Source organism: Hyla sarda, chromosome 5, assembly GCF_029499605.1.
Source record: "Hyla sarda isolate aHylSar1 chromosome 5, aHylSar1.hap1, whole genome shotgun sequence".
Taxonomy (NCBI): domain Eukaryota; kingdom Metazoa; phylum Chordata; class Amphibia; order Anura; family Hylidae; genus Hyla; species Hyla sarda.
In genome coordinates this window covers 143,436,846-143,508,934 of record NC_079193.1, presented here as the reverse complement: position 1 = coordinate 143,508,934, position 72,089 = coordinate 143,436,846, and positions in this window count along the sequence as shown.

Below are 72,089 nucleotides of genomic sequence, written 5' to 3'. Positions count from 1 at the left end.
AAATATAAAAAAAAGGACTTATACTTCTGCTTCTTGCTGGATCCACTTATAACTTTGGCTCCAAAACTGCAGTGACAATATTCCAAAAAAGCCAGAAAATCATCTGTGTGGAAACCTAGCCTAAAGGGTGTGAATAGCATCACTTTTCATTTTGACATTATGGGGTATTGCGTGCAGAAGGATAGAAAAACTAAATTTTTCTTTCCCTGTTAGCAACAAGCCTGCAGCATAGCGGAAAACCTTTTATTTATGTATATTTGTTTTTGGGGTGGGGAAAGAGTAAAATTTTCCTTGGGGATTGTGCCCCAGATCTTTTTAGATCCTAGCAACTCCCCAGAATAATTGTCTTCTAGACTCTATACCATGGGAACCCAGTATGTATGCCTTTGATAGACAAGCAGGAAACCTGCTGTTAAAAATTCTACATCTATTTGCCCAGGCCCATAGGGGACATAATCACAGTGGGGCCTCTAATGCCTTAACTTCTTAACTTAAACTGGATGATATACACTAATATTGACATATTTTTTTTTAATAATTGTCAGGAACTGTGGTATTTTTAGGCACAGTATTGCCATATACATACATACATAAATGTTTCATTTATATTTGCTTTTATGATGGGTTAAATACAGTGGGGCAAAAAAGTATTTAGTCAGCCACCAATTGTGCAAGTTCTCCCACTTAAAAAGATGAGAGAGGCCTGTAATTTACATCATAGGTATACCTCTAGAGCATCATAGGTATACCTCTAGAGCATTTGGGGCTGTCGCTGGGCAACACTGACTTTCAACTCCAAAGATTTTCTATGGGGTTGAGATCTGAAGACTGGCTAGGCCACTCCAGGACCTTGAAATGCTTCTTACGAAGCCACTCCTTCGTTGTCCGGGCGGTGTGTTTGGGATCATTGTCATGCTGAAAGACTCATGTTTCATCTTCAATGCCCTTGCTGATGGAAAGAGGGTTTCACTCAAAATCTCACGATATATCCCATTCATTCTTTCCTTTACACGGATCAGTCGTCCTGGTCCCTTAGCAGAAAAACAGCCCCAAAGCATCATGTTTCCACCCCCATGCTCCACAGTAGGTATGATTTTCTTTGGATGCAACTCAGCATTCTTTCTCCTCCAAACACAACGAGTTGAGTTTTTACCAAAAATTCTACTTTGGTTTCTTCTGACCATATGACAATCTCCCAATCCTCTTCTGGATCACCCAAATAATCTCTCTAGCAAACTTCAGACGGGCCTCGACATGTACTGGCTTAAGCAGGGGACATTTCTGGCACTGCATGATTTGAGTCCCTGGCAGCGTAGTGTTTTACTGATGGTAGCCTTTGTTACTTTGTTCCCAGCTCTCTGCAGGTCATTCACTAGGTCCACCTGTGTGGTTCTGGGATTTTTGCACACCATTCTTGTGATCATTTTGACACCACGGGGTGAGATCTTGCGTAGAGCCCCAGATCGAGGGAGATTATCAGTGGTCTTGTATGTCTTCCATTTTCTAATAATTGCTTCCATGGTTGATTTCTTCACACTAAGCTGCTTTCCTATTGCAGATTCAGTCTTCCCAGCCTGGTGCAGGTCTAGAGTTTTGTTTCTGGTGTCCTTCGACAGCTCTTTGGTCTTGGCCATAGTGGAGTTTGGAGTGTGACTGTTTTGAGGTTGTGGACAGGTGTCTTTTATACTGATAACAAGTTCAAACAGGTGCCATTAATACAGGTAATGAGTGAAGGACAGAAGAGACTCTTAAAAAAGAAGTTACAGGTCTGTGAGAGGCAGAAATCTTGCTTGCTTGTAGGTGACCAAATACTTATTTTCCACCATAACTTTAAAATATATTCTTTAAAAATCAGACAATGGGATTTTATGGATTTTTTTTTCTCATTATGTCTCTCATAGTTGAGGTATACCTATGATGAAATAATTGGTGGCTGACTAAATAATTTTTTGCCCCACTGTATAGAAAAAAGCAATTGTGACATTTTAATTTACCACATTTTCCGATCAGTGTAACTGAGGTGTTCAACATATTGCACTAGTTATGACGGAAACAAGCAAACAAATGCTGTATGTAGATGTTATCAACTGCTTCCTGATGTTTATATAATAAAGTATACTGCAAAGATATGTTTAATATAATTGATTAAATGCTGTTATTTTATAGTAACATCCCTATTTTGTTAAATGGGAACTCCTGTGGAATTTTTTTTTATTTAAATGAACTGGTGCCAGAGAGTTAAACCGATTTGTAAATTACTTCTATTTAAAAATCTTAACCCTTCCAGTACTTATCAGCTGCTGTATGCTCCACAGGAAGTTATTTTCTTTTTTGAATTTCTTTTCTCTGTCCACAGTGCTCTTTGCTGACACCTCTGTCCATGTCAGGAACTGCCCAGAGCAGGAACAAATCCCCATAGCAAACCTATCCTGCTCTAGACAGTTCCTGACATGAACAGAGGTGTCAGCAGAGAGGACTGTGGTCAGGCAGAAAAGAAATTAGAAAATAATGTCATCTGTAGCATACAGCAGCAGATAAGTACTGGAAGGATTAAGATTTTTAAATAGAAGTAATTTCCAAATTTGTTTAACTTTGTGACATCATTTGATTTTAAAAAATAGTTTTCCACCGGAGTACCCCTTTAACCCTTTAACTACCAAGGACATAAATGCACGTCATGGTGCGGCGGTACTTCGCGCACAGAACGTACATTTACGTCCTGCACATGACCGCGAGCATCGGAGCGATGATCGGGTCATGCGTGGCAGGTCCTCGCTGCTGATAGCAGATGCTGATCAGATTAGCTACATGGCGCATTGAGGTCCCATCACCTGCCTCCGCCGCCTTCCCGGCTTCTTCTGCTCTGGTCTGAGATCGAGCAGACCAGAGCAGAAGATAGCTGACACTGATCAGTGCTATACCCTATGGGGGACGTCAGAAGTGTAAAAAAAAAGAAAAAAAAAGGACAACATTTTTTTTAAATCCCCTCCCCCAATAAAAATTTCAAATGTCCCATTTTCCCATTTTACCCCCCAAAAATGTAAAAAAAAATAATTAATAAACATGTTTGGTATCACCGCATGCGTAAATATCTGAACTATTAAAATATAATGTTAATGATCCCGGCGTGAACGTAAAAAGAAAGAAAATCCAAAATTGTTGCTTTTTTGCCACAACTTATAAATAAAAAAAATTAATAAAAAAATTTATACAATTTTATATACACAAATGTGGTTTTAATAAAAAGTAAATTGTACGGCGTGAAAACAAAACCTTCCAAAATTAGCAAAATTGTGGTCACGTAAAAAACAAGCCCTCATACTCCTCTGTGGATGGAAATATAAAAGAGTTACAATTTTTAGAAGGAGAGGAGAAAAAAAACAAAAATGCAAAAATAAAATTGGCCTGGAACTTAAGGTCAAAATGGGCTTTGTCCTGAAAGGGTAATGGGGTTCCCTGGTTCCTGCCGCCTGTTTGTGGCCAAGGGATCTTTTTTATGCATTTTGCTTAACTTCAGTTAACTTTAATGAGAATTGTAGAAGCGGAATAGCACCACAAACTGCCATGTTTATGTAAATACTAAATGTATTGAAGTTCTACAAACAGGTTTAAAGGGTACCTCTCATCAAATAAACTTTTGATATATATTTTAGATTAATGAATGTTGAATAACTTTCCAATAGCATGTTAATGAAAAATATGCTTCTTTCTATTGTATTTTTCCCGATCAGTCCTGTCAGCAAGCATTTCTGACTCATGCTGGAGTCCTAAACACTCAGAGTTGCCAGCCTGCTTTGTTCACAGCCAAACAGGCTGTGAACAAAGCAGGCTGGCAGCTCTGAGTGTTCTCCTTTGTGAACAAAGCAGACTGGCAGCTCGTAGTGTTTAGGACTCCAGCATGAGTCTGAAATGCTTGCTGCCAGGAGTGGTAGGGAGACCCCTAGTGGTCATTTCTTCAAAGTGGAAAATGAAATAGAAAGTAGCATATTTTTTAATAACATGCAATTGTGAAGTTATTCTGCATACATTAATCTATAATATGTCAAAAGTTTTTTTGATGAGAGGTACCCTTTAACCTGTTGATGACACAGGATGAGTATACTCTTCCTGGGGCTGCCAAAAGTATATAGGACTCGGCCCAGTTGCACCTGGCTACTTTCAACAGCTCAGGTTGAGCGCCAATAACCAGCATGGAGGCTATTTTAACTGTTTAGATGCTGCTGTCGAAACTTTACAAATACAAATAATTTCAATTTTACAGCACAGTGAATGGTATAAAAACAAAAGTGCAGTGTAAAGCATTGGGCTGGAACTAGCATCATCCCAAGCTTTTGATGAAACAAGAGTTGGATTTCAGAGGACTCCAGGCTACAAATTGCCAAATAGCTGGGCTGCAGTAACAGATCCGTTTTTTTTTTTTTTTTTTACACAAATTGGTCAGTACAGACATTGAAACAAACACATTTGCTTACTCCTCAGGTTTGCTTTTAACTGAAAAGGAAAACAAACTTTCCAGAGATAAACTTTGTGACAGACATATTTATCTTCATTGTATAGTTCCTGATATGTCAGGAACTCTAGGATATGCTCTAGCCACCTTGTACAATACCCATGATAACCATTGTGTCCCCTCTGTTCGGTCATCTTTTAAACTATTGTTCATTATCTCCAACTTCTTAGATATCACACTGTGTAAAAAATATGTCTTCCTCTCTCACGTACTTCACTTTTTCTCAGACATTCTACTGTGTGACCCAGCTTAAGACTGCTTAAAATAATTTTCATGTTTTTTAATGATTTTTCATGCTTCAATATTGTTCATCTAACACTTACAGTAGAAATGGGGGGGGGGGGGTAGGGGGTAGCCTAAAGCATATTGAAAATAGGTGCTGCCTCAGTATTCAACACCAGATGCAAGTAACAGGGAAAGAGAATACTGAAAATAGGCGCACACAATAATGAATATATCAATAAATATGATATTTAAGACATAGCATTAAAAACTAGTTACCGTATTGTTCGCCATATAAGACGCTCCGGCATATAAGACCCACCCAATTTTAAAGGATGAAAATCTAGAAAAAAAAAGATTCTGAACCTTCAACCTGCAGACCTCCAGATGTGACAAAACTACAACTCCCAGCAAGCCAGGACAGCCGTTGGCTGTCTGGGCATGCCAGGAGTTGTAGTTTTGCAACATCTGGAGGTCCACAGGTTGAAGACCACTGGTATAGGAGGTAATACTCATGTGTCCCCTCCGCTCTGAACTAGTGATGTCGCATAAAATTTTCAGTTCGCGAACCGGGCGAACCGCCATTGACCTCAATGGGCAGGCGAATTTTAAAACCCACAGGGACTCTTTCTGGCCACAATAGTTATTTAAAAGTTGTTTCAAGGGGACTAATACCTGGACTGTGGCGTGCTGGAGGGGGATCCATGGCAAAACTCCCATGGAAAATTACATAGTTGATGCAGAGTCTGGTTTTAATCCATAAAGGGCATAAATCACCTAACATTCCTAAATGGTTTGGAATAATGTGCTTTAGCCATCACATAGTTAGATCCCCCCTTTAGGCAGCACATAGATTCCACCATATTAGGCAGCACATAGTTAGATCCCCCCTTTAGGCAGCAAATAGTGGGATTTGCACCCAAGGCCCCAGAGCTGCAAGGCAGCAGTGCTAACCTCTGAGCCACCATGCTACCCTTAGCATACATCTAATATCCACGGTTGCTAAAATGGACAGAGATGTCAGCAGAGAGTACCAGAAAAATTAGGCATGTACACCTGGCTGGAAAATTTGGTATTGTTGCAGCTGTAGCTGCGGCCAGAAAAATTGAAGCACCATAACAAGTGCAGTAGCAGAGGCCAGAAAAATTAGGCATGTACACATGGATGAAAAATTGGGTATTGTCGCAGCCGCAGCTGTAGCAGCGGCCAGAAAAATTGCAACACCATAACAAGTGCAGCAGCAGAGGCCAGAAAAATTAGGCATGTACACCTGGCTGGAAAATTTGGTATTGTAGCAGCGGCCTGAAAAATTTCTGTTTGTTTCGCCATGGAGAATGTGCCCTAAAACATTGCGGATTGAACCCTACTTGGTGGCGGATAAGTCACGCAAGTCATCCGGCATTCAGAGTTCAAATACAGCAGCGTGTGGACCATTTTTAGCCCAAGGCAGCTCATCTGATCAGGCCTTGTTCAGTCAAATGTATCGCCCAGTGTCAGTCCCTTCAGGATCCATCCCCAAAGGTGAGGTAATCCAGACTTTTTTGACCAAGGCGACTCCTCTTCTCAGTGACAATACCTCCTGCTGCACTGAAGGTCCTTTCTGACAGGACACTTGAAGCGGGACAGGCCAGAAGTTCGAGAGCAAATTGGGAGAGCTCAGGCCACAGGTCAAGCCGGCACACCCAGTAGTCAAGGGGTTCATCGCTCCTCAGAGTGTCGATATCTGAGGTTAAGGCCAGGTAGTCTGCTACCTGTCGGTCAAGTCGTTCTCTGATGGTGGACCCCGAAGGGCTGTGGCCATGCGTAGGACTTAAAAAGCTCTGCATGTCCTCCATCAAAAATATGTCTGTAAAGCATCCTGTCCTTGCCGGCGTGTTCGTGGGAGGAGGAGGAGGAGGATTACTTTCACCTCTTCCCCTGTTAGATCCCTGTTGTGCTGTGACATGACTCTTATACGCTGTGTACAGCATACTTCTTAATTTATTTTGGACCTGCTGAACCCTTTCCGCCTTGCTGTAATGCGGTAACATGTCAGGCACTTTATGTTTATACCGGGGGTCTAGTAGCGTGGACACCCAGTACAGGTCGTTCTCCTTCATCCTTTTTATACGAGGGTCCCTCAACAGGCATGACAGCATGAAAACCCCATTTGCACAAGGACGGATGCCGAGCTACTCATGTCTTCCCTTCCTCGTCCTCACTGATGTCAGGGAAGGTATAATCTTCTTCCCCCCAGCCACGTACAACACCACGGGAACCAGATAGGTGACAAGGAGCACCCTGGGATGCCTGCTGTGGTTGGTCTTCCTCCTCTTCTTCAAAGCCACATTCCTCCTCTGACTCCTCTTCCTCACAATCCTCTTCCAGCGTTGCCGCAGGTCCAGTAAGCGATGCTGATAAGGCTGTTTCTGGTGGTGATGGTGTCCACAACTCTTCCTCTTCATGCTCATCTACTGCCTGATCCAGCACTCTTCGCAGGGCACACACCAGGAAGAAAACAAACATTATGATGTCGCTGATGGTGCTTTCGGTGCGACTGACCAGGTTTGTCACCTCCTCAAAAGGACGCATGAGCCTACAGGAATGTGGCAAAAAAATCCCCAGCTCCGCAGATGATGTCCTAGCACCCCGGTCATGCAAATATTCTTTGACGGCTTTTTCTTGTTGGAGCAGGTGGTCAAACATTAGGAGTGTTGAATTCCAACGTTTCGGGCTGTCGCAAATCAAGCGCCTCACTGGCATGTTGTTTCGCCGCTGGATATCTGACAAGTGCGCCATGGCCGTGTAGGAACGCCTGAAATGGCCACACACCTTCCTGGACTGCTTCAGGACATTCTGTAAGCCTGGGTACTTGAGCACAAAGCATTGTACAATCAGATTACATGCACGGCACATGTGTCAACTTGCCCAACCTCAATACGGCCAACAAATTTGTTCCGTTGTCACAAACCAACTTGCCGATCTCCAGTTGGTGCGGAGTCAGCCACTGGTCCACCTGTGCGTTCAGCGCCGACAGGAGCGCTGGTGCGGTGTGACTCTCCGCTTTGAGGCAAGTCAACCCCAAGATGGCGTGACACTGCCGTATCCGGGATGTGGAATAGCACCTGGGGAGCTGGGGGAGTGCCGGTGATGTGGAGCAAGACGCAGCAGTGGAAGAGGACTCGACCGAGGATGTTTTGGAAGAGGAGGGAGTAGGAGGAGTAGAGGAGGTGGCAGCAGGCCTGCCTGCAAGTCGTGGCGGTGTCACCAACTCCTCTGCAGAGCCACGCATTCCATGTTTGGCAGCCGTCACCAGGTTTACCCAATGCGCAGTGTAGGTGATATACCTGCCCTGACCATGCTTTGCAGACCAGGTATCAGTGGTCAGATGGACCCTTGCCCCTACACTGTGTCCCAGACATGCCATCATTTCCTTTTGCACAATAGAGTAAAGTTTGGGGATTGCCTTTTGTGCAAAAAAATTTCGTCCGGGTACCTTCCACTGCGGTGTCCCAATGGCTACAAATTTTTTAAAGGCCTCAGACTCCACCAGCTTCTATGGTAAAAGCTGGCGGGCTAGCAGTTCCGACAAGCCAGCTGTCAGACGCCGGGCTAGGGGGTGACTTTGAGATGTTGGCTTCTTGTGCTCAAACATCTCCTTGACAGACACCTGACTGTGGGCAGATGAGCAGGAACTGCTCAAGGCAAGAGACGGAGAGGCGGATGGTTGAGAGGGGGCAAGGAGGGCAGCAGTGGTTGACCTGGCTGAAGATGCTGGACCAGGAGGAGGATGGCGGCTGTGACTTTGTGTGCTGCTTGTACTGACGTGTTGATCCCATAGGCATTTGTAATGTGACATCATGTGCCTTCACCACTTCCCACAACTCAGTTTCTTCTGGCACAGGTTGCAAATGGCCTCGCTGTTGTCAGAGGCAGACACACATAAAAAATACCACACTGCTGAGCTCTGCGATGACGGCATTTTGGTGGTGGCAACAGGATGCGTTGATTGGCGTCCAGTCTGGCTGACCCCGGGTGCCGCTGCATGCTGTCTGACTGTGCCACTAGCTCCTTGCGAAGACCTGCCCCTGCTTCCAAATCGTCTCTTCCTCCTCTCTGTCTCCCCATCTGAACTTTCCCCCTCTTCTTCTCTTCTAGTGGGCACCCACGTGGCATCCACGGACACATCGTCATCATCAACACCTTCACCGCTATCTGACACCTCAAGAAAGGTAGCAGCAGCGGGTACAACATCATCATCACACCGTACGTCCATGTGTGTAATGCTGCCTGACTGAGACATATCCCTGTTAACTACATCCTCTGGCAATAATGGTTGCGCATCACTCATGTCTTCAAACTGATTTGTAAATAACTCCTCTGACGGATCAAGTAAAGCTGGTGTGGTGCTAGTGTTGGTGGTGGCTGCAAGCGGGCAATTGGTAGCATGAGAGGTGCCCGAAGCTAAGCTAGAGGAGGAGAAGGATGGTGCGTCAAGGTTCCGAGCGGAAGCTGTAGTAGATTGGGTGTCTTGTGATAGCCAGTCAACTAAGTCCTCAGAACTTTTGGGGTTCAGGGTACGTGGCCTCTAAACACTGGCCATTCTAGGGCCAAAGGGAATCCCAGCACCACGACAGCTCCTGCGGGGTAGGCTTCCTCTACCTGTCATTTTTTTTGGGTAAATTTGCGCAAGTGTCACACCAAATGGGATTTGCACTAGGGTGACACAATTTGCCATACAGGCAAAAAAACTGGCAACTGTGACGTGTACTGACAGTGACGACTGGTTTTATTTAACAGCCAAAAAAGGTATTTTTTTTAAATTTGCACAACTGTCACACCTAATGTGATTTGCACTAGGGTGACACAATTTACCCTGCAGGCAAAAAAACTGGCAACTGTGACGTGAACTGACAGTGACGACTGGTTTTATTTGACAGCCAAAAAAGTTTTTTTTTTTAATTTGCACAACTCTCACACCTAATGTGATTTGCACTAGGGTGACACAATTTGTCCTGCAGGCAAAAAAACTGGCAACTGTGACGTGAACTGACAGTGACGACTGGTTTTATTTAACAGCCAAAAAAGGTTTCTTTATTTTTATTTGTACAGCTGTCACACCTAATGTGATTTGCACTAGGGTGACACAATTTGCCCTGCAGGCAAAAAAAAATGGCAACTGTGACGTGAACTGACAGTGATGACTGGTTTTATTTAACAGCCAAAAATGTTTTTTTTTTTTTTTTTTTTTAATTTGCACAACTGTCACACCAAATGTGATTTGCACTAGTGTGACAATGAGCAGAAAAGCAGTGGTACCCAACCAGGGTGCCTCCAGCTGTTGCAAAACACATGGACTGATATATTTCAGCCCTTTGAATACTGTAGTAGTTAGTTGCTTTAAAGAAAAAAAGCTTGCCAGCGGAGTTCCACTTTTATGCAGTGGTCCCCAACCAGGGTGCCTCCACTTATTGCAAAACACACGGACTGATATATTTCAGCCCTTTGAATACTGTAGTAGTTAGTTGCTTTAAAGAAAAAAAGCTTGCCAGCGGAGTTCCCCTTTTAAGCAGTGGTCCCCAACCAGGGTGCCTCCAGCTGTTGAAAAACACATGGACTGATATCTTTCAGCCCTTTGAATACTGTAGTAGTTAGTTGCTTGAAGGAACTTAAGTTTTATACTGGAGTACCCCTTTTAACCAGCAGTTCCCTCCCAACCAGGGTGCCTCAAGCTGTTGCAAGACACACGGACTGATATCTTTCAGCCCTAAAAAGGGCTTTTTTGGGTGCTGTCCTTAAAGCAGATGTTACACTAGTGCTTTAGGAGTAAACTGGACCCTGAATACACCACCTAGCAGCAACTTAGCTATTGCTTTCCCTATACAGCAGGAGCAGCTTCTCTGACCCTCCACCTCCTAAGCCTGCAGCATGCTGAATGAGGGTAAAATGGCGTCCTTGCAAGAGGTAGGAGGGTCTGGAAGCAAGGGACTGCTGCTGATTGGCTGTAATGTGTCTGCTGACTCTGACTCACATGGTCAAAGTTTACTGCAATGTTAAAGTATAGGATCGAACTTTACATATATTGGCCCGGCGATGCGAATGCGAACATGCTAAATTCGCCGGGAACTGTTCGCCGGCGAACAATTCGAGACATCTCTACTCCGGACCCGTCACCACTTCCCTGGATGTCGCCCTCCATCTCTGTCACCGCGTCCCCGGGGTGTCCCCTTCGCTCCGGAACGTCTCTGCTGCCAGGTATCCTCGCTCTCCGTCACCATTACGTCACTACGCACACCGCTACGCACGCCGCTCCTATTGGATGATGGGACGGTATGCGTGACGACGTGATGATGACGAAGGAGAGTGCCGGCCATGCAGGGGATCCAGGCACGGAGCAGACACCGAGGAGGCAGGTAAGGTCCCTCCCGGTGTCCTGTAAGCTGTTCAGGACGCCATGATTTGCCCGCGGTGGTCCAGAACAGCCCGACTGAGCAGCCGGGTTAGTGTCACTTTCGCTTTAGACGCGACGGTCAGCTTTGATCGCCGTGTCTGAAGGGTTAATACAGGGCATCACCGCGATCGGTGATGTCCTGTATTAGCCGCGGGTCCTGGCCGTTGATGGCCGCAGGGACCGCCGCGATAGGACAGGTTTTAATGTGTATTTGCCGTATAAGACGCACCAACTTTCCCCATAGTCTCACTGCTCTCACTGTAAAGAACCCCCATCTGTGCTGGTGTAGAAACCTTCATTCCTCTAGACGTAGAAGATGTCCCCTTGTTATGGATACAGTCCAGGGTATAAATAGATCATGGGAGAGATCTCTGTACTGCCTCCTATACATAGTTATTAGGTAGCCCTATGAGCAGCCTTTTTTTTTCTAAACTAAATAACCCTAATTTTGATAATCTTCCTGGGTATTGTAGTTCCCCCATTCCCCGATATAGCTCCACTATATCTTGCTTGTACACTGGGGCCCAGTACTGTACACAGCATTCCATATGTGGTCTGACTAGTGATTTGTACAGTGGCATTATGTATCGTGTTAGGTGTGTATATATTTGTGCTGTATTTACTGTACAGCTATCTACATGCACTGTACAGTTATATGTGTACCGTGGTGCTTTGTTTGCACAACAGACACTTATTTGCTCTCTAAATGTGGTACATATATATTGTCCTGCCACCTGCCTCTCCCATAGTACTGCACTCGAGCAGGATATCCTTTCAATATGCATCCCTGCTTAACTCCTCACACTCGCTTTGCTGAGCAATCTGCAGCTGGCCCAGGAAGTGTAGGGCCAAATCTGAATTAAGCATTAAATCCCAATCAAATTGACAGGAAATCCTCCTGAAACATATCTCCCCATGGTGCAGGTTCTGAGAATACCACAAAACACAGACAAAAGGAAAGGCAATGATAGGTCCTAGTCCTCTGGCTTGGTCATGTGATGAGTCAGACCTTTGAGCAGGATGAATATGATTTTTTTTATCCACCATAAGGTGATTTTAGTACATACCTGGCAGACAGTAATGGACATGCTTAGAAAGAATCTTCTCTTGTCTTGGGGCTAAATGGCTATGTTATGAGATTATCATAATTCTGTGGATAGCTGTTTGTGAATTGGTATTTCCTGATTGACTTTTCTTTTTTTGACTACACATCCCACAATATTATTTTCCTCCCTCCCACACATTAGCCACCCCACCCATTGAAACATAAATGAGCTGCATCCATTCAATTCAGTGTGGTTTTCAATCAGGGTGCCTACAGCTGTTGCAGATTGATCTCTCTACCACCAAGTGATCGCTCCACCCATTGAAGCAGACAGGCTCCCTGTCATCAGCTGACTAGTGAGTCAGGTCTCGGTTGTATTGCAAGCTGGGAAAAATCTGAGACAACAGTCATTTTGTATGCTGATAAAATTAAATATTGGAGAGAAAATCACAGAAGAATTGTGAGAAAACCGTCACACACAGATGCAGACACTATATTATGAACTACACTAACTTTACAGCCCCTGTAGCATAGTCAAATAAAAAAAATTCCTGGAACACCCCTTTAAGCTGTATGAGTCTACTGTATGAATGTGTGTAGAATGTGTATACTGTAGAGCTGTTTGTATATTGCAGCTGAGCTGCTATGCACACAGCGTTATTTCTCTGCATATTCATATATATATATTTTTTTTTTTCCTACATATTATTTATTTATTAAAATGGGTGGTCTAAAATAGTGGGTATGGCCCCCTGTTACTTGAAAGTTAAGACTATGGACTCATTCTAAAATGTGTCAGTTGTTCACATTTGTGTTTATGCTTTTAACGGCATGGAAGTTTGTTGCAAGATATCACCAAAGTTCTCTGCCACTCCATCCAGGAGTTAAAGGAAATCTGTCATCAGAATCACCCGCACTAAACCTGTTACACCGGCTTGTAGTACGGGTGATCCTGATTAAAACGCTTCTTACCTGGTTAAAAATGGTTCAGCGGTTCTTCAGATATCTATATTTTTAGTTTTCTGTTATTCCCTGGCTTGGGACTCAGTGGGAGGTGTTATCATCTGGTACTCGGCCACACGTCATTCCAGCTGGGGGCGGAGCGGCCGCCCAGCTCATGAATATTCATGAACTTATCCTTGTAGTCTAACTCCTTTTTGTAGGTCTGGTAGAGAGGATAAGATCATGAATATTCATGAGCCGGGCGGCAGCTCCGCCCAGCTAGAATGACGTGTGGCCGAGTCCCAGATGATAACACCTCCCACTGAGTCCCAAGCCAGGGAATAACAGAAAACTAAAAATAAAGATATCTGAAGAAGCACTGAACCATTTTTAACCAGGTAAGAAGCGTTTTAATCAGGATCACCCGCACTACAAGCCTGTGTAACAGGTTTAGTGCGGGTGATTCTGATGACAGATTTCCTTTAAGAAAATAAGTTGCATGGGGCCGAACACGTCACACTGCCGCTCAGCCTATCGCCGGCTGAGTCGGGACTTCGCTGTGGCCAGTGATTGGCTGAGCGCAGTATGACTCGCCGGCAACCAGGAAGAGGATCGCGGCAGAGACCGGAGCGGGTTACCGGAGGCACCAGGGGAGCGAAGAAATGTATGTACCTCTTTCTGTTTTTTACTGCTGGCAGTGTGGAGTACAATTTTCCTATTCTGGTGTACTCCTTTAAACATTGTTATACAAGCTGTGCACTTTACATTGTCGCAGAGTGTCATTTCTTTAGTGTTACATGAAAAGATATTATAACATATTTACAAAAATGTAATAGGTGTACTCACATATGTAAGATACTAAATACTAATATATATATATATATATATATATATATATATATATACTAGCTGAGTACCCTGCGTTGACCGGTTTTTCCTTCCTAATCCTTGTTGGAGAGGAAAATAAACAAAGGAGGAAGCTTTTAACTTCATATCTTGTCCTCATATATTGTTGCCATATCCCGTCCTCCTATCCCAACCTCCTATCCTGTCCTCCTATCCCGTCCTCCTATCCAGTCCATCTATCCTGACCTCCTATCACGACCTCCTATCCCGACATCCTATCCCAACCCGTAATATGTGTACCAGGTATTGAAATATCTCCAGCCTTACGGAAGTTATGTAGGAACATACATTTCCCATTGATTTGCATGGGACTTTAAACAAAAACCCCGACCCTCGCAAATGGGGGTAGCTAAGGGTTAAATTAACTATCCTATATTTTAAGTGGACATATAAGTAACATGTGACCAAGTATTATCGAAATATCTCCAGCCGTTTGGAAGGTATGCAGTAACATATATTTCCCATAGACTTGTATGGGACTGTAAACAAAAACCCCGCCCCTGGCAAATGGGGGTGAGTTAGGGTTAAATCACCTATCCTATGTCTGTTGTTGATATATAAGTAACATGTGTGCCAAGTTTCATGTTAATATCTTTAGCCGTTTGGACGGTATGCTGGAACATACACACATACATACACACATACACACATTGAGTTTTATATGTATATACCGTATTTATCGGCGTATAACACGCACTTTTTAGGCTAAAATTTTTAGTGTTATACGCCGATACACCCCCAGGAAAGGCAGGGGGAGAGAGGCCGTCGCTGCCCGCTTCTCTCCCCCTGCCTTTCCTGGGGTCTAGAGCGCTGCTGTCGGCCCTTCTCACCCCCTGGTTATCGGCGCCGCTGCCTGTTCTGTCCCCCTGACTATCGGTGCCGGCGCTGATAGCCAGGGAGAGAGAAGCGGCGCCGACAGCCAGGGGGAGAGAAGGGGCAGCGGCACCCATTGCCGGCGCCGCTGCCCCGTTGCCTCCCCCATCCCCGGTGGCATAATTACCTGAGTCGTCCCCGGCGTCATTGCTATGCGCTGAACGGCGCGGCGCCTGACGTCAGAGCGCCGTGCCGTGCATAGCAACGACGCTGGGGACGCACGACGGAGGCCTGGAGCAGCGCGGACCCGACTCAGGTAATTATGCCAGGCACCGATAGTCAGGGGGACAGAACGGGCAGCGGCGCCGATAACCAGGGGGTGAAAAGGGCCGACAGCAGCGCTCTAGACCCCAGGAAAAGCAGATGGAGAGAAGCGGGCAGCGTCGGCCTCTCTCCCCCTGCCTTTCCTGGGGGTATATCGGGGTATACACGCGCACACACGCACCCTCATTTTATCATGGATATTTGGTTAAAAAACTTTTTTTACCCAAATATCCTTGGTAAAATGAGGGTGCGTGTTATAGGCCGGTGCGTGGTATACCCCGATAAATACGGTATATATTTTCATGCTTGAAAAAAGCTCCAGTGGGGAGCTGAAACATCGCTTTGAATTTTGACATGAAGGAATACATTTTTACACTTTTTTGCAATTTTGAAGTGCTGCGCCATTGTTTTCTAGATTCATATATACATACACACATGCCTTAACCCTCCTTTAAATGATATAAACAAACCAAATCTTAAATACATACAAATTAAGATGTCAATTTAATATATAATCTACATTCACAATGTTTTTTTATTTCATTAGAGGCTATATTGACACTCTCTAAGGAAGTACATAAAGCCTCATCCTAGTATCTATGTCTGAATTCTCACCTTGAGAACTGATCAGTCATTATATATATTTATGACTCCTTGGCTTTACTAAGATTTACTTTATGACATTTTTTATTTGAGAATCTGTTGCGCAAATCCATATAGAACAATTGAATGTTTATTCTGTATTGTTATATTTGTTGAAGAACAATCAATACCATTGGTCTGATATTTATAATCCAAATAACTGTCAGGAAGATATTTAGATAAGCAGTTTCTGTACCTTGTCCAACAAATTTGGCCGAAGACTAGAGAAATTAAATGTCTCCATATTCCATCTTGATTCAAACTATATGCCATGTAAGGTTTAGGTCTTTTAACTTATGGTATGTGTTCCCCAGGGGTACATGTCATGCAATTTGGGTGTATCTGCACCGTCTTTATGCTGTTCAAAGAATATGATCACACAAAACCCTACTATTAGTATTGTTATCTGAACACAACAGTGTTTTATCTTAACACAACAATTTATTATTTTAGAGTTTACTAATTTTGAATGCAACAGTTTATTTATTATCTGAATGTAACAGTTTATTATTTATCAGAGAAACTGCATTTTTGCTCAAATTATTAACAGCCTCAAGACATTTAAAAGTGCTGTAACAGGGAAAACATAAATGAGTAGTGGCTGTCATGATCACGTAACATAGAGCAGGGAAAAAGTGCTTCCTAACTTTCCCTAAAGCTGCTCTACCTGTCTACTTGCAAAGACACCCTAGTGTTGAATCACAACTTAAAGACACAAAGGGTTAAAACAATAACCAACAAACAGGACTAGGTACCTAATACACAGCAGGAATGCTAAATAGCAACAAACATAAATATCAAGTCAAGATATATCATATTGACAATCAGTTCAGGAATCAGAGATAAGATACATAGTAGATATGATAAAATGTACAAGGAAATGTACTGGAAAACTGGATAATAACAGGGCTAGACAGGACCAGGATATGCAGGTTGTAAACAGGTTAACTGATGGTCAGACTCCCAACAGGCCAGGATTACTAGAACACAATTCACACTAGACAGATACAAGAAAAACTTCAAAAGCCAAACTCCATAACATGGAGGAATATGGGTCAATAATACTAAATACCAAACACTGGACTGAGAACCAGATAAGTCTAAACAGAACTAAATAGGTATCACTAACAAGAACCAAAACAGGACGAATGACGGAATACAATCTGAACATGGGTCTAAACAAGGTACACTTAAAATCAAGCATAACACTAAAACCCCAAACAAGGTACAAACATAACAAATCTAACTACACAGATACAGGACAAGAAGCCATGGCTGAACTCAGGATTCATATGACAGACGTAGTAGCACTAAGGTGCTACTGTATGTGAAACAAAGTACAAATTAGCAGCAAAGAATACCAGCAGATCTAGGTTCTAAATAACCCCACTAAGTAGCCTATTGGCTGGAACCCAAAGCACACATCCTGACCAAAGCACACAACATGCAAAAACTGGTCAGGCATGAAAAGCGTGTTTGAATACATACCAACACAGAAAAACATGGAATACAGACATTACAGTGGGAATGTGAATTGCTAAATGGGTTTTATGTTTGTTTGTGTACCTACACAGGGCTCAATGACTATATGGGAAAGACGATTTGAGAACTAATGGTGCCCATACACCTTAGGCAAAAGTCGCTCGACCTTTGGCAGGTTTTACTGACTTTCTAAGGCAGTGTTTCCCAAACCTTTCAACTTTGGGGTACCACTTGAAAAAAAAATATTCTTTGGGTCATCTGTAACAAATAATGTTCTACAAAAGGAAAAAAATAATTTATTACAGAAGCAATGCACAATTTCTTTATATGTCTGTTAGCTATATAGTTTACAGTGCTGTTATATCCCGTGACTCACAGTTGACATCTTCTTTGATCGGATTCAACACTTTGTCTTTTTTTCTGCTCCTGGCCCAGACCACGATGACAATATCTTCCAGCCACAACTCACCACTGAAGATCCTACCTGAACACCTTAGTCTCCACATGTTTAAAGCACCCTACCTGCCTTTCCCAAAGAGTAATAATTCCTCCATTTGGTGTCACGCACAAAAAATAAACGTAGGTAATCGGGTTCGCAGGGAAGGGTAGGCAGATCACTCCATAAAGTAAATAGGTTTCTCCAGTAGGTAGTTTTCCCCATTAGGTATGTTCCCCCCTGAGGCGACTGAGGGGGTTGTATGCTGGGACTAGTAGTGCTCCTAATATTTCAGTGGGTGAGTTGTGTGACAGTCATGTAACCCGGCAATAGGTGTACTCCGGTGAAAACCTTTTTTCTTTTAACCCCTTAAGGACCGGAGGTTTTTCCGTTTTTGCATTTTCGTTTTTTGCTCCTTGCCTTTAAAAAATCATAACTCTTTCAAATTTACACCTAAAAATCCATATGATGGCTTATTTTTTGCGCCACCAATTCTACTTTGTAATGACGTCAGTCATTTTGCCCAAAAATCTATGGTGAAGCGGGAAAAAAAATCATTGTGCGACAAAATTTAAAAAAAAACGCTGTTTTGTAACTTTTGGGGGCTTCCGTTTCTACGTAGTACATTTTTCGGTAAAAATGACACCTGATATGTATTCTGTAGGTCCATACGATTAAAATGATACCCTACTTATATAGGTTTGATTTTGTCGGACTTCTGGAAAAAATCATAACTACATGCAGGAAAATTAATACGTTTAAAATTGTCATCTTCTGACCCCTATTACTTTTTTATTTTTCCGTGTATGGGGCGGTATGAGGGCTCATTTTTTGCGCCGTGATCTGAAGTTTTTAACGGTACCATTTTTGCATTGATAGGACTTATTGATCGCTTTTTATTCATTTTTTCATGATATAAAAAGTGACCAAAAATGCACTATTTTGGACTTTGGAATTTTTTTGCGCGCACGCCATTGACCGTGCGGTTTAATTAACGATATATTTTTATAATTCGGACATTTCCGCACGCGGCGATACCATTTATGTTTATTTTTATTTTTATTTACACTGTGTTTTTTCTTTTATGGGAAAAGGGGGGTGATTCAAACTTTTAATAGGGAAGGGGTTAAATGATGTTTATTCACTTTTTTTTTGCACTTTTTTTTTGCAGTGTTATAGGTCCCATAGGGACCTATAACACTGCACACACTGATCTTTTACATTGATCACTGGTTTCTCATAAGAAACCAGTGATCGATGATTCTGCCGCATGACTGCTCATGCCTGGATCTCAGGCACTGAGCAGTCATTCGGCGATCGGACAGCGAGGAGGCAGGTAGGGGCCCTCCCGCTGTCCTGTCAGCTGTTCGGGATGCCGCGATTTCACCGCGGCTATCCCGAACAGCCCACTGAGCTAGCCGGCATGCTTTCGGTTTCACTTTAGACGCGGCGTTCAACTTTGAACGCCGCGTCTAAAGGGTTAATAGCGCGCGGCACAGCGATCAATGCCGCGCGCTATTAGCCACGGGTCCCGGCCGTTGTTAGAGGCCGGGCCCGAACCGCTATGACGCGGGGCCACGCCGTGGCCCCGCGTTATAGATCGGGAGTGGACACATGACGTTCCAGTACGTCATGTGTCCTTAAGGGGTTAAATCAACTGGTAGAAGAAAGTTAAACATATTTGTAAATTACTTCTATAAAAAAAATCGTAATCCTTCCTGTACTTATTAGCTGCTGAATACTACAGAAGAAATTCTTTTCTTTTTGGAATGCTCTCTGATGACATCACGAGCACAGTTCTCTCTGCTGACGTTATTATAATAATAATAACACTTTATTTATTGTTGTCCTTAGTGGGATTTGAACCCAAGCCCCCTGCACTGCAAGGCAGCAGTGCTAACCACTGCTGCCTTTAGCATACATCTTTTAATTTTTAAGATTTAATCTTTTAATCTTTTAAGATTTTTTAATAGAAGTAATTTACAAATATGTTTAACTTTCTGCCACCAGTTGATCTAAAAGAAAAAAGGTTTTCACCGGAGTACCCCTTTAAGGACTTTTACTGTATATATGAAACGTGTTTTTATCCATTCATTGTATCATTTATATGTAATATGTGTTTTTCCCCTGCTTATATGCTTATACATCCCAGAAATAATGCATTATCTCTTTGCACCTAATATGATACCTCTATATATTTATCATCCACATCACCCTTTCAAACTAAATATCCATATATCCATACCTCTATATATCTATATTATCATCCATAGTTATTACCCTTTTAGACTAAATATTTTCCATTTATTTATTATTATTTTTATTATCATCTTTTATATCCATGTATATATTTATTCATGTTTAAATTGCACACTACGGAACCATATAAAGAAGTCGCCCATTATGCACGGAGGGCATTTGGAGCGGGATTTTCACCGCTCGACTCTGACAGCCACCGTGTTACTATCCCAATATACTATGCATCTCAGATCCAGCTAATAAGTTACGGACATTTGATGCCCCGACTTGCCAGACATTGTATAAGCCGTATGTATTCTGATACCAAAATAATCATGCCAGTAACTGAATCTGACACTCACGCTGACATCAAGCATATCAAACTGACAGCTAACACATCTATGTGCGTCCCTGCCAACCATGCCAACCACAGAACACACTCAAGAACACATCATTTCCATCATGAAGTGATGTCACGGACCGCGCAGATTTGAAACTTGAACTCCTTCTCTTTCTATAGATATACCAGATGCGCACGTCTCAACTATACTAGTCCGACGTAGCAGGGTCCACCTCACGAAACGTGTTGCTTTACTTTGTTTTATTCAATTTATTTTATTTGTATCTACCTCCAATAAACAAGCATCCTTTACCAACACTTGATTTCCTTGCCGGAACGAATCTCGATCATCAGGAGCTGCAGAAGCCATTCTCCTTTTTTTTCCCCCTGGTAAATGTAGGAGCTGCCAAACCCAGGACCATTTTTCCTATTGCAACGACCGACATCGCTGATGATCGGATGGGGATGCCAGGCTGCCATGGGATAACTTGAGAGTGCAATATCACTAAACAAACGCACTCAACAGTGTTGTGCCTGAAGAGCAACACTAATAGGTGAGTGTTATATAATCTCCCCCCTATCACACCCAACATCTACTATCTCCAACTGTGGTAACAGCTGTACACTGCTGCCCTGATACACTGCCTTTATACATGTACCCCATACCAATATATATATATATATATATATATATATTCCACCTTTTTATATATATATATATATATATATATATTTATTTATATATATTTTTTTTTCATCATCCTTTTTATTATTTTTCTATTTTTCATTTACCATTTAATTTGTTCGTCACTAAGATAGCACCATTGTTTCTGTTCCTGCTTTTTTCTACATGCAAAACTCCATTCATATATATAAAGTGTAATCTACTCTTTATATCGTAAAAACAAACTGCAACTTAATACCATGAAACAATTGTTAAAGAGGCACTGTCATTGTTGAAAACTTTTTATATGTTACAGAACTAATCATATGATGGCTTTTTGCAACATAAATTTGTTTAAAAAATGTAAATTTCCCCCAGAAATTAAATCTAAAAATAGCCACCACTAGGGGTCATCTGTCTTTAGCCAGACAGACTAAGGTTGATTTTGCAGCATAGTATAGGAGATCTCAGCTGTATGCATACAGCTTATGCGCGGGCATGCACTGCCTGTGAATGAGCGGAGGGAGCATGCACACACTCAAGCAGTGCGGCATACAGGCAGATCCTGTATCCCCCCCTGGTTTTCAGATGCGCCCGATCCTGAACCCCCCCCCCGGTTTGGTTTTCAGATGCGCCCGATCCTGAACCCCCTCCCTCGGTTCTCAGCTGCGCCCGATCCTGATCCCCCCCGGTTCTCAGCTGCGCCCGATCATGTGTCCCAGCACCCCAACCCCCCCCCCAGTATTCTGCTGCGCCAGACTATGTCACACCGCCACCATTCTGCTTACCCCTCACCCCCTGTGCACCAGATCCTGTTCCCAGCAACCTCTCATACCCCCCCCCCCTTGGGTTCATTACCTCCTCCACCGAGCCCCGGTCTTCGGCAGTGCAAGAGGACATCAGTGAAGCTGCTCATCCCAGAGAGAGGAAGCGCCCTGCAGGACAGGTGAGTGTGTATGTGTCAGTCTGTCTTTATGTATGTGTCTCTATGTGTGTGTCTCTGTGTATGTTAGGGGGTTGGGGGAACTGCAATCTAATGTGGGGGAACTGCAACCTAATGTGGGGGAACTGCAAGCTAATGTGGGGGGAACTGCTACCTAATGTGGGGGAACTGCTACCTAATGAGGGGGAACTGCTACCTAATGTGGGGAAAACTATGCTAATGTGGGGCAACTGCTACCTAATGTGGTGGAACTGCTACTTAATGTGGTGAAACTGCTACCTAATGTGGGTAAACTGTGCTACTGTGAGGGAACTCTGATGCCTGTAGATGCTGTGGGGGAACTTAGGTGCCTGCGCATATTGTGGAGGAACTCAGGTGCCTGTAGCTGCTGTGGGGGAACTCAGATGCCTGTAGCTACTGTGGGGGAACTCAGGTTCCTGTGCCTACTGTGGGGGAACTCAGGTGCCTGTGCCTACTGTGGGGGATCTCCGATGCCTGTAGCTGCTGTGGGGGAACTCTGATGCTTGTAGCTGCTGCAGGGGGAACTCAGGTGCCTGCGCATATTGTGGAAGAACTCAGATGCCTGTGCCTACTGTGGGGGAACTCAGGTGCCTGTGCCTTCTGTGGGGGAACTACGATGCCTGTAGCTGTTGTGGGGGAACTCCTATGCCTGTACCTGCTGTGGGGGAACTCTGATGCCTGTAGCTGCTGTGGGAGGAACTCAGGTGCCTGTGCATTTTGTGGGGGAACTCCGATGCCTGTAGCTGCTGTGTGGGAACTCAGGTGCTTGTGCCTACGGTGGGGGAACTCAGGTGTCTGTACCTACTGTGGGGGAACTCCGATGCCTGTACCTAATGTGGGGGAACTCCGATGCCTGTACCTACTGTGGGGGAACTCCGATGCCTGTACCTATTGTGGGGGAACTCTGATGCCTGTAGCTGCTGTGGGGGAACTCAGATGCCTGTGCATAGTGGGGGGGAACTCCGATGCCTGAAGCTACTGTGGGGGAACTCGGGTGCCTGTAGCTACTGTGGGGGAACTCCGGTGCCTGTACCTATTGTGGGGGAACTCAGGTGCCAGCCAGTGACAGCTATGTTGATTAGCATCCAACTTTGCTAGGAAAAGATAAAACAGATAGAAAACATATTTTTAAAAATGCTGTACTTATCTATAAAATCCTTGCACTAATTTTATAAAGATCTATTCTTATATTTATACATTTTATCCTGTTATGAACTCGCCATAATGTCTTAAGAATACTGCAGGCAAGCTACAAGCATCTTCCTCTGTGTAACATTTACAGCATGAAACAAGAGAGGAAAGGGTTACAGAGAAGAGTTGGCTGACTCCCCAGGCTCCCTCCCAAGAATCAGAGCAGATGAGTCATCACTGTGAGGGAGACTGACTGACACGCCCCCTCCAGCCTGCACAATGAAAAAGTAACTGAGCAGCAGATAAATGCTTATATCTCTGGAAATAAAGATCCTAGAGACATAAAACATATATGTACACAGTCAGGATTAGGTACTGAGTAACATATCATTTTTGGAACTTGGAACTATGGCAGGTACGCTTTAAAGATATTATACTTTAGACATGTAATATGCCATACAATGCTTTCTTTGTTTATAATTAAGTTGCCTCTACATTGTTTGATCTTCGCTAAACGCTAAAAAAAATGTATTCTTATTTTTAACCTTATTCTTTGTGTGTTCACATTGCAAAATGTTATTTAGATGTTGCATTCCATATAATCGTTTTAAAGCCTGTGACTAAGCACCACATGATCAGAAATAGTAACATAGTAACATAGTTCATAAGGTTGAAAAAAGACCAGAGTCCATCAAGTTCAACCTATATCCCTGATGAGTCCCTACTGAGTTTATCCAGAGGAAGGCAAAAAATCCTCATACTAGAGGTAAAAATTCCTTCCCAACTCCAAATATGGTAGTCAGAATAAATCCCTGGATCAACGTTCTGTCCCTATGAATCTAATATACATAACCAGCAATGTTCTTACTCTCCAAAAATGCATCCAGACCCCTTTTAAATTCTTTCACAGAGTTCCCCATGACCACCTCCCCCGGGAGAGAATTCCACAGTTTCACTGCTCTTACAGTAAAGAACCTCCGTCTGTGCTGGTGTAGAAACATTATTTCTTCTACACGTAGAGGATGCGCAAGCAGGTTCAGATCGATGTCTTTTTCTGGAATAAAGGCTTTGGGCAAAAGTCATCTTAGAAACACATCAGATAGCTTAACCCCTTAAGGACTCAGTGTTTTTCCGTTTTTGCATTTTCATTTTTTCCTCATCACCTTCTAAAAATCATATCGCTTTCACTTTTGCACATAAAATTCCATATGATGGCTTATTTTTTTGCGCCACCAATTCTACTATGCAGTGACATTAGTCATTTTACCAAAAATCCACAGCAAAATGGAAAAAAAAAATTAATTGAGCGACAAAATTGAAGAAAAAATTTCATTTTGTAACATTTGGGGGCTTCCGTTTCTACGCAGTGCATTTTTTGGTTAAAAAAATGACACCTTATCTTTATTCTGTAGGTCCATACGGTTAAAATGATATGCTACTTATATAGGTTTGATTTTGTCGTACTTTTGAAAAAATCATAATTACATGCAGGAAAATTTATACATTTAAAATTGTCATCTTCTGACCCTATAACTTTTTAATTTTTCCGCGTATGGACCGGCATGAAGGCTATTTTTTTGTGCCGTGTTCTAAAGTTTTTATAAGTACCATTTTTGCATTGATCGGACTTTTTGATTGCTTTTTATTAATTTTTTGGGAATTTTTTTTGCGCGTACGCCATTGACCATGCGGTTTAATTAACAATATATTTTTATAGTTCGGACACTTACGCACGTGGCGATACCACTTATGTTTATTTTTATTGACAGAGTTTTTTTTTTATGGGAAAAGGGGGGGTGATTCAAATTTTTATTAGGGGAGGGGTTAAATGACCTTTGCTAACTTTTTTTTTTCACTTTTTTTTGCAGTGTTATAGCTCCCATAGGGGGCTATAACACTGCACACACTGATCTTTTACCCTGATCCCTGCAAAGCCATAGCTTTGCATGGATCAGGGAGATAGGTGCTCGATTGCCAAGCCTGTAGCTCAGGCTTGAAGCAATCAAATGCCGATCGGACGCAACAGAGCAAGGTAAGGGGTTCTCCGCTCGTGTCCTAGCTGATCGGGAAACCGTGATTTTATTGCGATAGTCCCGATCACCCCGACTGAGCTGCCGGGAAGCGTTTACTTTCATTTTCAGCGCGGCAATCAAAGTTGCCAACGATCAATGCCGCACGCTATTAGCCCAAGGTCCGACTATGAATAGCAGCCGGGACCGACTCGGTGTGATGCGGGGTCACGCCATTTTAGACACCGGGACCCGGCACAGGGCGTACAGGTACACCCTGCGTCCTTAAGAGGTTAAAATCATTTGCGTCCATCTGCATTATAAAGGTTAATTCATTAACATATTTTATGGTGACATGCAGATGTGCTAAAATATAGTTATATAGGAATTAATAATGCAACAATAGACCATACAAACATAGCATTTTTATGCTGTTAAGTGTAGTCCATTGGACGTTTGACCTACTACTTGTGAAATGTGTCATAGATATATTCATTCTACTTTTGCTAGAAAGTGAATTGCAAACTCCACAAAGATTTGATTTTCAAATGTCAATACATTTTTAGGTTGTAAAACATTGCGTCATATAAAATAATAAAACTTAACCCAATTGAAAAAATAATAATAATAGAAGATATAATTCTTTAAGAGGACTTAAGTGAAAAGCAGCTTTGTAAATCTCAATCTGCGTAACCTTCTTTTTATAGGCTATACAGGGCTTTATAAAAGTGTTTTAACACATTATGAAAGGTGTTTAATGTATTGACCTTTAATATCTTGGAAACCATACAAGCTTAAATTTGGAAAATACCAATGAACCAAAGGACTTGGTTTAAAATTAGAATTTTTTCCATTTATTTTCAATCATGTAAACACGTGAAATAATGTTTCCATGAAAGTTATTTCTTGCCTTCAGATTGGGCTGCATATGTGCTTATGCCACAAAATGAGGAGTGAGATGGTGGCTAACCGCATAATGCCAGTGTTCATTACCAAATTCACTCCAATTATAACAAACCCAAAAAAAGATGTTTCAGAGACTTGCCAAAATCATGCGGTACATGCATGTAGAAGAAAAACGTTTTGCTTATACTTGTAGTAAAATTCTAGCTGAGGTATTGGAGTGTCCTGGAAAGTAAATATAGTAAGGTTTTTTCATGTTTTAAAGATATTAAGCTGATAAAGTAAATACTATACACTGATCAGCCATAATATTTAAACCAATAAAACATGTATTGAACTGTTTAGAATTAGTTATAATTATATGGATTTGAATAGGCACCAAAAAAAAAAAAAATTTCTTTAGTATAAAAAAAAGTTGTCATCCAACTAATTATTATTTAAATTAGTTACTTTATTGTTCTGTAAGAAATCAGGAGAACGCCCTTCAAATAATAAAGCGTACTCTAAGCTACATTAAGGGCAGTGATGTCACCACAAGCATGTTACATTGTTAGTACAAGAAAAAATCTGCAAGTCATCTCACCACCCACGTGAACACAATCCAATGTAGAAAGCGTAATCCTAGGCTTGAGCACGGAGAAGCATTGGGACGGATCCCATGTAGCATGTAGAAAATAGAAGAGTAAGTCCAGCTCCAAAAAATGGAAAAATTTAAAAGCAAGGTTTTAATTATATCATGTGAAAACAAGAACAAAAAACCTCCTTAACCTCTTCAGGACATAGGGCGTATGGATACGCCCTGCATCCCGAGTCCTTAAGGACCGAGGGCGTATCCATACGCCCGTGGGAATTCCGGCCCCCACCGCTAGCCGGTTGGGGACCGGAGCCGGATGCCTGCTGAAATCGTTCAGCAGGCATCCCGGCATATCGCCCAGGGGGGTCATTATGCCCCCCCATGTCGGCGATCACCGCAGATCGCTGGACAATTCAGTCCAGCGATCTGCGGCGATTCTGGGTCAATCGGGTCTCCAGTGACCCGATGACCCGGAATTACTGGCTGTTCGGGGCCGTCTCTGACGGCCCCGAACAGCCAGAGCCTGCAGGGGTGAGGTGGCACTGGTGCCACCTCACGATCGCCCTGATTCGTCGGCCGGATTACCGGCCGACCAATCAGGGCGCCTGCTGCGGGTGTCACTCCCGCACCCGCTCCGCCCCTCTTCTGGAGGACATGAGCGGGTGCGGGACGTGCACCCCGGGTGCTGGGGACCCCGATCCCCGGTGCCCCTGTTGGGATCGGGGCCCCAGGAGCAGCTGCGGCGGCGGAGACGACGAGGGACTGACCTGCAGCGTCTGGATCGTTGGAGGTGAGTGACAGCCTCCCGCTGTTGCTTAGCAACAGCTCCCTGCATGCAAAAAGGGCATGCTGGGAGCTGTAGTTATGCAACAGCAGGAGGCAGACCACCACAACTCCCAGCATGGGCATGCTGGGACTTATGGTTTTGCAACAGCTGGAGGCACATGTTTTCTATGGAAAAGTGTACCTTCAGCTGCTGTGTAACTACAATTCCCAGCTTGCACAAACAGCTAAAGTGCATGCTGGGAGTTGTAGTGGTGCATCTGCTGGTTGCATAACTACAACTCCCAGCATGCCCGTTGGCTGTCGGTGACTGCTGAGAGTTGTAGTTTTGCAACAGCTGAAGGCACACTGGTTGTGAAACTCAGAGTTTTTTTTTTACCTAACTCAGTGTTTCACGACTGGTGTGCCTCCAGCTGTTGCAAACTACAACTCTCAGCAGTCACCGTACACCATGCACCGTACATGCTGGGAGTTGTAGTTTTGCAACAGCTGGAGGCACACTGGTTGTGAAACACTGAGTTAGGTCACAAACTCAGTGATACATAACCAGTGTGCCTACAGTTGTTGCAAAACTGCAACTCTCAGCAGTCACCGACAGCCAACGGGCATGCTGGGAGTTGTAGTTATGCAACAGCTGGATGTCCCCCCCAATGTGAACGTACAGGGTACACTCACATGGGCGGAGGATTACAGTAAGTATCTGGCTGCAAATTTGAGCTGCCGCAAACTTTCTGCTGCAGCTCAAATTGCCAGCGAGAAACTACTGTGAACCCCCGCCCGTGCGACTGTACCCTAAAAACACTACACTACACTACCACAAAAAATAAAATAAAAAGTAAAAAACACTACATATACACATACCCCCACACAGCCCCCCTCCCCTCCCCAATAAAAATGAAAAACGTCTGGTACGCCACTGTTTCCAGAACGGAGCCTCCAGCTTTTGCAAAACAACTCCCAGTATTGTCGGACAGCCGTTGACTGTCCAGACATGCTGGGAGTTTTGCAACAGCTGGAGGCACCCTGTTTGGGAATCACTGGCGTAGAATACCCCTATGTCCACCCCTATGCAATCCCTAATTTAGGCCTCAAATGCGCATGGCGCTCTGACTTTGGAGCCCTGTCGTATTTCAAGGCAACAGTTTAGGGTCACATATGGGGTATCGCCGTACTCGGGAGAAATTGTGTTACAAATTTTGGGGGGTATTTTCTGCTTTTACCCTTTTTAAAAATGTAAAATTTTTGGGAAAACAAGCATTTTAGGTAAAAAAAAATTTTTTTTTACATATGCAAAAGTCGTGAAACACCTGTGGGGTATAAAGGTTCACTTAACCCCTTGTTACGTTCCCCGAGGGGTCTAGTTTCCAAAATGGTATGCCATGTGGTTTTTTTTTTTGCTGTCCTGGCACCATAGGGGCTTCCTAAATGCGGCATGCCCCCAGAGAAAAATTTGCGTTCAAAAAGCCAAATGTGACTCCTTCTCTTCCGAGACCTGTAGTGCGCCAGCAGAGCACTTTTCACCCCCATATGGGGTGTTTTCTGAATCGGGAGAAATTGGGCTTCAAATTATTAGGGGTATTTTCTGCTATTACCCTTTTTAAAAATAAATTTTTTTTGGGAAAACAAGCATTTTAGGTAAAAATTATTATTATTTTTTTACATTTGCAAAAGTCGTGAAACACCTGTGGGGTATTAAGGTTCACTTTATCCCATGTTACATTCCCCGAGGGGTCTAGTTTCCAAAATGGTATGCCATGTGTTTTTTTTTTTTGCTGTTCTGGCACCATAAGGGCTTCCTAAAGGTAACATGCCCCCCAAAAACCATTTCAGAAAAACGTACTCTCCAAAATCCCCTTGTCGCTCCTTTCCTTCTGAGCCCTCTACTGCGCCCGCCGAACACTTTACATAGACATATGAGGTATATCCTTACTCGAGAGAAATTGGGCTACAAATACAAGTAAAAATTTTGTCCTTTTACCCCTTGTAAAAATTCAAAAATTGGGTCTACAAGAACATGTGAGTGTAAAAAATGAAGATTGTGAATTTTCTCCTTCACTTTGCTGCTATTCGTGTGAAACACTTAAAGGGTTAAAACGCTGACTGAATGTCATTTTGAATACTTTGGGGGGTGTAGTTTTTATAATGGGATCATTTATAGGGTATTTCTAATATGAACACCCTTCAAATCCACTTCAAACCTGAACTGGTCCCTGAAAAATACTGAGTTTGAAAATTTTGTGAAAAATCGGAAAATTGCTGCTGACCGTTGAAGCCCTCTGGTGTCTTCCAAAAGTAAAAACACGTCAATTTTATGATGCAAACATAAAGTAGACATATTGTATATGTGAACCAAAAAAAAATGTATTCGTAATATCCATTTTCCTTACAAGCAGAGAGCTTCAAAGTTAGAAAAATGCAAAATTTTCAAATTTTTCATCAAATTTACGGATTTTTCACCAAGAAAGGATGCAAGTATCGACAAAAATTTACCACTATGTTAAAGTAGAATATGTCACGAAAAAACAATCTCGGAATCAGAATGATAACTAAAAGCATTCCAGAGTTATTAATGTTTAAAGTGACAGTGGTCAGATGTGCAAAAAACGCTCCGGTCCTTAAGGCCAAAATGGGCTCCGTCCTGAAGGGGTTAAAGGGGTACTTCGGTGGAAAACTTTTTTTTTATCAACTGGTGCCAGAAAGTTAAACAGATTTGTAAATTACTTCTATTAAAAAATCTTAATCCTTCCAGTACTTATTAGCTGCTGAATACTACAGAGGAAATTATTTTCTTTTTGGAACACAGAGCTCTCTGCTGACATCATGACCACATTGCTCTCTGCTGACATCTCAGTGCATTTTAAGAACTGTCCAGAGTAGGAGAAAATCCCCATAGCAAACATATGCTGCTCTGGACAGTTCCTAAAAAGGACAGAGATGTCAGCAGAGAGCAATGTGGTCATGATGTCAGCAGAGAGCTCTGTGTTTCAAAAAGAAAATAATTTCCTATGTAGTATTCAGCAGCTAATAAGTACTGGAAGGATTTAGATGTTTTAATAGAAGTCATTTACAAATCTGTTTAACTTTCTGGCACCAGTTGATAAAAAAAAAAAAGTTTTCCATCGGAGAGCCCCTTTAAACATGTCTATAAAAACAAAAGAAACACCAGGGGCATGCTTTTATTCATTATATAAAATATTATAAAGACAGAAATAAATTATTTGCAAAAAAACTAAATAAAATAAAATTACAAATTTTTGTGGGTAATTGTTAACTGTGCAGTAAAACTGGCATGATGACTTTATTCTACTAAACTTGTTTCATTTCATTACAAAAAAAAATCTATCCATTGCCATGTTCTCACATTTATAGAGTTTTGTTCACCTATTGAGCTTTATGAGGACTCATTTCATGCATAATGAGATGTAGTGTTTATCATAACCATTTTTGAAAAGTTTTGACTTTTTGATCACTTTTTATCAAATTTTTCCTGTGATAAATGTAACCAAAAATCTTCAACAATTTAGGCTTTTGGAATTTTTTGATGCATACGCTGATGATCATGTAGGCTTAGGAATGTAATGATTTAATAGCTAAGACAATTTCGCATGCTGTGAAACAAATATGTTTATTTCATTTTTTTTTTTTTTTTGGAAGGTGGGTATTGATTTGTATTTTTATCGGGGAAGGATTTTTTTTATTTTTTTTTACTGTTTCTTACACTCTTTTAAAGCAGCCTTTTACGAGTAATTATTTTATTGCTTAGAAAGATCAATGTAAGGCATATGCATTCCATTAATCTAATAGGTTATTACTTTATTGATACAGCCAGCCAATTGCGGTAAAGTAAAGGCCTCGGGCTGCCCTGGCAAACAATTGGCACCCTGTGATTACATACATGGCATTTAAACCGTTTAATGGCATCAGAGTGATCTTTGTTGTTGGTCATTATGGGCAGGTGTCAGCTGTTGATAGAAGCATCTGGGTATGCCAAAGGCCTGGCTGCCAAGTGTGTGGCACATGGCCAATGATGTAAATATAATTCATGGAATGGGAAGGGGTTATTCTTATAATATACTCTATAAAAGTCTATGGAAAACTGCCATTAGGTTTACACATTGAAATTACAATTTTTTTTAACCCCTTAAGGACTAAGCCCATTTTCACCTTAAGGACCAGAGCCTTTTTTGCACATCTGATAACTGCCACTTTAAGAATTAATAACTCTGGGATGCTTTTACTTATGAATTTGATTCCAAGATTGATTTTTAGTGACAAATTCTACTTTAACATAGTGGTAAAGTTTCATTGATACTTGCATAATTTATTGGTGAAAAATTCCAAAATTTCATGATAAATTTGAAAATCTAGCATTTTTTTTTTACTTTGAAGCTCTCTGCTTGTAAGGAAAATAGACATACCAAATAAATTATATATTGATTCACATATACAACATGTCTACTTTATGTTTGGCATCAAAAAGTTGACATGTTTTTACTTTTGGAAGACATCAGAGGGCTTCAAAGTTCAGAAGCAATTTTCCAATTTTTCAGCTTTGAAGTGGATTTGAAGGGCCTTCATATTAGAAATATCCCATAAATGGCCCCATTATAAAAACTGTGCCCCTCAAAGTATTCAAAATGACATTCAGAAAGTGTGTTAACCCTTTAGGTATTTCACAGGAATAGCAGCAAAGTGAAGGAGAAAATTCAAAATCTTAATTTTTTTTATACTCGCATGTTCTTGTAGACACAGTTTTTACATTTTTACAAGGGGTAAAAGGAGAGAAATCACCCCAAAACTTGTAACCCAATTTCTCTCAATCAAGGAAATACCTCATATGTGTATATAAAGTGTTCTGCGGGCGCATTAAGGAAGGGAAGGTGTGACAATGGGATTTTGGAGAGAGTTTTTCTGAAATGGTTTTTGGGAAGCATATCACATTTAGGAAGCCCCTATGGTGCCAGAACAGCAAAAAAAAAAAAAAAAAACAACATGGCATAATATTTTGGAAACTACACCCCTCAAGGAACGTAACAAGGGGTACAGTGAGCCTTAACATCCCACAGGTATTTGACAGCTTTTCGTTAAGGTCAGATGTGTACATGAATAATTTTTTTCACTAAAATGCTAGATTTTCCCCAAATTTTACATTGGGGAACACTACAATGCTCAGAAGAGAAGGAGTCACATTTGGCACATGGCATACTAATTTGAAAACAACAACCCTCATGGAACATAACAAGCAGTACAGTGAACCTTAACACCCCACAGGTGTTTGATAAATGTTCATTAAAGTGGGATGTGAAAAGGAAAAATGTTATATTTTTTACACAAAAATGCTGGGGTTACCCCAAATTTTTCATTTTCACAAGTGGTAATAGGAGAAAATGTCCCTGTAAATTTGTAAATACATTTCTTCGGAGTAAGGACATACCTCATATTTGACGTAAACTGCTCTATGGGTGAACACCAGGTCTCAGAAGAGCAGGAGCACCATTCAGCTTTTGGAGAATTTTGTCAGGGGCTTTGAGCGTTTACAGAGCTACCATGGAGGAGTCAGAACAGCGCCCCCCCCCCTCAAGTGCCATTACTTTGGAAACTACACCCTTCAAGGAAAGTAACAAGGGGTACAGTGAGTATTTACACCTCACAGGTGTTTGGAACATTTGGCCGTAAAATGTCAAAATAGTTTTTTTCCCACAAAAATGCCAGTGTTACCCCAAATTTTTCAATTGAACAATGGGTAATAGGAGAAAATGCCCCCCAGATTCTCTAACCCCATTGCTTCTGAGTATGGATATACCCCATATGTGAACATAACATGCTGTGGGGGTGCACTAGAGGGCTCAAGAGTCATTGAGCTATGTATGCATTTAAAGACTATGGCATATCAGTAGCCGTTGGTTACATACATTCAACAGAAAATAAAAGAAAGGAACACCTACATGTGACCCTATTACAAACAATACACCCCCTGGGGAAGATGTTTAGGGGGGAACTGGACATTTGGAATGGACGGGTGTTCCCTAAATTTATTTTCCAGGAATGGATGAAGCATACTATGAAGGGAGGGGGGATGGAAATTAAAATGTTACTACTGGTATGCCAATTTTGTTCCCAGAATGATGACCTAGAGTATAACCAAGAGGAAAAAAATATGCCTGCCCCAAACCCTATGCTCTGAATCATCATTCTAGGAATGGGATCTGTGTGGCCGTCCCTAACCTGTTGCCTCAAATGCGCACACCACTCAGGTGAAGAGAGAGTGCTGCGCATTTGAGGCAACATAAAAAGACCCCAATGCTAGTGCCTTAGTGACCTATGACCCATTTTTGTAAAAAATTTAAATACCCCCAGAGGTCTTATCAGGTTTTTTTGTTTGTTTGTTTTTTGTGCAATTTAGTGGTTTATGGGGTTAAAATTTGGAATGCACTCTTGGTACATTGGGGTCAAATTATGGGAAAGTAAAATGAAAAGGAAAAATTTAGTAGGAAGTGTGATACTCCCTGAAGCAGTTTTTAATACAGAGGCCCGAATGATCTGGGGAAGTGTCACATTGAGTGGGGTGGTGTCCTTCCGTATCCCCCTCTTGTGACACACTGCATTTTTTCTGGGTTTGTCCCTTCTTTCCAGTGTGGGGGACCTCACCTGGAAAGTGCTGGCCTGGGACAATCCTGGCATCTATATTTTCCAGTTCCTTGGGAACTCCGGCCTGCTGTTTCTCGGATCAGGGCCCTTAGGACTTCTTCTTGGAACTGGAGGTATGTACCTGTTTTGCCAGCATACTGGGACAGTACAAAAGAGTTGTACATGGCAACCTGTACCAAGTAGACCGCAACTTTTTGTACCACACCCTTTTTTCCGCATGGTGTTTTATGGCTTGAGGACTTAATCAGAGAGATCAACTCCCCCCATTTACAGATTGTAGCCCAGAATACAATCAGGCTTGAGGACCGTTGTTGTGGTTCCCACGCACAGGGACAGGTGAGCTGCCGTTACCATGAATTGTGGTAATCATAAGGACATCCCTCTTATCCTTATACCTGACCAGCAACAGGTTTTCATGGGTAAGCGCATGGGATTCACCCTTGGGCATAGGTGTCTGAACAAAATTTAGAGGGAGGCCTCTCTGGTTCTTCCGCACGGTCCCACAAGCGGACATGGATCTGGTGGTGAGGGATGTGAACAGAGGGATGCTGGTATAAAAGATATCCACGTAAAGGTGGTAACCCATATCAAGCAATGGGTGCACAAGGTTCCAAACGATTTTCTCGCTAACACCTAGAGTGGGGGGACATTCTGGGGGGTTCAATACTGGTATCTCGTCCCTCATATTCTCTAAAATTGCAAGTGTACTTTGAGGTACTCTCGCAAAGTTTGTAGAGTTTCACATATACCGCACCCGCTTTGAGGGAATATGCTGGCGGAAGATAAGTCTCCCCTTAAAATCGATAAGAGTTTCATCTACAGAGAGCTCCCTGAGGGGTACGTAGGCCTCCCAAAATTTGGCTCCAAAGTGATCTATGACCGGCCTCACTTTGTAAAGCCAGTCATAGGCAAGATCACTTTGGGGGGACATGCCGCATTATCAGTCTAATGCAGTCATTTCCGTATGGCCTTGAACCGCCTATGTGTCATGGTCTGGTAGAAGATGTCCCCACTCCAGTACTGCCTGACACTGGGTTTTTTGACTAGGTCCATATGCAGCACAAGGCCCCAAAATGTCCTCATTTCGGCTGCATTGATGGCGTACCATTCATTGGGCCTAGCCAAAAGCGAATCTGGGTGGTGGGCGATGAACTGTTGGGCGTACAGATTAGTATGCTCCACCATTAGATTAACAAGTCATCACTGAAATAATAACTAAAAAAGTATATTTCAGTGTATCTGACATGTCAATCTGGATTCCTGAGTCCTGGATTTGCAAACTCAGGAATCCACGTCTGATATCCCTCTGAGGGTCTCCAGGCAGGTTCACCGGAAGGGGGTCGGACTCCAATTGCGAACGGCACGGAGGCTAGTACTAGTGTTGGCCACTAAGTCACTATCATGAGGGAGGGTGTGTGGCCTCGCTTGCCGGAGGCTCCACCACCTTGCCGGGGGCTATTCATCAGAACTAGATGATGAGGAGGACAAGGAAGAACAAAGAGAAGTAGGATCTTCCTCGTCCTCACTGGCAGATTCGGTGTCGGAGGCAAGTAAAGCATATGCGGTGGCTCATGGGGGTGTGTGTGGGGGGGGGGCGGGGAAGTGTGTATGTATGTGTGCTTGGTGCAAACTCGATATAACAGTGTGTGATAAAATATCAATATCAACTGCAGTGCCCTGAAGCCCTAATAGGGCCCAGGTCACACTGCAAAATGTGCGGCGGACCCTTGAGGACCTATTAGGGGGTCGGGGGGGGGGGGGCATTTTCTAAGTAAATACTGTAGTGCTAAGCTGCAATACCAAAAACAGAATAGTGTTGAGCGCGAATATTCGAAATGCGATTTTTACCGCGAATAACGGCACTTCACGATGTTGCGACTATTTCGAATATAGCGCTATATATTCGTAATGACGAATATTCATTTTTTTCTTCACAGTCTGCATCACAACAATGACTACTGTGTAAAAAATAAGTGATAGTGTTAGATAGGGTAGGTTAGTTTAGCAGATAGGTTCTAGTGTAGGGTATAGTGTTAGTTATTTTAAAGATATAATCGCGCATGAGCACTATACGAATTTCATTATGATTTTCGCATGGAAAAAAAAGTGAACGAACATAGCGAATATGTGAATTTCGCGAACATAGGATGAATATCATGAATTCGAAGTATTCCCCTGCAGCTCCTCACTAATACAGAACCCGTGGACATATAAAGGTCCTTTGAGGCCATATTCACACACTGTTTAATGAAGAAAAAAAAAAAAGAAGGCTGTATTTTATTTGCCGGTAATTTCTGTACGTACTCGGCTGAAAATATACTCTAATATAAAATACCACAGTTTTTTTTTTATAGTGTGGAAACATGGTCTTACTTGGTCATGTAGAATACTTGTTCTCAATAATCCACCCATATATTACGGCCAGCGATAAGCTAACAAATGAGCAAATTCTCATTTGCTGGTTTATTGGATCATTTTGTTACATACAGTAGTTCCACAGTACGGTTGAAAAAAGACACATGTCTATCACATTAAACCAAGGAGCAGAGGAGATAGATAAATATAACAGGTATGAAGAGTAGGAGATATGATTCTATATTTCTACATAGACATTCATGTTATTTTGTTCTAATAATGTATCTTAGCCTTTTTTTGCTGGGAACAGTTCCTGAGGTAGACTGTTCCACAAATGATCAGTCCTTATGTAAAGAAGGCTCAATACCTCTGGAGACTGAAACTTTTTACTACAGAAAAAAGGGAGAGCATCCTTGTCTTTTGAGGTGGTTTTACCTAAAACAGTTTTCCCCATAATTTTTGAATGGTCCATTGAAATATATAATCTTTCCACATAACTAAAATGCTCCATGACCATTAGTATTGTGGCTCCCCTTTGTACCTTTTCCAGCTCCAGAACATCCTTTCTACAAATATTCAAGGTGAGGCCCCACCAATGCTTTATGAAGTAGATGCCCAGTAGTGATGAGCGGCAGAGGCCATATTCGAATAGTGATATTTGGCGAATTTATGGGCGAATACTTGTCCTATATTCGTTCAATTCACATATTCGGTATGTTCGTTCTCTTTTTTTCCCATGAGAAAATTTGTAATGAAATTTGCATAGTGTGCATGCGCGATTATATCTGCCTTTCCTGGGGTCTAGAGCCCTGCTGCCGCTGCTTCTCTCCCCCTGGCTATCGGCGCCGCTGCCCCCTTGCCTCCCCATCCCCGGTTGTATAATTACCTGTTTCCGGGGTCGGGTCCGCGCTGCTTCGGGTCTCTGGTGTGGCGTCCCCTGCATCATTGCTATGCGCTGCATGGCGTGGCGCAATGACGAGTGACGTCACTCGTCATTGCGTCTCGCAGTGCATAGCAACGACGCAGGGGATGCCACACCGGAGGCCAGAAGCAGCGCGGACCTGACCCCGGCAACAGGTAATTATACAACCAGGGATGGGGGAGGCAAGGGGGCAGCGGTGCCGATAGCCAGGGGGAGAGAAGCGGCGGCAGCAGGGCTCTAGACCCCAGGAAAGGCAGGGTGAAAGAAGCGGGCAGCGACGGCCTCTCTCCCCCTGCCTTTCCTGGGGGCTTCTGTTGGGTCAGCAACAGTGTATCGGGGTATACACATGCACCCACACGCACCCTCATTTTACCAAGGATATTTGGGTAAAAAACTTATTTTACCCAAATATCCTTGGTAAAATGAGGGTGTGTGTTATAGGCCGGTGCGTGGTATACCCCAATAAATACGGTACTTATGTATGTTTTCCATAGACTGTACATACTACAAAGCTTGGTGTCTTTTGCAAAGATAGAAACAGAGCTGTTACTCCCATCCCATCCTATATCAATAATAAATATGTTTAACAAAGTATTAAACCTTGGGGGACCATTCACAGTTGGAATTGTTGACTACCACTTTCTGGGTACAATTGTAAAGCCAATTTTTAATCCAGTTACAAACCTTAAGACCTAAATTAACCTATCAGGCATCTATGTCTGTCAAACACAGTGTCAAACACTTTAGCGAAATCCCAAAAGAACTATATCCACAGCCATTCCCCCTACCCAGGCTTCTTGTTACTACTTTATTACAGAAGATTACATTGATTCAGTACTGGGCCTGTCTTTGACAACTGCTGTCCTTAGTAAAACCATACTGGCTATCACTTACAATACTATTACCTCCTAACTGAGGCGTCGTTAGGGTGGGGGGGCTAACTGGGGCTATAGGTGGGCGGACTGACCAGCCAGTCCAATCATACGTGGTCTGAGGGTTCGGCCGGGTAAAGGGCTGGCCGCTAATGAGGATCCAGGACACTTGCCTGGATCCCCAGGCAGTCAGCACTGCCTTCTGCTGTATGTGCAGTTCATGTACATACTGCAGAAGGCATCCTTTCTGTGTGAGCCGCATCTGTGGCCTACACAGAGAGGAGATGTGACCTCTGCACACAGTGCAGGCGCCGATGACCGGAGGAGAAGATCACTGCATGGGACATCAGGTGAGCATCATTTTTTTTTTTTTTTACAACCTGAGGAGGAGGAAAAACTCTGCTGCCAGCACCTACTGGAGAGAGGGGGAAAACTCTGCTGCCTACACCTACTGGGGAAGGGAAGCTCTGCTGCCTACACCTACTGGGTGGGAGGGGGAAAAACTCTGCTGCCTACAACTACTGGAGGGAGGGGAAAAATTCTGCTGCCTATCCCTACTGGGGGAGGGGAAAAAACTCTGCAGCCTACACCTAATGTGTGGGGACCCTGCTGCCTACACCTACTGTGGGGGATCCTTCTGCCTACACCTACTGTGGGGGGATCCTGCTCAAAACAACCACTGTGAGGGAACTCTGCTGGCTACAGCTACTATGGGGGAACTCTTCTGCCTACACCTACTGAGGGGGGACTCTGCTGCCTACACCTACTTTGGGGGGGGGGGGACCCTGCTGCCTATACCTAATGTGGGGGGACCCTGCTGCCTATGCCTACTGTGGGGGGACCCTGCTGCTTTCATTTACTGTGGGGGGACTCTGCTGCCTACACCTACTGTGGGGGGAACCTGCTGCCTACACCTAATGGGGGCAACTCTGCTGCCTATACCCACTGGCTACCTACTTTACTAACTACCTGGCTTCCTAACTTTATACCTGGACACCTAACTACTTACCTACATACCTGGCTATCTAACTACCTACACACCTGGCTGTCTAACTACCCACCTACATATCTTGCTACCTACCTACATACCTGGCCACCTATCAAAGTACATACCTGGCCTTCATACATGGCTGCCTGCCTACCTACCTGGCTAGTCACCTACCTACATATCTGGCTTCTTGATCTACCTACCTAGTTACCTATTTACCTGGCTGCCTATCTACCTGCCCTTTTACTGTGCCAGACACCAAGAAGGGAATCATTACAGTTTGGGGCCTATAGAATGGGAGATTGTGTAAATGAGAGTAGGGAACTGGAAAAATGCAGTGTTTAACATGTTTATCCTGCAGATGTTGAAAAAATTTGTTTTGGTTGGAAAACATTGTCATGGCAGTCTACTCCGCTGATCAGAAAAGACATCACCTGGAGGTAACCATAATCACGGAGGTCCCAGGAGATAACGATAATAACTTACATGGTATACATATCCTGTGTACAGCCAGAATCTACCTGTATGGTCCTGTATATATTCACTTATATGGCATACAGATCTGTGTACAGCCTACAGCTGGTATTTACCTCTACCCAGTACCCTGTTTATAATTACTTATTTGAAATTAAGATCCTCTGTACAGCTGGTATCTACCTCTATATGGTCCTATATATAATCACTCTATAAAGTAAATGTATGTGGGAATATTGGTCTTTTATACAGTGGATTTTTTTGGGTAACAATATAGAGGTATAAGTCAGTGATAATGGTGGTGGTCATGGCATGGTGGTATTTTTTGTACTTTACTGGTAACACACGACTAGCAATGTGCACCTGTGCACAAATTTCATATTGTTTGAAGACACTGACAGTTTTTGTACTGGTATTATTGGTAATATTGGTCTCAGTAAACAGGATTTGGTCAGTAAGACTATGATGGTGATATGAATGGGGAGAATATTCCTCCTTGTAAACTGGTATTATTGGTAATATTGGTCTCAGTATACAGGATTTGGTAAGTTACAGTATAATCGTTATAGGGGTGTGATTGCTGAAACAACACTGTACAGTTGTCCGCTGGTAGTAGTGAGTATATTGGTGAAGGAAGCTGGATGCAATTGGGCATGGATTAGGGTATGGTTAGGGGTGTAACTGAGGGTGTGGTTAGAGGTGTAACTGAGGGTGTGGTTAGGGGTGGGGCCTGGACTATGGCCTCTAGCCCCTGGTCTTCTCGAGTCCTAGCAATACCCCTGCCTCCTATATATTCCTGTATGTAGTCCCATGTGAGCCTGTCAAATATTTTTACACAATAGATGTTAAGCTTAGGGGTCTATGGTTACCTTGGGAAGACCTAGAGCCCCTTATGAAGATCGGCACCACATTTGCCTTTGTGGTGTCCCGGTACAGGACCTGGCCCTGTCCCTTTGTCTAAAGTCCCCTCAGCCAGAGTCCCTCCATGTCAAAAGGGCTCTCCTGTAGGACTAACCCCTAGTTGCCTCATATAAATGGTATTTAATGTATTTATATATATATTTAATATGTTATATAGGAATACCTCTGTATAGGACCTTAGAGGTTACGTGCCTTTAACCCCTTAAGGACCAAGACAAATAAACCTGTACGCCCCTGAAAGACCAGGCCTGTTTTTTCAAATCGGGGATGTCTGTCTTTATCAGAGAATATCTCTGGTAATGTTTTGCCAATCACGATAATTCTAACATTGTTTTTTTGTCACAAGTTGTCCTTCATGTACATAGTAAAAGTAAGACGATATCATTTGTAGTTTTTTTTTTACAATGCAAAAAATCATGACATTTTTACAAAAAATTTTGATTTTTTGCTATTTTAACACTAATAGGTTGCATATATTTATACTTACTGACCAAATAGTTTATGAAACTTATACTTTCAGATGTCTACTTTATTTTGACGTCATTTTTTAGTTTTTAATTAACATTTTAAATTAGTTAGAAGCCTAACAATTTAACTTGAAATTTTGAAAATTTTGAAAATTTGAAAAGTACATCTTTTTTATGTGCTATGCAAGGTTTGCAGAAATTAAAAGGTAGTAGAACATAGGAATACCCCCCCAAATGACCCCATTTTAAAAACTAGACCCCTCAAGGTATTCGCTAGGGGGTACAGTGAGTATTTTAACACCATAGTTTTTTGGCAGAAGTTTTCCCGGCTGTAAGGGTTAAAACTGCCGGGACCGAAGTTTACTTTGGTCCTGGCAGTGCAGCAGGGTCTCGGCTGTGTTATACAGCCGAGTCCCTGCCGCGATCTCGTGGGTGCACTGGGCAGCACCCACGAGAATAATGGACGAGTATAGACATCCAGGTGCGGGAACGGCCGCCAACCTGGACGTCTATACTCGTCCATGGTCGTTATCGGGTTAATTAAATTGGATTCTGGTTTAAGGACCTTTCGGTCATGTGATACCCAGAGTTCACTGGGTCAGGACTGACAGGTTCTGCTGACCAATAAGCTTTGCCCCACCCCCTTAATATATAAGTGGCTGCAGCCACTAAATTCCCTCTCTTCCTGCCGGACTATCAAGCAGCACTAATCTCATATCTTCAGCATCAATTCGAGCTAGGCCTGAAGCCACATACCTAGCAGCCACAAAACCCTGAGTTATCCAAGATCAATCTACTAAATCCTGTGTGACTACTAGAAACTCCAATCTCCTAAAAATAGTAGCATAGTGGCTAGCATCAAAGCTCATTGATCCCGGAGTCCCAAGAAACCAGTGAGGAACCTGTACCACGGTTCTCTCTCCCAAAGACTGTTATGTTCCATGTCGTTGCATAAAATATGCAGTAAAGTTACTTCAAGTTTACTTAATAAAATCTGCTGTGGACATTCTGTTACTTCTCCCTGCCGTTTGTGGGACGGTTGGCGATAGGATCATTACATTGAGGAAACCGCACCCTGGCATCACGACAATTGAGGGTTAATACCAATATACCCTACACTATCATTGCAACACCCAAGACCACCACACCTTGCCTAGGCACAATACCAGACAACAGAGACTCTATTATGAACAAGGGTACTATAATAACTGAACTGAGAACGCTGAGAACTCTTATGTGTAATCCATCTGGTCCTGGAGCTTTTCTTACATTAACTTTATTTATTTTACCTCGGACTATATCTACAATAAGCCAGTTCAGAACATTTCACAATGTGTTAACAGCATTTGCACATCTTACATCAGCTCTTGCATCTTATTTTGGATATACAGAGAAAAAGAATGCATTCTGCAGCTCTGTTTTCTCTTGAACCCCAGTGACCACCTCCCCATTATCATTATTTTGGGGCCTACATGCTTTGACATTTATATATTTAACAATTATTTATATATTTTGCTTTTGCTTTTATATATTTAACACCTTAAGGTCACAGGACATACAGGTACATTCTGCATCCGGTCCGGCACTTAGAAGCTCGCTCACGAGCTAAGTGCGCTTCATACCCGATGGGTCCCGGTTGCTATCCGCAGACAGGACATAGAGTTAATGCCAGCCATTGTCGATCGGGCTGATATCTAGCATTAACCCTTTAGATGCCGCAATTAAACTTGATTACAGTGTTCAAATGCGGAAAATTTGCTTGTCGCCTTGCTTGTGGGGTCCCAAACTGCTGAGAGGATAGTGGGAGGGCCCTTAAATGCCTCCTCAATGTCCCATGGGTACTCTTATGCTCCAGTAAGCCTCAGCAGTCCAATTTAATGGTCAATGGCAAAAACAGAAAATGGCATAAAGAAATACCAAAGTTCAAAATGGCACATGGTCATTTCAAATACCAGAAAAAAATGATTTAATAAGTCCCATCTAAACAAAAATTTATGACAGACCAGGGTGCAAAAAATAAACCCTCATACGGAAAAAATGTCATAGGGGTCAGAAGAGGACATTTTTCTTTTTCTTTTTTAAATAAAAAGTTATAATATTTTTTAAGTATAATGAAAGAAAACCTATATAAATTGTGTATCATTGTTTTTTTTTTTTTTTTTTTGTTGTTTCGTGGTAGATTTTGTTATGAATTGAATGATACTTTTTTGGCCACCCTTCTTTCATAGAATTTTTTTTCTGCTTTTATTACTTCTTTACAGATTTAATTAAAGTTGTAGAAAACATTTTTTTAAATCCACTGGTGCCAGAAAGTTAAACAGATTTGTAAATTACTTCTATTTAAAATGTTTAATCCTTCCAGTACTTATCAGCTGCTGTATTACAGAGGAAGGTCTTTTCTTTTTGAATTTCTTTTCTGTCTTACCACAGTGCTCTCTGCTGACACCTCTGTCCATTTCAGTAAATGTCCAGAACAGGAGAGGTTTGCTATGGGATTTGCACCTGCTCTTGACACTTCCTGACATAGACAGAGGTGTCAGCAAAGAGCACTGTGGTCAGACAGAAAAGAACTATACAACTTTCTCTGCAGCATACAGCAGCTGATAAGTACTGGAAGGGTTAAGATTTTTTTAATAGAAGTAATTTACAAATCTCTTTAACTTTCTGCCACCAGTTGATTAAAAAAATAGTTTTCCCTTGGAGTACCCCTTTAAGCTCTTTTAATGTTTTAATGCTCAAGTTGACCCCTTTTATTATTTGAGCAGCCAGGACCTTTGGCTAATGCCAGACATCGCCAGTCAGGCCGATGTCCAGCATTAACCCCTTAGACGCCGCGTTCAAACGTTAAAATACTACTAAAAGTGCCAAATTCTCCTGCCAGTAGCTCAGGGTAGCAGATTGGGACCATCACGGGGAAATCGCAATTTCCCATTCAGTTGTAAGGAAAGAGCAAAATCTCTTACCTCCTTCCCTGTTTTCCAATTGGCGCTCCTTTACTGCAGCCAGCCATTGCAGGCTATAGCAATCTAGCACCGATAACACTGATCAATGCTCTTTTATGGAGCAGCTTTGATCAGTGTATGCAATCTGAAGATTGCAGGCTTTAGTCTCCTATTGGGACTAAACAATGTTGAAAAAGTGTAAAAAAAAAAAAAAAAAAAGGAAATGAATATGAAAGTTAATAATAAAAGTTTCAATCACGCCCTTTTCCCATTTTTAAAATAAAATTATGTGAACAAAAATAAATATAAACATGTGTGGTATCGCCACATGAGTAAATATCCAAACAATTAAAATATAATGTTAATTTAACAGCCAAAGTCAAGTCAAGAATTGCAAATGAGGGACTTTACCTACTGGGAGGGGGGGGGGGGGACAGTCCATCTAGCTACTGGGGGAAGGAGTAAAGCATACCTACCTAACTGGGGGAATAATTGCCTGCCTGCCTGCCTGCCTACCTATCTACCTATGGGGGGGGGGGGAATTGCTAGCCCACCTATCAACTGTAGTAGGTGGAGTAGGGGAATAATTGCCACCCTACTAAGGAGTATAATTGTCTGTGCAACCTACTGGGGGGGGGGGGGAGATTGCCTACATATCTACTTAGAGGGGATAAATGCCTGTCTTTCTGCCTACCTACCTACTGAGGGGAAAGATAATTTCCTAATTACCTACTAGGGGAGGGGAATTAGCTACCTACCTACTCAGGGCATCTACCTAATTGGAAGAGGGGGGGGGGGCAAGAGTTGCCAACCTACTTACTGGGGGCTTCTACCTAATAGGGACGATTCCCTACCTACCTACATACGTATTGGGGGCTTTGGGAGCCTACTTATTTACTGGGGCATCTACACGCACACAGATAAAATAGAGCCCACAATGCCAGCAGCTTAACCAGCAGTTGGTACCTTCAACTCTGACATCATCAGTATACCACACTGGTTGCGCCAGAAACTTGCCCATCAAAATCCTCAGCATCAGGCCCTGATGCTCTTAATATGGGCCTGTGACTATAACTGAATTTTTCACAGATAGTTATATCCCAACCAGCTCTGCATTGTTAGAAATGACCAGATCCAACAGAGCATTACTTCTTGTTGGGTCCTCCACAAACTGACCCATAAAATAATCCTGCAATAAATTTAGATATTTTCTCCCTTTGCATTTTTAGCCGAACCCTGACCCCAATCAATATCTGGATAGTTAAAATCTCCCATTATTACCACTGTAGCCGCCAGTTTCAGTGTTTTCTTTTGCAATTCTACCCACAAGGATTTCACATCCTCACAATCATCACACACTATTGCATCTTTTACATTTGATTTTAAACCACTTTTTATATATTCTTCCTTCTCTCCTCCTCCAGGACTAAGGCCTCAAACTCCACTTTTTTTGCTAGATTTTGTGACTGATAGGACCCTCTGCGATCCCCTGCCTATACACTCCTGATACACGGAGCTGTGTCAGTGGTCAACATGCCCCTCCATGCAGCTCTATGGGAGAGCCAGAGATGCACATGTAGAGCATTACGGCCCTCCCATAGAGATGCATGGGGGGAACATACTGACCCCCGCTCCATGTATGAGGAGAGCCAGACCACTGTGCAGGAGATCAGACACTTTTCCCCTATTCTTTGGAAAGGGGATATATTTTTACCTAACTGGATAACCCCTATAAGCATTATTGTGAAGCTGAAAAAAGACATGTCTTTCCAGTTCAGCAGATGACCCTATAGTGTTTTACCATGGTACCCTACTGTTGATCCAGAAGAAGTAGAAACCCTCATGAGGTAGAAGCCAATTTTACTTAATATGGCCCTGCCACTATATTCCTTTTATGGTTATTTGTTTGCAATGTTCGGTCATAAATTACATTTGCATAAAGTTCAAATAGCACCTCTCACACAATTCAGCAATCATATATTATTTCTCAGAGATCTGGTTGTTTTTCTATTATTTCTAACTTTCTTAAGTTTTATGAACCAGAAAACAACATGGGATCTAATTTAGTTTTTTATTATCTAAAGGAAAGCCCAGTAGAGCCATGAGTGCATTTTCTATTATACATGAGCACATTCCTTTTTCTGCCAGATAAAAAAATAAGTATTTTTTATTTAAAATTTATGGAATGAAAGACTAGACTAGCCAACAGCCACATCCCATTACTCTATCTAACCGTTAGGTGTGACTTGTTCATTAGATGTCTTCATCATGACCATGAAGACCTAAAAAGCAGCCAATATACATATATAAATATCCAAGCCAAACTAAAATTTGCCAAACTTGGTAAATATAAAGTGACATACTACACTATATCAGTAATAACATCCAAAGAAACCTTTGAAAAGATTGACCGCACCTATTGCTATGTCTGAACCAGGTTCTGGTCTAATCGTTGCTGCCTTTCTTTGACAGAAAGACAGTTATATGAAGAGCTCCTTGGCACTGTTGATTCCATGACATAATACAGAAATAACAATAATCTAGACAGTGGCTTATAACATTAAGAGCAATTTCAAAGCTGTTTATTAGCTTTGGCTTCTGCAAAGCGATCTATTCTTAGTTGCCTAATAGTCTTTCAACTGTACAAACGCTAAAATCATCAATTTACACCAATTTAAATCTGCAATAAGGGCAATTATATTTTTACGAGCTGAATGACTGATCCAAAAATTGTGCCAAGTAGACAATTTTGAGTTCCTAGAGTAACAGTTCTGTTTCTCCTAGGCCTTTTGTATTTGGGAATTGCAGGATGTCTGGAAGAATTTATAGTTTTAGTGCCTTTGTGAAACTGTGAGGATTGTTTATTATGATGCTAATTTAATGAAAAACATTAAAAATTCTTATTGCATCTTCAGTAAGGAATACCAAAAAGTAAAATATTCCTCTTTAAATTGTCTTTTATTTCTTAAGAATGTACCATTATCGTCCTACTGTTGAGGAATAACACTTAAGAAATGAGTCATGACAGCTATGATCCATTTTCAAACTAACCCTATTGACTTAATGGTGGTCTTTCAGGTTTCCAGAACTTTTACAGTGAGAATAGTACAGCAAGAGCAATAAACTATGAAGCACATGCAAAACTTTTTGTTTTTTCATATGATTTTGTAGCCTTTAGTGTCATGACTTCAAAAGTGTTTTCACATTTGTGCTAAGTTATAGTTTTTTTTGGTTGACTATTTGTAATATAATTTTCAATGTATAGTCATCTATAGCAGGTGAAATAAGTAAAGGTGCTTTTGACACAAAATTTTCACCAGATGTTGGGAACAACCCACGTAATCCATACATACAAAGAAGACAAAACAAATAAGCTAAGAAATAGAATTTTGTCTAATAATGTGAAATGACACAGAGAAAAAAAAGTATTGAGCACATAAAGTAAGGCATAGAAAGCCAAGACAACAGCCGAGATCTATCAGTAATTAAAATGCAATCCAGCCCCCTGTAAGTACAAATTAATATCATCTGGTTTAGTCCCAACTGATGGCCTACAAAAGGTCTCATTGCCAAGGTGTCACACAAGACACATCTCATGATGTTTAAAAGCAAAGAGTCATCTCAAGACCTTCACAACCTACTTGTTGCAAAACATAATGACAGTGTTGGTTACAGGTGCATTTCTAAGCTTCTAAATGTTCCAGTGAGCACTGTTGAGGCCATAATATGGAAGTGAAAAGACAATTATTTTACCACAAATTTTCCTCGACTAGGTGCTCCTTGCCATCTTTCTGACAGAGGAATGAAAATAATAATCAGAAGAGTTGTCCAAGAGCCAAGGACACATGAAAATGTTTGCAAAGTCCTGAAATGAGCAGGTACTGTTATCTCAAAGAAAACAGTAAGTAATACACTCTGCCCCCATGGCCTGTATGCACGTTCACCACACAAGACTCCATTGCTGAATAAAAACTTGTTTAAAGTTTGCTGCTCAACATTTGGAACAGCAAGTGAAATACTGGGAGACTATAATGTGGTCAGATGAGAGAAAAAGTTAAAAGGGTACTCCCGTGGAAAACTTTTTTTTTTTTTTTTTTTTTTTTTTAAATCAACTGGTGCCAGAAAGTTAAACAGATTTGTAAATCACTTCTATTAAAAAAAATCTTAATCCTTCCAGTACTTTTTAGGGGCTGTAGACTAAAGAGAAATCCAAAAAAGAAATTAATTTCCTCTGATGTCATGACCACAGTGCTCTCTGTTGACCTCTGATGTCCATTTTACGAACTGTCCAGAGCAGCATATGTTTGCTATGGGGATTTTCTCCTATTCTGGACAGTTCCTAAAATGGACAGCAGAGGTCAGAAGAGAGCACTGTGGTCATGACATCAGAGGAAATGCATCTCTTTTTTGGATTTCACTTTAGTATACAGCCCCTAAGATTTGTTTAATAGAAGTGATTTACAAATCTGTTTAACTTTCTGGTACCAGTTGATTTAAAAAAAAAGTTTTACACGGGAGTACCCCTTTAACTGTTTGGATGCCATTATTCACACCATATTTGAAGGAGAAATGACACTGCATATCACCCTTAAAAACACCTTACCAACAGTAAAGTTCAGAGTTGGGAACATCATGGTGTGTAAACTTTGCGAACTTCACATAATTGAGGGATGAGTAGGCCAATTAACCAATCTACCAGGATGATGAAGATGAAACATGGGTGGACATTTCAGCAAACAACAATCCCAAATACATAGCCAAGGAGACTCTCAAATGGTTCGAAAGAAGAAGAAGAAGAAAAAAAAGCTGCTAGAATGGCCCAGCCAATCACCTGACTTGAAATCTATTGAAAATCTATGGAAGGAACTGATGATCATGATTCATAGAAGAGGCCCATGGAATCTGTAAGATTTGAAGATTGCTTGTGTGGAAGAATGGGCCACAATCACACCAGAGCAATGCATGTGACTCATTTTTCATACAAGAGTTTTATAAAGGCTGGCAGAAGTAATTGGACTTTATAATGACACTTTTAATTCTTTGGATAGGGGATATATTTTTACCTAACTGGATAAGCCCTATAAGCATTATTGTGAAGCTGAAAAAAGACATGTCTTTCCAGTTCAGCAGATGACCCTATAGTGTTTTACCATGGTACCCTACTGTTGATCCAGAAGAAGTAGAAACCCTCATGAGGTAGAAGCCAATTTTACTTAATATGGCCCTGCCACTATATTCCTTTTATGGTTATTTGTTTGCAATGTTCGGTCATAAATGACATTTGCATAAATTTCAAATAGCACCTGTCACACAATTCAGCAATCATATATTATTTCTCAGAGATCTGGTTGTTTTTCTATTATTTCTAACTTTCTTAAGTTTTATGAACCAGAAAACAACATGGGATCTAATTTAGTTTTTTATTATCTAAAGGAAAGCCCAGTAGAGCCATGAGTGCATTTTCTATTATACATGAGCACATTCCTTTTTCTGCCAGATAAAAAAAGAAGTATTTCTTATTTAAAATTTATGGAATGAAAGACTAGACTAGCCAACAGCCACATCCCATTACTCTATCTAACCGTTAGGCGTGACTTATTCATTTGATGTCTTCATCATGACCATGAAGACCTAAAAAGCAGCCAATATACATATATAAATATCCAAGCCAAACTAAAATTTGCCAAACTTGGTGTTTGGATGCCATTATTCACACCATATTTGAAGGAGAAATGACACTGCATATCACCCTTAAAAACACCTTACCAACAGTAAAATTCAGAGTTGGGAACATCATGGTGTGTAAACTTTGCGAACTTCACATAATTGAGGGATGAGTAGGCCAATTAACCAATCTACCAGGATGATGAAGATGAAACATGGGTGGACATTTCAGCAAACAACAATCCCAAATACATAGCCAAGGAGACTCTCAAATGGTTCGAAAGAAGAAGAAGAAAAAAAAAACTGCTAGAATGGCCCAGCCAATCACCTGACTTGAAATCTATTGAAAATCTATGGAAGGAACTGATGATCATGATTCATAGAAGAGGCCCATGGAACCTGTAAGATTTGAAGATTGCTTGTGTGGAAGAATGGGCCACAATCACACCAGAGCAATGCATGTGACTCATTTTTCATACAAGAGTTTTATAAAGGCCGGCAGAAGTAATTGGACTTTATAATGACACTTTTCGTTTTATCATATAATTTGGCATATTTTGTGTATTTTAGTTTTCATTTAGTACACTTTACAATAATATTGCAACAATACTACATTAATTTAGCTTTTGTTTAATTTTGCTACTTAAAAAAAATAAAATAAACTTACAAAAAAATATATGCTTAAAGTTACTATGTTATATTTTCTAATCTTCTGGATTGTGTGAGGGCTAATTTTTTCCACCATAATCTGTAGTTTTTATTCATATCATGTTTACATATATGTGACTTTTTGATCACTTTTCATTCGATTTTTTTCTGGGATGTGACCACAAATAAGCAATTTTGATTTTGTTATGTTTATTTGTGTTTATGCTGTAGACCACATGAGGCAACATCAGATATGTATATTTATTTTTGTTAAAAAAATGGGAAAATGTGGTGCTTTTGTATTTTTAAACAAAAAATAGTTACATTTTTTTACACCTTTTCTAATGATAAGCAATCATTGACTTGCTTATACTGATCATTGCTATGCTATCATATGGGCAAGCAATGGCGGCTCATTTGCTAATAGGCAAGTTGTAGCAATAGATTGGTCACGGCAGCCATGGAAGCCTAGGGCCGGCCTTGGATAGCCATGTCAAAAGATTGGCTGCTTCCTTAAAATCGCATAATGTGGAGACGATCCAACCACTGCACCACCAATTATGCTCGCTGGTAATATTTAAAGGGGTACTCTGGTGGTAAACTGTTTTTTTTTATTATAATCAACTGGTGCCAAAAAGTAAAACAGATTTGCAAATTACTTCTATTTAAAAATCTTAATCCTTCCTGTACTTATCAGCTGTTGTATACTACTTAGGAAGTTGTATAGTTCTTTTCTGTCTGACCACAGTGCTCTCTGCTGACACCTCTGTCCATGTAAGGAACTATCCAGAGCAGGAGAGGTTTACTATGGGGATTTGTTCCTGCTCTAAACAGTTCCTGACATGGACAGAGGTGTCAGCAGAGAGCACTGTGGTCAGACAGAAAAGAACTGTACAACTTCCTCTGGAGCATACAGCAGCTTATAAGCACTTGAAGGATTAATATTTTAAATAGAAATAATTTACAAATTCTTTTACATTTTTGGCACCAGTTGATTTAAAAAGAAAATTCCACTGGCGTACCCCACTAAAGGGAACCAATGATGAGATTTTACCATATATAACACATGAGAAAAACTTCTTTGTTACCATCCCTGAGGGAGGTTCCTGCGCACAGGGATGGTAAGGATATGAAGTTAGTAATTTTCCCCCACTGACCCTGCAAGTAGTCCCCTGGACAGGGTGCTATACTTACCTAGTCTCATCTTCTCTGGCTGTAATCATGCCCACTCAGTGTGATTGACAGCCCACATCACTGCTCCCTAATCAGATGAGAGGTAACTACAGCAACAGAAGATGGGACTAGGTAAGTATAGCTCCCTGCCCGGGGGACTACTTACAGGGCCAACGGAGAACACTTTCTGACTTCGTATCCTTACCATCCCTATGGGCAGAAATATCCCTGTGAATGGTGAGGAAGAAGATTTTTACCATGTATATAACACGTTGCCAGGCATTATATATGTTCAGATCACATGTGGTTCCCTTTAAGTGTTGCTATCAGCATTTACAGTTGCATCTAAAGACATAAAATAGCTGGAAACAAAGATTGCTCCATGCCAACTATTAGCGACAGCCCTCGGCTATAAAAATCCTTGACTCAATCCGAACACTCAATCCCCCGATGATCAAAAATTTTGACACGTTGCTAGGACATGTCAAATTTTTTTTACAAATGACAGTATCACATTGCGATTGTATCTGAAAATGGAGGTGACAGCGCTCCGTGGTGTGATAAAAGAGGATTGCGTGGAAATTAAAAGACATGTAAGTCGCTCACCTGATATAGTTGTTTACCCACATACACAACAATGGTGAGCGTTTGATATAGAAGTGTCCGCAGCCCTCCGGTTAGTAATGGTAATCGTGAGAGAAAAGTTTCAAGAGAGACGCCGGCTCAATGTGGCACAGGACACAAGCTTGTGTCCTGCGCCACGTTGAGCAGTTGTCTCTCTTGAAGCTTTTCTCTCCCGATTACATTGCGATTGTGTCAGTCACATGACACCGAGCTAGAAGAGAATTCATTAAGCCCAAACTTCTCCTTACTGCTTTTTCAAAAGGGTGGGGATCTGACAGTTTCCCATTTAACACCCAGAGGACAAAGGACGTACCTGTACTCGCTGGCTGTCTGGTACTTGGCAGACAAGGATTTACATGTATGTCCTGAGTCTCATTCGAATTATAAAGTGAGTACAAGAGCTATTCTCGCTTAATAGGCCATGAGTCCCGGCTGTTATCAGATCAAAAAGTCACATATATGCAAAAGTGGTATTGATAAAAACTACAGATCATGATTCAAAAAAACATTAGCCCTTATACAGCCATGTATACAAAAATAAGAAGATTATGTGGAGTCAAAATAGGGACATTTTTTATAAATTAAAGAAAAATGCAGTGTACATATGCGCCCTAAGACCTGTATGCATTATAATATGCATGTTTTTGTATGTAAAATACCTTTTGGACAATGTATTACTTAGCTCACTTTACTAGCATACCTGCTGAAGGCTGGGGGCGTTTCCTCAGGATCATGACAAACTTGCTCCTTTTCTACCCCCTCTCTCTCCTTTGCCATAAGGTCTGCACAAACATTTTCACATTTGCAAAGCTTTGTGCCTAAAGTGCGAGCTTTATATTACTCTAATGCAGCCATGTGAACCTATATAGTGCAAATACACAAGAAATAAGATCATAAAATAACCAGAGAGAAACTATTTAGCATATAAATAATATTTTAGCACCTTGTATTGCTTGTCAGTATCCATGAAAATACTCCCCTTCTGAAAAGACTGCAAGCTGTCTGGATCACATGGGTGTTTAGCTCATACTTATGAAAGCTGGATTATGCATTACTGCATTGAGGCATAGCATGGAGATAACCACACTTCCCTCCCCCAAAAAAGACCAGGTTACCAAGGTTCATTTGCAAAGTTAAAGAGACAGAGACCCCTAGTGGCAGTTTTTTTCAGCCATTTTTTAACATCTTTAGCAATCAAATTTTCTAATTAAGTATATTAGGAAAATGCTTAGTTTTTAAGGAAGTATTAAATGAAAAAAGTTGTTTCTAGCCAGAGTAACGCTTTAAAGGTTTAAATTCAGATAGTACTTTTCACACTGCTTTGCAGGTTCTCCCTCAGGGCAGTTCATGTGATACTGCTGCTAGAAGTCCAGGCAACCAAATAATAATAAAGCACACTTTCCTCTGTCAGCCCTCACTTGCCACCTAGAAGCTGCACAATGTGTAAATATAAATATACCAAAATAGTGGACCATTTCTAAGTAATACTGCACAAGCTCTATCCCTTGTTTCCACATTCTACAGGGACCCACCAAATGTGTCTATAAAGCAGTGTGCTGAGAACAGATTACGTAATTGTATTTACCAAAAATAATCAATGGGTTCCGAGATGGAGGAAACGACTTTATGGGCTCCAATTAGTACTTTGGGCAGCTCAGTATAATGAAAAAAGGAAGCACACGGTTGTAAAAGTTACAGTATTTTAACTTTGTTATGTTGGAAATGAACACTGAAGCTTAGTTTGTTGATCATTCTGTACAATTCCTTTCCAAAGGCATTTTCCAAAAATGAAGTGTGGTTTGGTTCCATGATGTGCTATGAGAAGACCTCTCAAACACCATAATGCTAAATTCAAGTATTTTTCCACAAGTTCTTTCACTCTAAAATTGTCTTTGTAAAATATATCTTACTTAAACAGCTGTATGAGATGGGAAAGTATTTCTCTGATGTTTCATAACTGCAAACTATTCCTAATTTGTAGGTCTAAAATATGTGTCCATGAATGTTTCAGCCCTATAAAATGTTCATAATACATCAGTGTCATTTCTTTTACATGTCTAAAAGAATTATTACCAATACAACTGAAAATACAACTTTTTATAAGATGCAGTAAAGTGTACCTAGCATGTATCTAAAGGGATTCATCTAAAGGCATTATTCAGCTATTAAAATTGTATTCCCAATCAACAGGATAGGGGATAAGTGTCTGATTGTGGGTCCAAGCCTTGCGATCCTTTGCGATCTCCTGCACGCGGCCCGATTTTACCCACTAAGCGCTCCAGCCCCCACTTTTCCAGACGTTCTTGTTTCAGAATTGACAGCCACTTGGCCAATTACTGACTGAGGTTGGAAACCGCTGAGGGATGTGATGAGCCGGCCATCATTGCCAAAATGAGTACCTAGGTAGGGGCTGGAGTGCTCATCAGGGACAGTTAGGCCCTGTGCAGATTGCAGAGGATCCCAAAGGTTGGGTCTTGTTCTGGAAACTGTGAAGTGTCCCAGAGGGCAGAGGTCAAACCCTCAGCAATCAGACTTGTAACCACTATTCTGTGGATAAGGGATATGTCTTTAGTAGCTGGATAACCCCTTTTATATCTTTGTAGTGGTTTGAGCTGAATTTTTTTAATAATAATTGGCCTCAAATCGTATGCAGCTTAAGGGTAAGTTCATGCATGGTGAAATTTAGTGACGTCATTTATTTTAAGTGCATTTTTTGCTGCCTTTTTTGCATGAACATGCGCACGTAAAATAAAATACATCACAAAATTTTACAATGTATGAATGTACTCTCATAGTTAACATGATGAAATTCTGCAGGCATTAGGTAGATTAATACAGCTCTATTGAACTAAATAAATCAGTGTGTAACAATCTGTCTAGCTCTTTCTATCAGTTGATGTAGACAGTCGTACTGTTATCCCTTTTGGAATAATTTAGGCAGCCATTCTATTATCATTTAGAAATTGATATAGGCAACCATACTTTTATCCTTTAATTCATGTCTAGGTAATGAATGTGGAGTTCTGTAGAAAAGTGAAACTCTGTTAGGGTGCATTCACACCACGTTTGTGAGATTCGGCTGTCAGATACCGGCTGGGAAATTTAAAAACCATGGTATTCTACGGTTTTCAGTCTGGCCACAAAACCAGATACGGGGCAAAAATGAGCCAACTGGAGTCACTATCTGACTCTGGTCAGTTCATTTAAATGAATGAGATTTGGCGCTGGTCCAGCTGGGATACGGGAGCGTCCGGTTTTAAAATTTTCCAGCCGGATCCGGCAGCCGGATCTCACAAATGTGGTGTGAAGGCACCCTTAGGCTAAGTTTCCACTTGTTTTTATTTTTATTTTTATTTTTTTTGATGTTGACGTTTTCCCCCCAAAAAATGCCAAAACTGCCCCAATGACGTTTTTTTATTGAAAAAATGCTGCGGCCAGATGTCAGCTGTAAATCAAGAAAAAACCCAAAATTCTTTTTTTGTTTTTTTTTATCCTTTTGGCGTTTATTCACTCTTCTTTGGCATTTTTCAGCTCCTTGGCAGTTTTGCAAGGTTGCAGCATGTTGAGTCTATGGTGTTTTTTTTCCCTAATATCGTGGCATTTTTCTCACATAGAAGTCTATGGAAGTAAAAAAAATAAAAAAATAAACGAAAATGCAATGTGGGTTTTAACTTTGGCATTTTTTCAGGTGGTTTTTATAATTTTTTTTACTTTAGCGATCCCAAAAAAAAGTCATGGAAACACCTTTCGTAAGGTACTATTAAAAAAAATTATAAAAATAGACATAGTAGGGATGGAAAGAATTGTATTTAACAAAATGTATCTTTCTTATAATGATTTTTATCTTTCTTATTCATAATTTTTATTAATTTTTAAACAGGGATCAATTTATGTGTGCGGGCAGGGCACTAAAAAAATGTAGCCGACAATAATAAAAATTTAGTGCGTGTGTGTTTTTCACTTTTTCTTTTCATTTCATTTTTTTTTTTTACATTTTTTAGGTAGTACTACTCCCAGCATGGAACACACTGTTCCATGATGGGAGTAGTACCTGTACTAATTGACAGATCGCCACGGGTCCGTTGTGATTGGCCAGATGGTTCCAGCCAATCACAACTCTCTGCAGGAAATATGAATAGGTGTATATATGCGTCAATGCAGGGGACAATAGAAGAAAGGCCACCGCATCTATACATTATACAAGAGGATCACAGCGGGTGTCAGGAGTGACATCCACTGTGATCTTTCGTTAACTGCAGGTACTACTGCTCCCAACATGGAGCACACTCAATGCTGGGAGCTGTAGTACCTGCAGGTAAGGACAGATCATAGCGGGGGTCAGAAGTTACACTCTCTGCGATCTGTCTATTAATGCAGGTACTACAGCTCCCAGCATGGATCAGAGTAAGCTTCATGTTGGGAGTAGAAGTACCTGCAGTTAAGGACAGATCACAGCAGGTGTCACTCCGGACACCTAATGCGATCGTCCTATCTATTGCAGAGATGCGGAGCGGCTATCTACAGCGCTCACATCTCTGCACTATACTCCAGCTGGCCAGTTATATGTATATCAGTGATATAAATAGAACATCAATAGAACATCATGGCTGCAACCATCCGGCCAATCCCCACTCAGAGCAGAAAATATGAATGAGTGATGTGAATTTCTATTCCCATCACTGGCCGACCCGGAGTTTAATGCAGAGATGCGATCACTGTATAGAGCCGCTCCGCGTCTCTGCTATATAATGAATGATCGCATTGGGTGTAAGGAGTGACACCTGGGGCGATATGTCTCTTAGTATAGGTACTACTACTCCCATCATGGGACAGTTGAAATAGAGAAAAAAAGTGAAACACACACACACTTTAAAAAAATTGCGTTAAATACATTTTTCCCATCCCTACTGCATCCTTTTTTTTCCCCTTTGGTACACAAAAAATTTAGAAAAAAATGTCAAAGGGGCCAAAAATGCAATTTCCACTCAAATGCAAAAATGCCAGAGAAAACGTAATACGCAGGACATTGCACTGCCCTTTTTTCTGGCTTTTTTTTTCTTCACACAAAAAACGCAGGAAAAAAAATGGAAACTTAGCCTTATAAAGATGTCTTATGACATTAATTGTTTAGAAAAGGGTTGGGTTAGACACCATAATCTGTTCTATAAGTTTTAATTGTTGTGTTTTTTATTCTATCTCCAGCATTGGAAATCACTATAGCTGTTTCAGCTGAGTTGAAATATTTCTGGCTCATTTGCTTTTGGAAAATGTCCAGCTAAAATATTAAAAGTTAATGATCATTTGTAAATAGGCATACAACATTATAAATGACCTAGTTAAACCTGTTTATTACTATACATAATATACCGATAAGCACCTCATTGTAGCAAAATTCTTGTTAAGAACAATTTCTCTAGTGTTTTAATCCTGGATGTGATTTTATTCTATAGATGTATGGAATATTACAATGAAATTTTTAATCAGGTATGGACTAACATTATATATTCTGTTTAAAGTTGAAATTGGGCTATGAGTCATGGGAAATCATAATGTGGTTTGTTGTAAAAATAAGCTATGTAAGTTGTCTCTCATTCTATAACCACAGACCCATAAGCATTTAATGAAGTAAACTTCTAAAGATAAAAAGTAATGGAAAGTGGTTAATGGAGGATATAAATATTAAAAGGGAATAAAATGACTCTAAATGAAATTAATGAACACTTAAAGAAAAACTATTTACATACTTCATACACGTTGTAGATTGGGAACCGAATCTATCATAGTTCAGAGAGCTTTTATGATACATGACGGCTAATCTTGAGGGGCTACAATACACTATGTATAGGCACTAAAATGTGTGAGCATATATGTGTCAGCTGAGTTGTTTCACATAATAAGCATCATTGACCAGAGCTAAATACCAGTTTCTCTGTTTACATGGGAATTGCACCTCCTTTCTCACTAGGGTGTATCTACTGTTTATATTCTGTTCTACCAAGGTGAACTGAATAGACATACTCAGTGCTTGCCCAGTCCAGTGCTTCAGGAAAGGCCACCAAGTTATGCCAAATGAAATGTTCTGTCCAAATAAGAGTACACTGAGAACACTCAGCCCATTTTAGTGGAACTGTGCTCCATTTATACAGGGCATTTCTGTCGCATAAACAGTGTGAACTTCTACTGTAAACAAAATGCAGGGTGCGTATGTCTTAGAAATGTGTTTTCTCCATACACAGAACCAAATTTATGATTTAAAGGTCAATGTCTTTACATTAATAACAGTATCTGTTTATTAAATGTATTATTCCATATAATAATCTTCTTCTCAGCTCTTCCTTCATTTTGAGATGAATTCATATGTGAAATAAAAAAGTTATCTAGTTTCAGTATGCAAATTTTGTAACCATTGTTGATAAATATTTAGCAGAATGAATTAAAGGCACAAAAAACTCATGCATGGTGTGTGGTGTGATACGAGGTTATGTGTAATTAACCTTATCAGGGCGTGGTTGACCTATACACCATCCGAGGCAGACCAGCTTCACCTGTGCCAGGCACGGGGCAAATAATCACTCCGATGCAAGGTTACTGTTAATCGCTTGCTTTACTGAGTTTGGAAAGATGGTACAATCTGTTACAGCTCAGATTAGCATGAAGGAGTTGCATGGTGAACTTTGGGAACTTATAATTGATTGTGCTGTATATGTCTGGCTTGACTTGTATGCAGCCCATATTAGACTTTAGTGACTTGGACTTGACTAACTTGATTGAAGTAATCCCCAAGACTGTAGGCTTACCGCAAGGCTTTGATGTTCACCTGGGTAGTGGGGTTAACTTGTAGTTGGTGAGTTGTTGCTGGACTAGGCCTCAGGCCTCCTTTCAGATCCACCTCACAGACAGACTTCACTCCTCGCCAAACTGTACCTCAGCATGCACAGAACAAGAGAGAGAACTGCACTCTGACCTCACTATATATGGGAGGAATTTAGAGAGATCCCATTGGCCGGATTAGTCACATGTTCACCACTGCATACTCCCCTTAACAACAAGGTCCTTAATAACAGGTTTCTTAACCCCTTAAGGACCGGGTTTTTTTCCGTTTTTGCATTTTCGTTTCTTGCTCCTTGCCTTTCGTTTCAATTTTGTACCTAAAAATCCATATGATTGCTTATTTTTTGCGACACCCATTCTACTTTGTAATTACGTCAGTAATTTTGCCCAAAAATCTACGGTGAAACGGAAAAAAAATCATTGTGCAACAAAATTGAAAAAAAAACCGCCGTTTTGTAACTTTTGGGGGCTTCCGTTTCTACGTAGTAAATTTTTCGGTAAAAATGACACCTTATCTTTATTCTGTAGGTCCATATGATTAAAATGATACCCTACTTATATAGGTTTGATTTTGTTGGACTTCTGGAAAAAATTATAACTACATGCAGGAAAATTAATATGTTTAAAATTGTAATTTTCTGACCCCTATAACTTTTTTATTTTTCTGTGTATGGGGCGATATGAGGGCTCATTTTTTGCGCCGTGATCTGAAGTTTTTATCGGTACCATTTTTGCATTGATAGGACTTATTGATCGCTTTTTATTCATTTTTAAATGATATAAAAAGTGACCAAAAATGCACTATTTTGGACTTTGGAATTTTTTTGCACGCACGCCATTGACCGAGCGGTTTAATTAATGATATATTTTTATAATTCGGACATTTCCGCACGCGGTGATACCATATATGTTTATTTTTATTTACACTGTGTTTTTTTTTTTATTGGAAAAGGGGGGTGATTCAAACTTTTAATAGGGGAGGAGTTAAATGATCTTTATTCACTTTTTTTTATCACTTTTTTTTTGCAGTGTTATAGGTCCCATAGGGACCTATAACACTGCTCACACTGATCTTAATCATTGATCACTGGTTTCTCATAAGACACCAGTGATCAACGATTCTGCCGCATGACTGCTCATGCCTGGATCTCAGGCACTGAGCAGTCATTCGGCGATCAGACAGTGAGGAGGCAGGTAGGGGCCCTCCCGCTGTCCTGTCAGCTGTTCGGGATGCCGCGATTAGCCACGGCTATCCCGAACAGCCCGACTGAGCTAGCCGGCAACTTTCACTTTAACTTTTAGCCGCGCGGCTCAGCTCTGAGCGCGCGGCTAAAGGGTTAATAGCGCGCGGTGCCACGATCGGCGCTGCTCGCTATTAGAGGCGGGTCCCGGCTTCACTATGACGCCGGGCCCGCCGTGATATGATGCGGGGTTACTGTGTAACCCCGCGTTATTTCAGGAGAGCAGGACCAAGGACGTACCGGTACGTCCTTGGTCCTTAAGGGGTTAAGGTAACAAGTGCATTGAAAATACAATACATTAACACTTATGTAACATTACATTATTTAGTGCATTATGGAGAGTTCTAAGGAGAGCGGTCCCGACAGACATCGAGGCAGCATCTGCAACACAGGATGGGCAGGAGTACAGAAGAACACGTGATTCTGTCCTGGGTCACCACACCACCACAGGGCTCTGTGCACTGAGGACAAGCAGGGCTCTGTGCACTGAGGACAAGCAGGGCTCTGTGCACTGAGAACAAGCAGGGCTCTGTACACTGAGGACAAGAAGGGTTCTGTACACTGAGGACAAGCAGGGCTCTGTGCAGTGAGAACAAGCAGGGCTCTGTGCAGTGAGGACAAGCAGGGCTCTGTGCAGTGAGGATAAGCAGGGCTCTGTGCAGTGTGGATAAGCAGGGCTCTGTGCAGTGAGGACAAGAAGGGTTCTGTGCACTGAGAACAAGCAGGGCTCTGTGCAGTAAGGACAAGCAGGGCTCTGTGCACTGAGGATAAGCAGGGCTCTGTGCAGTGATGATAAGCAGGGCTCTGTACAGTGAGGACAAGAAGGACTCTGTGCAGTGAGGACAATCAGGGCTCTGTACACTGAGGACAAGCAGGCCTCTGTGCAGTGAGGACAAGCAGGATTCTGTGCACTGAGGACAAGCAGGGCTCTGTGCAGTGAGAACAAGCAGGGCTCTGTGCAGTGAGGACAAGCAGGGCTCTGTGCAGTGAGGATAAGCAGGGCTCTGTGCAGTGTGGATAAGCAGGGCTCTGTGCAGTGTGGATAAGCAGGGCTCTGTGCAGTGAGGACAAGAAGGGTTCTGTGCACTGAGAACAAGCAGGGCTCTGTGCAGTAAGGACAAGCAGGGCTCTGTGCAGTGAGGATAAGCAGGGCTCTGTGCAGTGATGATAAGCAGGGCTCTGTACAGTGAGGACAAGAAGGACTCTGTGCAGTGAGGACAATCAGGGCTCTGTACACTGAGGACAAGCAGGCCTCTGTGCAGTGAGGACAAGCAGGATTCTGTGCACTGAGGACAAGCAGGGCTCTGTGCAGTGAGGACAAGCAGGGCTCTGTACACTGAGGACAATCAGGGCTCTGTGCAGTAAGGACAAGCAGAACTCTGTACACTGAGGACAAGCAGGGCTCTGTGCACTGAGAACAAGCAGGGCTCTGTGCCCCGAGGACAAGCAGGGCTCTGTGCCCTGAGGACAAGCTCTGTGCCCTGAGGACAAGCTCTGTGCACTTAGGACAAACAGGGCTCTGTGCACTGAGGACAAGCTCTGTGCACTGAGGACAAGCAGGGCTCTGTGCAGTGAGGATAAGCAGGGCTCTGTGCAGTGAGGATAAGCAGGGCTCTGTGCAGTGAGGACAAGAAGGGTTCTGTGCACTGAGAACAAGCAGGGCTCTGTGCAGTAAGGACAAGCAGGGCTCTGTGCAGTGAGGACAAGCAGGGCTCTGTGCAGTGAGGATAAGCAGGGCTCTGTGCAGTGAGGATAAGCAGGGCTATGTGCAGTGAGGACAAGAAGGGCTCTGTGCAGTGAGGACAATCAGGGCTCTGTGCAGTGAGGACAAGCAGGGCTCTGTACACTGAGGACAAGCAGGGGCTCTGTGCAGTGGGGACAAGCAGGGCTCTCCGCAGTGAGGACAAGCAGGATTCTGTGCACTGAGGTCAAGCAGGGCTCTGTGCAGTGAGGACAAGCAGGGCTCTGTACACTGAGGACAATCAGGGCTCTGTGCAGTAAGGACAAGCAGGACTCTGTACACTGAGGACAAACAGGGCTCTGTGCACTGAGGACAAGCAGGGCTCTGTGCACCGAGGACAAGCAGGGCTCTGTGCCCTGAGGACAAGCTCTGTGCACTGAGGACAAGCAGGGCTCTACACACTGAGGACAAGCAGGGCTCTGTACACTGAGGACAAGCAGGGTTCTGTACTCTGAGGACAAGCAGGGCTCTGTACACTGAGGGCAAGCAGGGCTCTGTACACTGAGGACAAGCAGGGCTCTGTACACTGAAGACAAGCAGGGCTGTGCCACGCTCCAAGCTCACACAGCAGGATGATTCACAAGTCAGGAGCCTGCACAGAGCCCTGCTTGTCCCGCTCTCACTTCCTGCATTTGGTCTCCTCACAAAGACACACAGGCAATAGCTGCAGGGACAGCATTTTTTCACCCCCCAAAATACACATTTTTTAACCAAGGTATATTAAAAATATACATATAATGGTATTATCTTCATTATATAAAAAGTTTTCGCTAACGACAGGTACACTTAAAACAATATTGCAATATTGCACTCAGGCCTCCTTTCAGATCCACCTCACAGACAGACTTCACTCCTCACCAAACTGTACCTCAGCATGCACAGAACAAGAGAGAGAACTGCACTCTGACCTCACTATATATGGGAGGAATTTAGAGAGATCCCATTGTCCCATGTTCACCACTGAATACTCCCCTTAACAACAAGGTCCTTAATAACAGGTTTCTTAAGGTAACAAGTGCATTGAAAATACAATACATTAACACTTATGTAACATTACATTATTTAGTGCATTATGGAGAGTTCTAAGGAGAGCGGGCCCGACAGACATCGAGGCAGCATCTGCAACACAGGATGGGCAGGAGTACAGAAGAACACGTGATTCTGTCCTGGGTCACCACACCACCACAGGGCTCTGTGCACTGAGGACAAGCAGGGCTCTGTGCACTGAAGACAAGCAGGGCTCTGTACACTGAGGACAAGCAGGGCTCTGAACACTGAGGACAAGAAGGGTTCTGTACACTGAGGACAAGAAGGGTTCTGTGCACTGAGAACAAGCAGGGCTCTGTGCAGTAAGGACAAGCAGGGCTCTGTGCAGTGAGGACAAGCAGGGCTCTGTGCAGTGAGGATAAGCAGGGCTCTGTGCAGTGAGGATAAGCAGGGCTCTGTGCAGTGAGAACAAGAAGGGCTCTGTGCAGTGAGGACAATCAGGGCTCTGTGCAGTGAGGACAAGCAGGGCTCTGTACACTGAGGACAAGCAGGGGCTCTGTGCAGTGAGGACAAGCAGGATTCTGTGCACTGAGGACAAGCAGGGCTCTGTGCAGTGAGGAAAAGCAGGGCTCTGTACACTGAGGACAATCAGGGCTCTGTGCAGTAAGGACAAGCAGGACTCTGTACACTGAGGACAAGCAGGGCTCTGTGCACTGAGGACAAGCAGGGCTCTGTGCCCCAAGGACAAGCAGGGCTCTGTGCCCTGAGGACAAGCTCTGTGCACTGAGGACAAACAGGGCTCTGTGCACTGAGGACAAGCTCTGTGCACTGAGGACAAGCAGGGCTCTGTGCAGTGAGGATAAACAGGGCTCTGTGCAGTGAGGATAAGCAGGGCTCTGTGCAGTGAGGATAAGCAGGGCTCTGTGCAGTGAGGACAAGAAGGGCTCTGTGCAGTGAGGACAATCAGGGCTCTGTGCAGTGAGGACAATCAGGGCTCTGTACACTGAGGACAAGCATGGGCTCTGTGCAGTGGGGACAAGCAGGGCTCTGTGCAGTGAGGACAAGCAGGATTCTGTGCACTGAGGACAAGCAGGGCTCTGTGCAGTGAGGACAAGCAGGGCTCTGTACACTGAGGACAATCAGGGCTCTGTGCAGTAAGGACAAGCAGGACTCTGTACACTCTGGACAAGCAGGGCTCTATGCACTGAGGACAAGCAGGGCTCTGTGCACCGAGGACAAGCAGGGCTCTGTGCCCTGAGGACAAGCTCTGTGCACTGAGGACAAGCAGGGCTCTACACACTGAGGACAAGCAGGGCTCTGTACACTGAGGACAAGCAGGGCTCTGTACACTGAGGACAAGCAGGGTTCTGTACACTGAGGACAAGCAGGGCTCTGTACACTGAGGACAAGCAGGGCTCTGTACACTGAGGACAAGCAGGGCTCTGTACACTGAAGACAAGCAGGGCTGTGCCACGCTCCAAGCTCACACAGCAGGATGATTCACAAGTCAGGAGCCTGCACAGAGCCCTGCTTGTCCCGCTCTCACTTCCTATATTTGGTCTCCTCACAAAGACACATAGGCAATAGCTGCAGGGACAGCATTTTTTCACCCCCCAAAATACACATTTTTTAACCAATGTATATTAAAAATATACATATAATGGTATTATCTTCATTATATAAAAAGTTTTTGCTAACAACAGGTACACTTAAAACAATATTGCACGCTAAGAAAAGATCAACACTCTTAGTAAATTAGGGCCAGGATGTTCAATCTGAATATGAGGAGGAAAGCAATATTATTGTGGTAATGTTCCTAATATGTATCAAGTTATATGTGACAAGTTAGATCCACTAACTTCATATCAGACCATACATTTGAATGAGTTTCTACAGCATGTGCATGAACTTCTACAAGCCCCATTAAGCTGATAGAAACAATCACTAATATATCTACAATACATGTGCTGGATGTTAATATACCCTTATTCTTTTTTTAAAGCAGAGATATACACTCCAGAGCACAAACAGCATTGTATACATAAGCAACATATATACAATCTCAGCAACTCAAGGATTAGAGGCCAAAGGTTTCAAGGTAAATCCATATCACTGTGTATAGAAGAACAACTCTTATAGGTGTGATGTTGTGACCATCAGTCCTACTAAATATGGTTTGTGTCATTTCCATTATATTTGCATTATAATGCAACACTTTACTTTAGCAAAGAAAGAGGTAAAACATTTTAGGTCCAATTGGATAGTATATATGCAATACAGTATACATATATCATCATTATAGGCTGATGTATATGTATTAGAGTCTTGCATTAGAACTGGGATTCCCAGGGACTCACAAGACCTAAACAAAAATGTGCAGGCTTGGGCAGGAATAAGACTACAGGTATGTCTGCAGGTCCTGCAAATCCCCACACAGTCCCAAACTGCTGTAGCCTCCACTGGTGGACCGCAAGCGGTCTCTCCCCTAATTAACTTGTATTGGTGTCTTTAAGACACTAATACAAATAAATAACCAAGCGTGGCTCGGAGCAAGGAAACACACTGTTCCCTGCCTGGAGCTTCTCCTTTGATGCAGGCAGTGGGATTAGCACTGCCTGCATCATCTGCCCTGGCCAGGCCTGACTAGAAGAGGCCAGAGCAGCGGTAGTTGCAGAACTAAAGCTCCAATCGCGAACTTCTGTCTGTAAAAGATTGGAGTTTTCAACAGCTGGAGAGTCACAGGATATTATTTCCTGTTCAGTTCATGGGGGTGAAGGGGGAGATTGCTACAGTTCGTGAGGGTCACAGTCCTTGTGGGGGCTTAGTCTATGCGGGTGACCCAGGCCTAATCTGTAGTGTACATTGGTGTACATCTGGTGCAATGCTCTGCACATACCACCATGTGTATAGGAATGTACAGATACAGACACTAGGGTCACCAGATAGTGGGATCAGGGGGGATTGGACACACATGTTAGTGGGAATAGGCGGGAATGGTCAGAAGTCAAGCAGGAGCAAAAACTGTAGGGCTCTTCAATGTATTTAATACAATATAAGAACAAAATGTAAAAAAATAACATTTGTAATCAGTTAAAAGAAAGTGTACACCACACGCTGGCTTGCACGTGGATCACTCATCAGAGTGTCCCAACAGTGTTTTATATCTAGACCTGAGACCAATGTGCTTTCCATAGTGTCGTGCCTATTTTCAGCACAATCACTCAAGGTTGGTAGGTGTGTTTTGGTGTGTTGGGGGGATACTTCATAGCAGGAATCACTACACAAGGAGGTGCTTCTCCCTCTTCTTTTTTTCTCCATTTCTAGCTAATTTAAAAAGTAAATGAACAGTCATTGTATTCCCTGATTTTATGTGACCTGATAAAGGAGTTATTCATACTTACAGTAGAAATGTGTTGCCTATTGTATAAAGATTAACCTATACGTCTACCATGTGGTCCTGCTTTTGTATCCTGGCATCTCAGACCTAATTCTTTTACCTGTTTCTTCATGTCTGTTTTGTTCACAGTTGCATTCTCCATAAAATAAAAATTTTAGAACATATTTTCTTTTTTTAATTCTTTATTTAAACAGACACATGCAAGCCAGATGTGAACATATCTGCCTTGCAATCCATTAAACAATTCACTATTTGCTATCGTCTATTCACAACGGGATAATAGAAAGAAACCTGATGAAATAAAAACAAAAAGAAAAAAAAAACCATCTTCCCCATTATCACTATTAATTACTCACTATGGTATACACTCTGATTCACATTAACCCATATCCCCTCGTCCTAATTTTATTTTTATATATTTACTTAGGGGATAAAAAAAGAAAAAGCAAATGTAAAATAAAAGATGAAGTTTATGATTTATTTAGAATGGGACCCATCAAAGAGTCTTGTCAGCAAGCAGACCAAAACAGGAAGGTTTTTAAAGCTCCAATAAGTTCAATAAGCAATACGTTCCACTTGTAGCACGTGGTATAACAGAAACTTAAGCATCCTTCACATCAGGTTCTTTACATAAACTTCCGAGCTTCTAACTAAAAACTTGCAACATTTAGTCCCAAAGTCAGTCTTTTTGTATCAGTATCCAACATCCCACAGAGAAGCTGATCTGCTTTTGAGAAACTCTCTCTGCTGTTCTCTGACAGTGCTCCCACACCTGAGAGATGAGGTTCAAGACTGCAACACACATACCAGAACTGGAGTATGGGAGTTACTTTATCTCCAGAACCTTGTCACTCCCCAAACCTAGACCAAAACTCCCATCCACCATTATGCCAGCTGCTTGCTTACATTTAAGATGTTAATCTGCTTCTCTGTCCAGTGGACTGATAGGACAGATGAGACTTGTGAGGATTAAGTCATACTATAAAAAGATCCCTAAACTCCACCTCTTGTGTAATTTGTTGCATGTGTACTGTTTAGAAAAATGGGAGTCTTGTGCTGCTGAAAGGACTAAAGGTAAAATAGATTTATATTTTAAATAATAAACTTACCCTATGTCCTATCAGCTGCACCGACTAGCAGCACCTGTTAAAGGATCTTCTGCATAGAGATGAGCTAACTTTTTAACAGTTCAGTTCTTCTGACCAAACTAGTTCTGTTGGAACCTGTACTTCTCCACCAGCCCAAAAACATGTGTGTCAGGACCGACTGGGGGAGACAGGGAGAATGAGCCCTAAACGGAACCTAAAACCACTCTCCCTGCCTACTTGCCCATCCATCCTAAACGATAGATCGACAACTGGGTGCCGGTCCCTTCCTGCGCTAAAGTGCAGGGGAGTAAAAACACATATACAGGGTCGGTCACAGACCAGAAACGGAAAACTACTAGACAACTAGATGTGCAAGACAGGATACAAATACTAACAGGGCAGAATATAAACAGGCAAACTGATACAGGAACATAGGACACTGTTCACAAACAGGTACAAATACAAAGGACAAAGATCAGATAAAAAAAACAGGATATAAATATAGGACACTGTTAACACTGGGACACAGAAGAAAACAAACTGGACTCTCCACTCCAAAAAAGGAGTAACCATTAATAAAAAAAAAAAAAGCCAAAGAGGCTACTGGCCAGCGGACACACTCCACCATGTGGACAAGATGCTGACCCAGTAGGAAACAGAAATGTAATACATGAAACACTAGACTAGAACCGGATGAGTCTGAATAGACTCCAGAATACCATACAGGAATATAACATACAGAGCACATGTATCAAGCAAGGCTCAGACATAGTGTGAACAGATACATAACAGAAAGGATATACAAATCCTAAAACCTACTAAATAAACAAAGATTAAAATCTACTATAAGCATGCTACATAACCATGGCTAAAACCAGAACATACAAAGTACATGCTAAAGCAAAAATAGTAAATTAAAACTCAAACAAAGAATGTTTCACCAAGAGCTCCATAACGGCATGTCAAGCAAGAAAGGATGTCAATCAACAGCCCAGTAGCTAGACTGAGCTGGCCATTATCTAGACACACCCAAAGAGCTATTGGATGAAAAGGTAAAAGCTTTAACTATTCCCTGTTCAGGGAACATAATACTGTTTAGACCACCAAAATCAAGTGGCAGTCTGAACATAACCCAAGACAGACATTACAATGTGTATAACACTTTCTAAGGCTATGTTAACATGGTGGAATTACAACATGGACCGCTCTCTTCATCAGCGAAATCCCCTCTCAAAACGCATTGTCCAGCCTACTAAGATCTCTGTGAAAACCTTTTTGCCTTTGTACTATCCGCACTTTGGCGAATAAAAATATTTTCCACAAATCTACTGCCTGCATCCATTTCTTCCACCTCCCGGTGCAGTGCCGCTCCCGCAAGTCGGACCTTCGGGACAGCCCCCACCAGGGACTCCCTCAACCACCTCCTTCTACGTTCTCAACTGCTGCCAGCGGTACCTCCCCCCCCCCCCTCCAAAAAAAAATAAGATCTCATAAGGGTCTGTAGATGGAAAGATAAAAGTTATGGCTCTTAAAAGTATCATAACATAAAAAATGGAAACATATTGAATTCTGCATATATGACCAGTTTGAGTGTCTTTGTATCACTAAGCAGAGAAGAAAACATTGCTTGGATAGATGAATTCAGATTTATACTGCGCCATGCTGATGGTATGATCAGAATGTGGTGCAAGGAGTATGAAATGATGAACCATTCCTGTCTAATGTCAACAGTTTAGAGTGGTATAATTCTGTGGCAAATTCTTTCCTGGCACACCCTGAGTCCTCCTGAGGGTGGACATTTGGACATTAGTACTTATCTAAACATTGTAGCCAACCAGGTTCATCCCTTCATGGCATCTGTTTGTGCTATGGAAGAAGTAACCTTTTAGAAGTGCTACTAAATTATTTTTAGGTACACTTATGCAAATCAACAAGTAAAATCCTTAAAAGCATATGCAGTACACATATTAACCCCTTCATGACCAGACACATTTTGATTGCTGGTTTATGTTTCTTCCTTCTTACCTTTTCATTGGTAGACTTTTTACATATAATATATAACAAAATTAAAATAAATAAATATGAATCTGAGGAATCTGAGTTCACAATACAGTAAAACAACCTACTGAAATGTTTCAATAAGTATTTCCCAGTAATTACGAAGGTATATAGTATTTCTAAAGCATCCACAACCACACTCTATTAATAAAAACACAATAAACATGGTGAAGAAAGTACTCTAAGGCCATGCTGACACCTATGGAATTTCTGCGTGAAATTGGAATTCCGCTGGAGATTCCGGAGCAGCAGAGTCTTATTGTATTCAATGGGATTCTGCTATGCTGTGCACATGGCAGAATTTCCATGCCACATATTTCTGGCTTAGAAATTCCGATTTCTGTGTCTGCAGAAAGAATGAACCTGTCTATTCTTTTTGCGGACTCCATAGTCGTCTATGAGTGCATTCCCATGCAGTCTTAGCGCCAGCATAACATGACTTTCACTGTGGACATTCCAGACGTGTGAACATGGCCTAACCCTTAACCACCTATTGAGGGGCCTCCACACCTTACATTCCTAGAGCAGCTGCTACGTCTAATCAGTTATAGTCAAGAACAATAGATATGAATAATTCTATTAAGCAAACAGTCATCACAAGAACCCAAAAGGCATGATGGTCACAATTCCAACATTGAAATTATAGCTGTATTTTGCATTGTGCACATTATTAGATGAAATATATGGACATTTAATTTTTTGGGGGTGGGGGGGATTTATCAAAACCAGGACAAAGGAAAAGATGACCAGTTGCCCATAGAAACCAATCAGATCACTTTTTTCATTTTTCACAAACCTTTTAATAAATAAAAGAAAGTATCTGATTGGTAGCTATGGGCAACTCAGCAACTCTAGACAGAATAAATTTTATTTTTTGCTTTCATTTTACACTGTGTGAACATAGCCTTAGGGTACATTTACACAGGCAGAAAAATCACAGCAGATTATGGTGATTTCAAGAGAAAATTTGTTAAGGAATACTCACAAAATATCTGCCTGTGGGAACTTCCGTTTGGAATGTCCGCACAAAGTTTCTGCTGCAGCAGAGTCCCGTTGAATTCAAGGGGATTCTGCTGCTCTGTGCACACAGTGAAATTTTCTTGCCAGATGCTTCCAGCATGGAAATTCATTTTTCTGTGTTCGCGGAAAGAATGAACACGTTAATTTTTTGTGCGGATACCGCACGGAATGCATAACCGTCTATGAGACAGCGCATTAAGTACGGTCCTAGCGCCAGCAGATTCTGTACTGTACAAAATGTCCGCACGGAGATTTTCCGCATGAACATTCAACCGTGTAAACGTGCCCTTAGACACTAAATTCTGCACTGAATTCTGCATGAATTTATAGCTAATACACTTCAATGGGATTCCGATGTCCCATTCACACAGCAGAATTTCTGCTGCAGAAATTCCATTGAAGTCAATGGGTTATATATTCATGCAGAATTTTCATGCAGAACTCAGCACGATCCACCTCACTAGACCAACAGGGGTCATTTAAATCTCCCATTAGATGCCGCTGTCAGCTGTGACAGCAGAAATTTAATGGGTTAAGCGCCGCCCACATACTGGCTATTAGAAGCGCCCCCCAGGGTGTATACACGTCAATAGTTGTTAAAAGGTTAAGGCCACAACAACATTGCAAACACTCCGCTGGCGGAATATCGCTGCAGAATTCCATATGCAGCAGAGTCCCATTGCTTTCAATGGGATTTTGCTGCTCTTGAGTGGTCCTACCGGAAGTAAGTAGCAATGCCCACTGCAAGCAAACATTTAGCCTGCAAATTTCTCAGTAATGTATTCATAGTGTTTTAGAGGCCAGATTTGTTGCATTAGGGCCCCTTAGTTATTTATTGTTCCACTGTATATTCATTTATTTACCTTTTTCTGTTAAACAGAGCACTTTCTTGAACATTGCAGGACACAATATAGTGCAATTGCTAAGCATCACAGGCGTTCTAATGTGTTATGTATTCACAGCGTTATGGTGGTTTTGTGTACATGTGCAATACAAATCTTCACTCATCTCTACTGGAGCCAGCTGAGTGAAGTACTGTTCTTTCTTTGCCACTGTTTCCTGGTATAATCTAAACAATCCGTGAATGCAGCACCTGTTTTGTGTTTCTTCAGAACCTTTGAGGAAACTCACCCAGACCTCACATTATGATTCTTTTTAGGCTAACTGGCTACACTTAGACTCCTGTATTGCTACTCATTGATTTTAATGACAAGCAGTTTTAAAGTGGTTTTAAAGGGGTACTCCGGTGGAAAACTGATTTTTTATAATCAACTGGTGCCAGAAAGTTAAATAGATTTGTAAATGACTTCTATTTAAAAATCTTAATCCTCCCAGTACTTATAAACTGCTGTACACTACATAGGAAGTTCTTTTCTTTTTGAATTTAATTTCTGTCTAACCACAGTGCTCTCTGCTGACACCTCTGTCCATGTCCATGTCAGGAACTGTCCAGTACAATCAAATCCCCATAGCAAGCCTCTCCTGATTCGGACAGTTTCTAAAATGGACAGAGGTGTCAATAGAGAGCACTGTGGTCAGACATAAAGGAAATTCAAAAAGAAAAGAACTTCCTCTTGAGCATACAGCAGCTGATAAGTACTGGAAGGGTTAAGATTTTTAAATAGACGTAATTTACAAATCTGATTGACTTTCTGGCACAAGTTAATTTA